Source organism: Seriola aureovittata, chromosome 3 (genome assembly GCF_021018895.1).
Source record: "Seriola aureovittata isolate HTS-2021-v1 ecotype China chromosome 3, ASM2101889v1, whole genome shotgun sequence".
In the NCBI taxonomy this organism is placed as follows: Eukaryota; Metazoa; Chordata; class Actinopteri; order Carangiformes; family Carangidae; genus Seriola; species Seriola aureovittata.
This window is the reverse complement of record NC_079366.1, coordinates 6,169,926-6,242,014: the sequence shown is the minus strand read 5'-3', so window position 1 is coordinate 6,242,014 and position 72,089 is coordinate 6,169,926. Positions and strand designations below refer to the sequence as shown.

The 72,089-nt window shown below is 40.4% G+C and overlaps 2 protein-coding genes and 1 long non-coding RNA gene across 5 annotated transcripts; 1 reads left to right on the top strand and 2 right to left on the bottom strand.

The window, feature by feature from the left end:
- Nucleotides 1–748: 748 nt before the first annotated feature.
- Nucleotides 749–1,244, bottom strand: LOC130165966 (uncharacterized). The gene is made up of 2 exons (XR_008827080.1): nucleotides 1,135–1,244; nucleotides 749–1,002 (listed from the first exon to the last, which is right to left on the bottom strand). It is a non-coding gene; the product is annotated as an uncharacterized LOC130165966 (long non-coding RNA).
- A 31,521-nt stretch (nucleotides 1,245–32,765) lies between these two features.
- Nucleotides 32,766–43,043, top strand: lrpap1 (low density lipoprotein receptor-related protein associated protein 1). The gene is made up of 8 exons (XM_056371968.1): nucleotides 32,766–33,054; nucleotides 34,890–35,034; nucleotides 37,079–37,209; nucleotides 37,688–37,808; nucleotides 39,869–40,024; nucleotides 40,919–41,001; nucleotides 42,039–42,215; nucleotides 42,670–43,043. Exons 1-8 carry the CDS (start codon nucleotides 32,893–32,895, stop codon nucleotides 42,736–42,738), a joined length of 1,044 nt encoding a protein of 347 aa, XP_056227943.1. The 5' UTR covers nucleotides 32,766–32,892; the 3' UTR covers nucleotides 42,739–43,043.
- Nucleotides 43,044–43,493: 450 nt separating this feature from the next.
- Nucleotides 43,494–68,729, bottom strand: LOC130166392 (protein Dok-7-like). Of its 3 annotated transcripts, none has more exons than XM_056371964.1 (13): nucleotides 68,594–68,729; nucleotides 68,431–68,476; nucleotides 67,505–67,593; nucleotides 66,710–66,860; nucleotides 63,559–63,759; nucleotides 55,797–55,916; nucleotides 53,155–53,265; nucleotides 51,647–52,530; nucleotides 47,352–47,423; nucleotides 47,030–47,078; nucleotides 46,266–46,418; nucleotides 45,870–46,094; nucleotides 43,494–44,878 (listed from the first exon to the last, which is right to left on the bottom strand). In XM_056371964.1, the coding sequence occupies exons 1-13, from the start codon at nucleotides 68,645–68,647 to the stop codon at nucleotides 44,742–44,744; spliced, it is 2,292 nt and encodes a 763-aa protein (XP_056227939.1). In that variant the 5' UTR covers nucleotides 68,648–68,729; the 3' UTR covers nucleotides 43,494–44,741. The 3 variants fall into 3 exon arrangements, with proteins under 3 accessions (XP_056227939.1, XP_056227942.1, XP_056227940.1); XM_056371967.1 differs by having other exon boundaries at nucleotides 45,897–46,094; XM_056371965.1 differs by having other exon boundaries at nucleotides 53,155–53,262.
- Nucleotides 68,730–72,089: the final 3,360 nt, after the last annotated feature.

Below are 72,089 nucleotides of genomic sequence, written 5' to 3'. Positions count from 1 at the left end.
GGATTCCTGAAGATAGAGAGCGACGCCCCTGCTCTGATAACATTCGGTAGCTTGTTCCACCGTCAGGGAACCACGAACCAGAACAGTCTGGACCGAGATGGCCTTGTGTGCAGGGATGGCAAAGCCAGACGACATTCCTTAGAGGAACGCAGTGGTAAAGAAGGAGCATAAGGCTGTATGATCGAGTTCAAGTAAATGAGTGCAGATCCAGAAGTCACTCTGAAGGCATCATTAGTGACTTGAATTAGATTCAGGCGGCTGTGAGTAGCCAGTGTAGGTCGATGAGTAGCAGAATGACATGTGCCCCCTTCTGGGATGGTGGAAGACCAGATGGGCTGCCGCATTCTGGACCATCTGCAAGGATTTCACTATACATGAAGTGAGGCCCGCCAGAGGGGCATCGCAGTTGTCGAGGCGAGAGAAAAACTACCTCACCTGCTGCGGAGGTCATGTTCGAGATAACAGATCAACGCGTACAAAAGCACCACTTACTGAATTCACTTCTCTTGGAAAATGGCATCACCATTTGTAGAAGACCCCGTGGAGCTCGGTGCACACGTCATTAGAGGGTCTCTTAGGAGGGCAAGAATGTTCAGAGACCTGGAAACCCCCTTTGGCTTTGTCTGATGATTTTTTTATAGGAGACATAGATGCTCAGCGGAGGAAATGATTTATCTGTGTCAGCTTCTTGAGCCGAACGTTGCCAATGCGACACAGCAGAGAAAATAATTACATGTTCCCACAGTAATTAATATATTACATAATTGTGTTTTATTAGCAACGCAGTAGTTTGTCATTGACTCACTGACACATACCCTGTACTAATGTGGCCCGCTGGGAGCTGCCACTTCCATCAGGGTCGGATGAGACACCCCCTTCCACCCGTTCCATTAAGGGGCGACCCTCATTACTGCAGCGGGCCAGCTCCTCAGCAGGAGTTCACTCCTGTGTAGTTCGGCCCCCTCTCGTCTTCTTCACTTCATTTTTTTTTTTTCCTGTTGGCTGCAAGCGATGTTAAAGTCATTTCACTGTGATACATTTGCATACCAATAACCATCCTACAACAGAGACTTGAAGACTTATTGAAGCACAACTGCCTTATGCCTGCTGTACTACAAATTAAAGTAAACATACTTAGCGCTTTGAAATTCGCTCCCAAGTCCATTTGACACCACCAGGGTTGCAGGTGAAAGAATAGGATTAAAATTGTCATGCACGCCACAAGAAGACATCTAAGCTGTTGCTTTTAGTCTATTTGTCGAATATCATAGTTTGCTCTTTGTTTGTAAAATCTGCCGCTCCACTGCAGTAGACTTGTCCATGTTTGCAACTGGTCATATGCTACAAACACCACCCCTTTTCATGTGATCGCACTCATGGCTAGATTGGGGAGATCTGGGTTGATTTAACAAGTTGATAGCCATCGTCATGTGACCACTTAGCGTAATTGCGGTTGTTCGGGTTAGCAAGGGATATTCTGGTTGTGTTGAAATTGCTTCGTAGTACAGACCCCTCCTCACTCAGTATTGCAATTGTACTCTTCAAGCTTGAGTAAAATTCCTTCCATTACCGATTAGAGATATTGGATTTAACCATTACAAAGTTATGAGTTACAACAACCACAAAAAAAACAAAAAAATTCATAATTTTATATCCAAACAAAAAAAAGTCAAAGTTTAGCAGTTTATTCATATTCTCATTAAACAGCTTTATCTTGAAAAACCTTGAAATCATCTAATGCAGTGCAAAGCAACAGAGAATCAAAATGAGTACCTGGATGGTGCTCTCAAAACGGTTAAAAAGTTGCTGACTTAGTTACGTACTGGAGGGGGAGGAATGTATTTTCAAACTTGTGAAAACAGCGACTGAGGAGGGAGGACAATAACTTCCATGTCACATGACACAAAGGGCACGCACAGGACAGTAAAACATTCGTTCTCGAGTCCAGTGAGCAAAGCAGCCGGCAGGCGGGCGATAATCCTGGTCACATGTTGCGATCGTCGTGTGAGTGCACAACATCATTTTTTGATTTGGGACACCACCACCCTGGTGAAATTGCGCACACAGTGTACTACATGTATGTCAAGGAGCACAATGAGTTAGTGAATGAGCTAGTCTTAGCTGAGCTTAGCAAACACTGTAAATGGACTGCACTGATGGAGCATTTTCTAGGCTTATCGACCACTCAAAGCGCTTATAATGGAAGCCACATTCACCCATTCACTCATGCAGCGCTTTCATTCCACACATAGACACACACTCATACACTGATGGAACCGCTTCAGAGGCAATTTGAGGTTCAGTATTTTGCCTAAGGAGGAGCCGGGGATCGAACCTGTGAGCATCTCATTCACGCAAGTGAGCGCTGACTAATCTAAATCAAACAGTTGGAAACATCTTTTGGAACCACACAGCATTATTTTCAATGAACATTTTTATTATCTAAATCGACGTCTCCTGTCACTGATTAACATACTGTATAAATACCACAGATTAATCACTGTACATCTGTCTACAGGTTGTGCAGCAATATGCTGACTGAGTCTGCCTGATGTACTGTACTGATGTCATATTTTCACATCCCCCCCCCACGCACACACACACACGTTCGGAGTGACAAAACAAATCTGCTAAGGCCGCAAAGCAGAGGAGAGCTGTGATACTGAAGGACACTCGCCCTCCTCACATGTACATGCATCTTATGTTGACTCACTGAGAACAGTAGTACAGACGAGACGTGCTACTAAAAGAATCCACTGCTTTTACTCTAAAATGTATCGTACTGACTCACTAACTACACTTTTCAACGGGCCGTTCTCGGAGAAGACATTTGGAGTTGTCACAGCAGGAAAAGCACAGGTGCTATGAATAACATCAATGATGGCTCCGTTCCATTTAAGTGTCCGAGTCCATTTCAGTGAGCCAATAGCAAGGAGCTGGAGCAAGCGTTGTCATCAAAATGAATTGCAGCCCTGCAGCCATCATTAACATTTTTAATTACACCTGCGCTTCTCTTGCTGTGACACATCAGGATGGGAAAAGGGTCTTGCCAGATTGCAGAGGCTCTTCTGTTTAAGCTGCAGCAATCTGCCAAAAAAAAAAAACTTACACCTGAATGTTTTTCTTTACCTACGAGTCATTTGCACAACAGCATTTTTTTAAATTGTTTTTTCTGCTCATTTGTTTTTCATGTGGATGCAACCAGTGGATGCAAAATGTTTTCAGTTAAATTATAATGAAATGCAACATCTCATAAAATAAACAATCATTTTAATGGTTTCTTAAAACAGATTCCACTCAGTTCCATGTTTATCGCTACTTCAGGTTCCTTTTTTCCAATTCTGTACTGAAACTTCTCAATGTTAAAAAGTAATAAGACACTATCGGAGTGGACAGTGACATATAACATGTCAGTGTAGGGGCTGTATATATTCACTTGAAAACACAAAGCAGTGCTCCTGTCTAGCACAGCTGCTTCAGTGCTCTCTGCTACCCTTTAACATTTATTAATAAAGTATTACGGTTTAATTCCTCGGGGGAACTGAACCGATGGCCTTTTCAGTCACAACCGATGTGCTCCGCTCCAACCTGCAGTACACTGACTCAAATCTCCAGGGACAAATGGTGAAGTGCAGCTCAAGGGCAGGGACCTCCAGCTCGGTCTCATGAAACTGTCATGACTTATCTCTTTGTCCACTCTTTTTCATTTAATCTCCTCCGCCGCTGTTCGGCCTCCGTCGCGTCTTCACTGTCTCTGTGTCTTTTTCCTGTCGCACACCTAAAAGCCTCCTCTCATCACATGGCTGCTCCCACTGCAAAAACAACCACGTCAAATGAGCTCAGCAGACCTCACCCCCTGAGTAATTCATTAAGGGAATTTACAGTGCCACCATTTGATTAAACTGTTTAATGGTCACAGGAGGAAAATAATTGGAAATAATCAATCATTATGATAATGAAGAGAGGAACACATGGTGCAGGTTTATCTGCAAAATGAACCTATTATTTTTTTTTCATTGGAAAAAATACATGTAAGTTTTAGATTAATTCGATCAATTAGCTACTTAATGGCATTTGCTTTCCAGGCACTGATATGTTTGGACAGCTCATATGCTCCTATTTGTCTCTTGGATTTTTTGAAATCCACAGCTTTCACTGACTTTGTGTTATCACACACACACACACACACACACACACACACTCAAAACATGATGAAGATGTCAGCTGTTGACACTTGTTTGAGTGTTAATTGGATGTGTGTTGGAGGAGCTGCGCTGTAAAACGATAATCCAACCAAGACAAGCATCTCCCTGTCGAACCTCTGTCAGATTATTTAAAGCTTAAACGCTGCACTGTGCTGCATGTCCTCAGGGTTTAGACAGGAATAATGCATCACTGAGGCAAACACCACACACACACGCCTTAACACATGAGTGCACACACACACTCACTCTCACACACACACACACACACACACACACACACACACACACACACACACACACACACACACATACACATGGGCTTTCTAGGATGTCCATGCACAGAAACACACAAGGTTGCTCTATTCATGATTATACTTGTAGGTGTGCTGAACAAGACAAATGGTGTGTCCTGAGGATGAAGCAAAAAATTTATATTGTGTGTGTGTGTGTGTGTGTGTGTGTGTGTGTGTGTGTGTGCTCATGTTAATGTGAGCTGTGTGAATGTGTGTGTAAGTCAGACAGTGATATATGTGTGCAGTTTTCATGTGAGCAAGATGTTTTGTGAAGATAAAAGAATTCACAACAATGACACTGCCTCGCCCTCAGATGTTATTACTATGAATTATGGCACAACATCATGAAAGATCAAACGTTTAATCTCTCTCCTAATAGTTGGCAGAATGAGAGAGCAGATGTAAAGCAGATGTTGTGCTTCTCCTCACCCTTGTTTAAAATTGACAGCGCCAGGGAAGTATATTACATTACATTACATGTGTTGTATTCTATTTCATTTATATTTTTATATGTTGCAATGTATTAGTATTCTAAAACATTTAATCTGAAGTTTCTGATGAAATGATTCAAATCCCTGCCAGCGTGTTAAAAAGCTCACCAGCTGATCTCCACCAGGCTCCTCTGAATAATCCTTTCCTGCATTTACATGTCATGCATTTGAGAGGTGTTTAACCGGGGCAACCAAAGACTTAATCTAGGAACAAATTAATCTTCTCAAGAAATTACAAACCTTACATTTCTGTTTGAGGAAGTTCACTCTGGTTCTGCTTCCATGGCAACAAGACCTACTCCAAAGATGTTGAGACAAAAAACTGTCACAGTAGCCTGTTTGTTGTTTGTTTGAACACTTACAACAACCTACAGTGCATTCAGCAAAAATAAAATCATTTTCCCTCATTAGTCTACACTCAATACTTCATAATGACAAAGTGAAAACAGAATTGTAGAGATTTTCTTTGGAGCTTAACGACTGTGGGGTTCTTGGTTCTAACCAAGCCCCCTCTCCTCTGATTGCTGGCCAGGCGGCCAGCTCTAAGAAGAGTCCTGGTTGTTCCACACTTCTTCCATTTGTTTATTTAAATCGTGGAAGCCAGGCCACTGTGCTCTTGGGAACCTTCATCACCCATCCACTAGCTATACCGCTTATCCTCAAGCATAGAGACAAACAAGATTCACTCTCACATTCACACCTACTGGCAGTCGTCAGTTATCCTAACCTGCATGTGTTCGGACTATGGGAGGAAGTTGGAGTACCTGCAGGAAACCCACACAGGAACTAGGAGGACATGCAAACTCCACAGAGATAAGAACCAGCTGAATTGGGGTTCAAACTCAGAACCTTCTTGCTGTGAGGCAACAGTGCTAAGCACTGCGCCACTATGCTTTCAATACAGCAAATTATTTTTATTTATTTATTTATGTATTTTTGTAGCCTCTGCACAATCCTGTCTCTGGGCTTTGCAGGCGGTTCCTTCACTTAATGATTTGGTCTTTGCTCTGATCTGCATTGTCAGCTGTGAAACCTCATGTGGACAGGTGCGTGCTTTTGCGAATCATGTCCAATCAGTTGAATTTACCACAGGTGGACTCCAATCAAGGGGTAGAAACATCTAAAAGATGATCAAGAGAAATGGGAGGCATCTGAGCTAAATTTCAAGTGTCATAGGAAGGCTCTGAATACTTATTAGCTATCAAGGATGCAAGCTTGCATGGCCATATCTGACTTTAAAGGTGCCATGCATTCATCTTGCCACACACTCATGAGATTAGAGTTTTATCATTGCCCTGAAGTCTCATATCGCATCTTATTTGGGCAAGTAAAGTTGTTGGAACACATCAGCTACCACAGCTGTTTTGGTGTTAAGTTTCAGACCATTATTTTCTCATCTCCTACTTTGATGTTTAATTTTGGAAACTAACCTCCTGGATGCTCTTTTTCTCAGCTGAAACCCTGTGGACAGATGATGCAATCGCTTGCAAATTTTGCTTTTATGATAGAGTTTAATCTCACCTATGAGACTGCCAAATAAAATTCTGCCCTGCAGCAGAAAACATTATTTACTGCTTTGGTAAATTTCTGGGCCTCAGAGCTCATGTATTCTTTAGCTTGCATGTGGACTCTGCGAAATCTACTTTCTCAAACCTTTGAACACGTTCAAAACACTTTAAAATGCATTTCTGATTATTCCTAAGTAGTTTAAGATAATTTCCCTCATCGGTTCTGCAATATACAAGGGCCAGTGGCTTTTGTAGAAATCACACAGTGATCCTGCAGCCTCAGTCGTTTTGATCTCGTTTCTCTCCCTAAATTTATCTTGAATGATCACGTTGTGGTTTTATGGAGGGTTATGACAGTAACTTCCTAAATTCTCCAGTTGCAGGAAGTTACTGTGTCTTCCTGGCCTCTGGCTGCAGCATCATATTTATCATACAGACATGAAAGTCTTCTCACATAACTCGCAGCAAGAGAGCATTCAGAGTCAATCAGAGTATTTCCGAAAATGTTTAGCTATTTCTTTAACCACAGAAAAAGGCACTCTTCTCTCCCTCATTTGCTTCTGTGCTGTTAATAGGGCTGTTAATACTAAGCATTTTGAATGCAACACCACAAACTGAAAACTTATAAAGTTAATAAGGCTGTTTTCTGCCTGACCGTAACATGCGCAGGCGCCGTGAATGAACAAAACTATGTTAATTCTATAGGAGAGGCTATGTGGGTTGTGTTTGAATTACAGTAATATAGACACATTACGTGTTACCTGTGATCTTTTGGGAAAGTGACAGCCAGCAGTTACTGTAGCTCATCGTCCTCAGGCTGTAATGCACATTTCAATCACAGTGTGAGATGGGCCTGAACTGAAAACAGTAGTCAGGTTTGCTGGTCTTAATTTACCATTTTATTTTACTTTTATTCCTTTCAATGGTTTTATATGTCTTATTTTTATCAGACTATTTCTTATTTTTTATTACTTACATTTTATTCATACTTTTTAATAGTTCTGTTTTACACACTTTTTTACTGATCAGTTGTTGGTCTCACTTGTTTTGTTTTCTTAATTGTTTTTAATTCATACGTATCATTTATGTGTTTTTAATTTGTGTTAAATGTTTTATTTTACCACTATCCACATAGTTTTTGTGGTTGCAACTTCCTTGATAGTTAGTGCTTTGTGCAGCACACTGTGCTTCCAACTGGAATGAAATGTGCTATATGAATAAAGCTTTGCTTGCTTGCTTGCTTGCCTGGCCGCACGTGCAGCTCTGCCCAAAACCTCAACCTCCAGCCAACATTAATGGGCTGCTCCACACAACACAGGAAAAACACATTTAGTAAACTACAGTATTTTAATCAGAGGCGGGAGAGAGATGAATCTGCTGTAATCTACTGTAATGGCCACAAATCCTTTTTTACAGTATGTGCATCAGCATTTTCAGTTTTCGGCATCTGTGTATGGCACAACCACAGTCACCCATCAGTGACTCTCTATTTCTGTGCTCAGGCACATGTATTGACCTCTTCACTCAATCAAAACTCTCCTTCCTCCATTTCCCTCCCAGCTTCCTCCTCCTCCTCCTCAGCTTTTTTTTTTTTTTTTGCAGGCACATTCAAAGCAGGAGTGCTACTGTGTTTAAGGATGAATATTTTACAGCATGGAGCTTTTGAGAAGAACAGCCTGCAAACCAGTTCTCTCTGTTCACAGCTGCGGATAAAAGTAGATCATGGGGGGAAAGAAGTAAATAAAGATATAGGCGTTTGCAACGAGGAACCCACAGAGGGACTACGCTTCTGCAGTTCTCTTATCTGACCAAGTGTTTCCTCTGATGGAAAATGATATTATGTTAAAATAGAAAAAGAAAAGTTTCTGGTGCTATTTGACTGTTTAACCGTTGAAAAAAAAAAAAAAGCAAGCAGCAAGGTCTGAAATCAAGGTTCATGGATTACTTTTTCCAGTAACGTCTTTAGTTGAAGTCCCATATTCAGCCTTGTGATTTCACTCTGTTAAGATGCTTTCATTGCAAGTCTATGATGCATATGATTACATCATTTGGTCAGGGAGTAGTGAGGGTGGGAACATGTCATGTAGAGTACACAGAGAAACTGTTTGATATGCTGCACTTGCAAATTTACTTCCAGATTCACACAGGCGGATACCCACAAAGGACATTGCGGGCATTACACAAAATAACAAAAGCACAAAAGACAGTAAAAGGAATGTGACTTGAATGCAAGGTGTCTCATGGGGAAAATACACACAGACACACAAATGTGCACACATAATGAATTACTGTTGAATTCAGCAGAGAGTTGACAAAACAAGGCAGGGTTGATTGCTGTACATGAGCTGAGAATGAAAAGCGTTAAATTAATTTTGCATCTTCAGCCGAGGGAATTGAATGAGAAAGTCTGTAATGGCAGAGAAATATGGTTAGAAGAGGAGAGCTGCAGCGAACATACGTCTCCTGCTGCCACTCCTGCTCCTTTGTTTCTCTCGCTTCTCTTTCTCCTCTTTCATTCTGAATCCATTCCTCCGTCGCTCCATCCAGCTCAAAAATTCATCCAATTTTGCTGTTATTTCTGTTTTCACGCTCCTTGATCTCAGTGTCAGAGATCCATTCATCCAGCTCTTACACAAGCACACACAGAAACTGTAGTGGATCAGCATATACTTTCTGTGTATTCAGCACAAGTTAAGCACAGTAGAGACCAGGGAGGGTGGAAGAAGAAAACTCAGATCTGAGAAATGAAAGATAGGCACACTGAGAAACACTTTGATTAATATTAAAATGCACAGACTCATTCGTGTCATGTCTAAAATATATCGTAGAGCTATCATTTTCAATAATAACGTGGTTGTTATATTTATCAGTCCAGTTTTACAGCTCACAAAACATCCGCTAACTCAAGTTTCATAGTAAACACGCATTGAAAATTGATTGTCACGCTCCACAGTGTCTGTGTTGTTATAAATATTAGTAACTCATTAATAAACAGTCATGTGTTTTTCATTAAATAAGGCATCAGGTCTGTGGAATATAAACTAGTAAGTTAGTAATATAGTATTATGGGTTCTCAGTTCTCTCAGTTTCTGATAAGCCATGAGCAGCAGTTGGTCAGCTACCTGCAATTACAGTCCTCTATAACTGCAGACTGAATCAAGTCTGTGGCACAAACAAGCTGTGATACATCCCTGTATAACTGTCACCTTTTTAATGCAGATGAGCTTCCAGATCCAGCCGACAGAGCAAAATTAGCCATTATATTTGACATCATGCTTCTGGCCACCTGACATATTCAATCTCCTTTTAGCTCTGTTTTTGGTTCCACCAACTCCTGAGGGAACTCTCTGGCTCATAAACAGCAAAATGCTCCGCTATGTTCCCCAGCTAGTCACTAACTGTGTGTGTCTGCCGGGCAAGCAGCGTAACCTTGGGTCGTCCGGGTTTTCCACTTGAACCAATAACGCCAGGAGAGGGACGAGGGTGAGATGGGGACCTGAAAACCAAAACAATGAATTTAAATACACAACTGCTTTGTAAAAATGTAGCTAGTTTGGGGAGGACTATTGTAAGTGGCATGTAAGTGATTTATAAAGAGTTGGTAAATGAGCACTGTACAGTGTTCTGGTTAGCTGGAGGAGCACATTCAGCCGGAGCCTGGGAATAACTAAGTGCCCCACTGAACACCACAGGAGGTCCTTTGTTCCTGTGTCCAAGTAATTTCACACCGGTCAGACTGTTCAGCTTTCCAACATGTGCTTTCTTAAGTTTGAAGGTACTGTGTTATTCTGATTCTGTCATGTCTTGATTCAGACTGCGCACAGAGAGGAGGGGGTTGTTCGCAGTCAGTTGTCAATGTATTTGTGTATGAGAGAGAGAGAGAGAGAGGGCGAGACAAGTGATGGGCCAAGTGTTTCAACTGCACCATTTTCAAAACAACAGTCGGGGGTGGGGTATCAGATGACCAGTTGAAGTGAGTTTTCAACACGTATTTCTATATTGTTCTTCACATATTGTCACACTTGATCCATAGACCTTTGCATGGGTTTTGCATGGCCCCCCCCCCCGGGCCTTGGGTCGGGGTCATCTGCACCCACTGACCCCTCCTGATGTCGAGCCTCTCAGAACGTGGTTCTAACATATCATGTATTGCAGGTTTAAACAAGCATACACACAAAACGGCAATTGATTGTGCAACTGCATAACCTGTGCTTTGTTGTTTTCATTGGATAAAAATGCACAGTTCCTAATTCACCACCATGTTTAAAAATCTGACAGGCAAGTGAGTGGTGCATTTGTCTCGTCAGGTGGAGGACACATCCATCATGACGTCTCAGAGAAGGAGAGCAGCTGCCATCCACTTTTTTTAACCTACCTGCCATGACACCTGCCTCAAGCAAATGACAACTGAGCCGTAGTAGACCACAGCCAGCAAAGTGAAAACTGTGAGGACACTAAAGCGTAGTCAGGGTCATTAAGGTTCATACAGAAAACAGCAGTTGTTGTTGATGAAGACTAAAAACTTAAATGCATGTGTGTTTCTGTGCACAACTCAAGCCTTGTTTTAGTTGGCAAGTGTAGATTTGGTTGCCATGTTCTACCTGTATGTACCAGAGAACGTGAACAGCAGGTACAGATGGCCAGTGGGAGTACATGGCACCAAACTGCAGATACACACACAAATGCAAGCATGCACACGTAAGGGCAGATTCAGACGTTAAGCCATTTTTTTCCCTAATTAATCCTCATATCACAGGGATATATGGAGCAAGAGGTAATAAATATCCACCTTTTAATATAAAGCACAGAATGTGACTGAAGTTTCTTTACAAGCCCTGAATCCTACGACATGCAGAGCACTCTATTTCCCGGTTCAAAACCAAAACGAGTCACAAAAATTATAACATAACAACTGTATCTTTAACATTGCATGAATGTTTAAAGAGGACCATAATGGTCTCCTAAACCTTGAGCTTTCACACGCAGGCTATCTCAACATATCCACAGTCATCTTCTCCATATCACTCAACTCTAGTGAATTTTTAAGGTATCATCAAAGAGGCTTGCACTATCAAACCACACACTGTGCCAGGGAATCATGTAAATGGGGAGGGCTACAATGCATCTAACTTTCTTGTGGGGATGGGTGTGAAAATTAATGAAGGGAAGAGAAAAGAAGAGAAGACTTACAAAACACTTTGACTTTGTTAAGACCAAGTGGGGATGTCATCATCTTAACAGCTTTCCAGACATGAATGCCATTAACTGATGAGAAAACAAGTGTTATTAATAGGAAATTCCACCAAGTGGCAACCTCTGGAGATGAAAAATTAAGCCAACACAGGAGTGCCAAGTTCCTCAAATGACCACTTGAGACTGCTCCAAAAGTCAATCCCCATAGACTCCCGTGTTAAAATGCCCAACAGAAATAATATAATATAATATAATAATAATAAATGCTTAAAGCCTGGTACAAAAAACGGTTTTGATCTCTACAGCTAATCTATCCCTTCTGACTACAGTATGGGGGGTGGATTTTTATATAAGTCACCCAAGGCTTAAAGTTCTGCATAACTGAGGGTGTGGCTTTGAGCGACAGGTGGGTGCCGTCACAGTTGGCTAGCCGCTAGCTGTCTGCTAGGCATCACCACAGCTAATGGTGTACAAAACGAAGTACAAATAATATGCATTACTGTGTGGTTAACAGAACATGAGGAAGTCTGTGCTCCTGTATTTTGAGGTGAGTGAAATTCTAGTGTTACCTTATTTGTATGTTAGCCTTAATTATCTGGTATCGGTGTTTATGCTCACCATGCGTAGCTTGTTAGCTTAGCTCGTTCACCAGCTAATTAGCCAGCAAATGAATTAACCCTAAGATAGCCATCAAGAAAGATGCAGAGCTGTGCTAGCAATGGTAACAGGAGGATAGCTTGTCACACTTATTAGACACATGCAGTGAAGTCTCAGCTCCACACACACCCCACCCCTTTGCCCATTTTTGGATTAGCCAGGAGTTCGGCTGAGTCAGGTACTGCCAAGATGGCAACAGTGGAGCAGCACAGTCTGACCTTCAAAACTGCTTTTCAGAAACCTATGGGTGACATCAGGGAGGCTACAGTCATCTTTGTAGTCAATGAATTCCCCATATTTTCCACATTGAAGTCTGTTTACAGCTGTTACATATGCGGAAAATATAAAGTATAGTAACATAATGTATAAAGTCTTTTGTGGCTCCAGAGAGAGCTGTGGGAAGTCTAATAAACTGTCTCAGGTAATGCGCTGGAGTCAGGATCAGTCTGAATACTACACGTTTGCAAAAGAAAACAATCTGAGGATGTGGAGTTAGAAAAAAATGTGTTTACTAGATATCTGTAGCCCACTTCTCATCTCTGCTCAAGCCGAGCTGCTCAAGGCTACATTAGTCGCTGCTAACATAACCAATCTGAGTCTCGGTTGGTCGTCAAGTCACATTGTCGGAATGTAGGCATTGGATTTTGACAAATAAGAAGAATGTATGGAAAAAGGTTCTGCTGCAAGGATTTTGTCTTGAAATGCCCATCAAGTATGCTATGCTAAATCAGGTATGCTAAACTAGTGGAGACCTCTTGAAGAAACTCATTTTTGCACTGTCAGTTACTTCCAATGGTGTCATTTAACAAGGAAATGACCCCCACCCACCCCATTAAAGTATTTCAATACAGTGGCCCCTGTGCAATCATAGCAATAAACTTTGTGAATCGCAGCAAGTGCTTTTGTGAGATTTTTTGCCTCTGAGGATAAATACAAGATATTCTGACTCTGTTTGGTTGAGTTTGTTGCAACCATATGCAGACTGACTGAACTACGCAGAGAGGTCTGTGGATAGTAGTAAGGTAACTGTAGGTTATGGGTGACTGTAGTTGTGACTCCATGTTGTGTGGAGCTGCACACCGAGCAAGCTGATTGGTTGACTCAAGCCCTGTCATCACATGGTTTCAAACAGAGATGAAAGTAAACGTACTATGTACAAGTACGAAAGGAACATACATCCTGTACACATTGCAGCCTGGAGAAGTACAATTCTGATGAACCATAAATTATCAGGTCGTGTTATAAGATAATAAGATGTGTATAAATTCAGGAAACTGTATTCACATTGTTTATTTATTGATCTACTTTTGGTCAAAAACACCTAATCCACTCATCCAGTTGACCCATCTTCAAGAGGTTAAAACTCTGAACAGTCTCATTCAGTTCATGTAGTAGACAAAGCTGAACCATGGATTGTGAAGAATCCCTAATTTAATTACCATAATTATTAATTATTTCCAATTATTTCCCCATGTGACCATTAAACTGTTTAATCAAAGCGTGGCCCAGCACTGAATGAATCTCTCATGGGTGTCATTGTGTGTGTGTGTGTGTGTGTGTACTAATTTGACATGGTTGTTTTGCAACTGCGAGCTGCCATTTGATTCTGTTGTATTATTTAGCCCCGATAAGATGTTAATGAGGTCTCTGTTTGTCTGATCTAAAGATCAGGCAGAATTAATCTGCTTTGGTTTGATCACTGAGAGAGAATCTGAATCACTCTAGGCACCAGGTACAGTCATTATGAGGGGCAGTCGTTATATAGGAATCTGTGTCCTGGACATTTATTTACAATAAACACCAGGTCAACAGCAGGAAGATGTTAGAATGAACCAATGCATAATATACTGCAGATACCATATTATTTATATCAGTCTATGTTTATTCAAAAGTCTTGAAAGAGAAAAGGATGAAAGGAAGAGAAAGTAAAGATCTAGACATGTGAGTATTCAGTCATTTAAATGTTCCCTTGTTTACTTTCTCAATCTGTTATCCAGACAGTTTTCTTCTCTGACCTTTGACAGAGTATTAATTCTTTTTTACAAAGTAGCAGACTGTCTCATATTTATGAGCACAACACCAAATGGTAGATTTAAAGGTGCCCTAGCCCCAGTGAAAAATTAAATTAATCTAAATATGAAACAACTTCATACCTCACACACTGTCTCACATCAGTGCAGGCAAGTGCATATGCCCTATCTGTTTTATTCTGTCCTTCGCTTTTCTTTCTCCCTCCTTCTCTCTTGTTTATTAGGCTGTCACACAATGACACATATACAACACATTACACTGTATGGATGCCTTCACAAAAAGCACACATGCAAAAATACACACCTGTAAACACTACCAATAATATTGTGAGAGAGGATTCAGATGTTTCAAATGTCATAGTGTGAGAATCGGTATCTTCGCACTATAGACAGGACAAGTAACTTCTCGTTAAAAACAATATAAAGAAAATGCTTGATAGGTATATAATTTCTCTTTCTCTTGTGAATACAGCTGGAATTTATCATGACGGACATGTACACTGTCTAATACAGTCTGAATGAACTGCATTTCACTGTATTAATAAAAGTTAAAGTTATCTTCATGCAAAATTATTGTTAACTATCTTACAATAGCAATAACCTGGTGACTCTTCAGTGACCTCCACATATAGCACCACATGGCCTGTTCTACTGTATGTTCAAATTGTTGGGGAGGAGGGAAACATTAAGTTGATTTAATGATCTGAATGTCTAGTACCAAGCATTTTAATGTTTGACTAACATGTGCTGGGTGTATTCTATACCCAGTAGTAGAGAAATATAGAAACAGTATAGCACCAGTTGATGTAGCACTTTACGTTTATGAGAAAATCTACATCTCACTTTGGCTCTTTGCATTAACAGATTTGCAATTTGGTAACAAAACTCAAGAAGCAGACCCTTCCTAATAGCATATCACACAGTACGTCTATGATCTGTATGTGTAAATGCACATATGGATCATATACATACACAGTCACAGATGCAGGGGAACTCGGGACTGATGGCAGATGTACTGTACTCTCTCTCCCCAAAGCCCAACTGTTAGCCTTCTGTTGTTGGCTGCACTGCACACACACGCTCTCTCACACACACACACACACACACACACACACACACACACACACACACACACACACACACACACACAGTTGAATCACCTTCCTACACTCTCACTCTACAGTCAGGTCGTATTATCATCTTATTGCTTATCAGTCATCTGTATGAAAAGTGCTGTAAAAATAAAGTTTGATTGATTGATTGTGGGTCTGTGTGAAAGTTTTGCTATTGCTACATAGCCAGCATTAGCATAAACAGCTGTTTACTTACCAGTCTAGAGGGAACATTGCGAGTTCGACATCAAACTCCATTCCTTCATCACCAAGAGCTGTTTGCAACTTCTACTGAAGTTAGCATGCTTACCAGCTGACCCCAACCCATCACTTTCTAATAGCGACTCACTGCAGTCTCCAATGTGTCCTGAAGATGTAGCACTGCTCAGACATAGAATCTTGTGTCTTGTAAATGCAATGTTGGCTGAAGCTCTTGTCAAGCAACAATCACCACCACCTGCTCGCTGCACATTCGGCCACAGAGAAAACTTACAAGTTTAAAAGAAGTGCAACTGTTTACCTGAAGTAACCATTTAGCCATAACAACAATAAAAACAATGCAGTTTCTTCACTATCTGTCACGACTGAGCAAGGATGTGAACCCAAATGCACGACTCAAGACCCACAATGCACAAAATAAACAATCTTTTATTGATAAAGTAACAACACAAAATTACTTGTTCAGAGGAATCCAAAAAAGGTAACAAAAGTAACAACTCAAAATCACTCTCAAAGGAGGCAAAAACTACTAAGCAAAGTACAAACAAAAATCACTCTTGATAGAGGAAAACAATTGCGTGACAGAAATAACAAGGCCAAAACAAGAACTCAGAAGAACCTGATGTGACTTGGACTCAAGGCGAGGAATGGCTTGGCTCTCTGTATCAAACAAGACGAACTAGCACAGGACAAAGGGAGACACAGACTCTAAATACACACAAGGTAAGGGGACACAGGTGGAGACAATGAGGGAGGGGCAGGCAATCAGACTGGCAGGAAACACACAGGAGCAAGTTATCTGAAATGAGAGGGAAGTAAGATTTCAAAATAAAACAGGAAGTCACGAGAAGGCATAAAGACAGGACAACACAAAAGTGACTTTACATAATTTCTTGGACATGACACTATCACTGGAAAGTTTTGCTTTATATGTGATGTTCATTTTTGCTTGATATTTTAGCATTTTATTTCAATTGAGGAAGCACAAAAGTAATTTCAGTGATGCATCTTGTGTTTTTTTTTCACTCAAATCTTTATTGTCAAGAGTCCTTCTTCCAGTGACCCTCAGAGAAGCTGATGCTCACCCTCTGAACTCAAACCGTGTCACCCAGACCCAAACGAGGTGGAGAATTTCATTAACTTTGCTCAAACATCCACAAATACAACAGGAGATAGTCAATACCATATCTTTTGACTCAATTATTGTATGCATATATTACATTTTTTCCATGTTTGGCAGCAGGCTGCATGATTTTCTCCACTGTCCTTAAGTGACCAAATGTCTCTCTGACTGTTTCCACAGACACTTTAGACTTTGTGATGGTAAACTGCAACCATTTACAGTTTACAAAACTTACACCATCTAATCTGTGTCCATTGATATTAACATGATTTTTCAGTTTTTGTTTACCTAGAATGTAGTGTAGTTAGTCATCGCATTTTAATTTGACAATTATCAAAGACATAAGCCATTTATTTAAATTTCTATAGGACAAGGGAGCACCTTTAATTAATTGTTGCATGTTTGGATGTCCTGGTTGTACTGTACTTCATTATCTTTTGATTGCCAGACACCTATCCTCAGCTGATTTGATGGTGCCGTATAACTCATAAATACTGAGCAACATTAAAAGTTGAGTGTCTGCCAAATGTCGTAAATACCTATGTAAATATAAATATCGGATTGTGACTTGATGTCACACTAATGTGTTGCACTTCACAGTGGATGTTTGCAGAAGCAGTTGTTACATTAATCAAATAAACCAAGGACACAGAATGTCCACACTGATTTACTCATCCCTCAGGCATCATACAACATTGTGTGTAGTATGTAGTGCATACAGTACACAGGCTACTATCTACAGTGTGTTTAAGAGTTGAGGGAATAAACTGTGAATTCAGTCACCTCCCAAGTGAAAAGTTACAGCAAGAGAGCAATAATGGGTTATTATAGGCAGAAGTGAGAGAGAAAAAATAGGATGTCTTCACCTCAGGGATTTATTTGTCTGATTTTATTTTAGAACATATCGGTTTGCCTATATGGAATGAGGCAGAACCCAACTGTGTGTAATTTGCAGAAGGCTGTTCATAGCTTCAGGGCTAACACATGGCTACATTACAGAACATCGGTAACAGAGTCACAGTGCCATGTTAGTTATACTCAGCATGTACACTCAGAGATTTAACAGGGAAGAATGCAAATGACTACAGACACAGGCTGTGAGTGGAACATTGTTTTGTTGTCCCTTATCACACTACAGTAAATATAGATGGCAACAGAGACACACATTTCAGCCTGAACATTTGTTTGTACTTGGCATCCAGTCAAATCTAGTCTGTGATCAGTCAACACTACCAAGGCTTTTGGACAGGATAGTCAAGTTCTGTTTTATGCTCTTCAAAACAAAATTGTTTTTTCATGTATTCGTGTAAAATTTAAAGGGGCACTCCAGCAATTTAGTATCAACTCAATTAGATACATGAGTCTACAGCCATGTTAGTGGTTGTGTGAGGCTTAACCACAGCAGTGGATGAGCCTAATGCTAACATCAGCATGCTAATATGCTCATAATGGCAATGCTAACAGACCCAACAAACAGAGCCAAAGACACATCGGGCTAGCCTCATACAGACCAGCTTGTTTCACTAGCCTCACTGTAACTCAAGTACAGTAGCGTAATAGTTGTATAATTGTAGTAGCTTGGTCCATATCCATATTATTCAGTAACTCCTCTGAAGTCATCGTGCAGTCCTCTTTATCCTGTTGTTATGTTTATCTTGCAAATGTCTAGGGCTCAGGGGAAATGGTGCTCGATAAAGACAACTAAAAACATAAATATTGAAACACAAAGTACTGCTGAGGCTGATGGGATATTAGTTTTGCAGGTGTTTGGTCATAAGATGAAAAGCCAGAGGACAAACTGAAATTTTAATCCTATGGTGGCAAAAGATGAAAAGTCAGAGGACAACCAAAGCGATATGTAATTTATTTCATTATATGTATATATGTGTGTGTGTGTGTGTGTGTGTGTGTGTGTGTGTGTGTGTGTGTGTGTGTGTGTAAAATGCTCCTTTAAGCCATGAAGACAAATACTAACCCTAATCCTGAAGGTAAAAAAAGTAGGAATATTGCACAGATATGACTGCACCCTGGAGGAAAGCACTTACCCACCACATGACAGGTCTACCAGTCCTCTCTTTGAGCAAGGTCACCCACTACTGAGCTGTTTTCATTTTCTCCCGTCCTTTATTTCCCTTTGCTCTTGTTGTTTGTCTCTTTCAGTCTCTGTCTCTTTGAAACATTATGTTCAGTGATGGCCCCGCTCCTTATGAATTAAAGATAACAGTTTCTCCTCACTCCAACTGTAGTCCGCTCGCTCTTTGACATCTCTTACAAACTTTTAGAAGAACTCTCTCTCTCACATGTTCTCACATATTCAGTAAAAATGTAATTCTCTCTATGCTTTTGCATCTAAATGATCATTTCCCTCACCACTGTCAGTAGATGGGTAACTGAAAATGCTTCTGATGTTCATTGAATGACATCTACAAGTAATAAACTGGGAAATTGGCTCGTGCAAGCTTTTGAAAAAGCTGTTTTCTCAAATGACAGCATGCATACCAGCACGGCTGAGCAGATGAATCAGGTAGCTGAATACTCTGAGCTCAAGTTCAAAATTGGATGGTGTGATAAGTTTTTCAATGAGATCTGTGCTCCATTAAAATGGCTTGGACTCCTTCCAGAAAGACAACATCTCTATCTCGGTCTCGCTCTGTCTTTCTCTTTCAACTTTGCCTTTGTTCTCTCCATCCATGCCTTATCCAGGGACATTTATCTTATTCCCGTTGAGATTACAACTCACCACCAATTTATAATTAATGTAGAGAAGGAAGAAAGTCATCTGCCCTTCGTCATCTATCCAGATATTGACTTCAAATGAAATACTAGTCCCATATTAATACCTGCAATACCGTTGCTGGATGGAATAGGCAATACATTTTAAATCGTAAAACTTGTTCTTTTCATTTTTTCCCAATCCTAACCCTAACCCTAACCCACCATGGATCCCACTACCTTTGGTTCCCCGTGACGGATTCCCCAGAGAAACACTTCACAGTATCAGTCCTTTGTTTACCTGGCACCAGGACCCAGGGGCTTTCACTCTATCTTCTCCCTCTTTTAAATTCCAAGGGCAGGTGTATGATAGGGCTGCATTTATTCACATGCATTACTTGGGTAAATAGAGTCTAATGCCTCCATACATGAGATTCATGGTTTATCATGATACCTGAGGCTTTTACTGTCAGAAAAATGTAAAAGGTACCGTGCAGGTACGAGCATCATGCTGGGATCAGATCACAGCAGTGATTCTAATAGGGCTGCTACATGTATTTGTTCCATAAGCCTGGTCATTTATCTGACAAAGCACCGATTCAAATTCAAAAGAGAACTCTGAATTTATATCACTTGGACGTAGGCTTAAGAAGAGCTTGTTCCATTATTCATTTCTTTATTATCATTACACACTTGCCTTGGCCTTTTTGGCTAATGTATTTCCGATGGCACTCCTTTTTAGTTTATAAAAGTAAACATTTAGCCAAGTACAGTTCTGAAGGAAAAGATATTGCAGGGCAATTGTGCAAATTGTTGCCTCCAGGCTACAAGTAATTATTGAATTATTCAAATATGCAAAAGAAGTTTCAGGTAAATCTCAGAAGGCCAATTTTTAATTGAAAATCATGTTGCAAGTATCAGCCTTTTTATAACCTTGTGCTGGAATACCTACCCTCAAGAGTTCACTTTGGCAAAATTAACAAGTGAATATTTACAATAGTTATATCCTTGATCAAAGGAACTTGATGCCTGCAGCAGTGTGTGCACAGAAATCTTAACAAAACTCCATGATGAAACACCCAAATTGAAGGTACAGAGGGAGGATGAAATTCAATAACTCCTGTCTAATTCAATGCAATCCGTTACACTGTGAGGCATTTTGATATTTTGTCAAGGTGTTGGATGGAGTGCAGGGGAGGGTGTGGGACTGACTGAGGCTGGAGCAGATCCTGGCTGTACAGGAGGCCGTCTGAGCCTCTGACCTGGCGAGGAGTCTTTAGCCCGCTGGCGACAGGTGGTGCTGAGGGGATGGTGGGTGCCAACAAGATGAGCAGGAGAGAGACTGAGGAAAAGGGTTGGGTTATGAATTAAAGTTCAAATACATGCAGCTAGGCCAGAGGGAAAGGTAGGAATGAACCTGGCTCAGCCAGTTGACCTACAGTGACCTTCTAAAACAACATTACAGTACAGCAATACCACAAAATACAGCTTCAAAAATCCTCTTAGGTTTTGTTAAACACACGTCTTATACTCTCTTAAAAGACTCTCTATGAGCAGATGAATTGTATTAGAAGTGTTCAGTTTTTGTCTTCACAATTTAAAGTTATGGTAAAAGTTAATATTTTTCATGAAATCAATTCCAAAGTATAGTATTTTTTTATAGTATTTTTTTACCAGTAGTCATGCAATGTATGTACATCTTGAAATGGCCGCTGTGTGAGCTGGTCTTCAGGAGATTCAGAGTGCCTTCACGTGTTCAAGGGATTCAGGGGAAACAATACCTAATGTAATCCAATAGTTCTGTTAGTAATATTATCTCATTGATAACAGCAGCACTCTTAGTTACTGCATATCAACCATTGATTTCCTATTACTGCTGCTTCACATTAAAAGTATTCGACAGCAGTGACAGGATATACAGTATATTTGGCCAAAGATTACAAACACTGTATGCAGTGTTTGAAACAGTGTCATCAGTCTTTGCTTTGCTGCTTTGCTGCAAATTTGGGACCTGTAGTATTAAACCGCACTTGCTGTTACTGTGGTAACCACTGGTGTCGCCAAATCAACCAGGACTTGAAATCTTAAGCATTACCACTTAAAAGGTTTTACAGCTTTACAGCTATTGTACTGAATTTCACTAGATTATGTCAGTGTTCACAATAGCAAACAAAGTAAACTATAAAAACTAAATACTTCATGGTGCGACCGTGATTCCACACAGCAGTGCAACAGAAACACACTGATCAGCGGAAGAAAATCCTGGCTGTCTATGTGTATACATGCTGCTTTCAGTTCAACACAAGCAGCAGGGTCTGCGAGGTAACAAGAGAAACCAGATTTTCACTGTTGGGTCCGTGGAGCCAGCCCCAGGCCTCGGCTGGCCTTTGAGAAATAGATTTCTGTGGATGAAGATGCTCTTTTGGAGGAACGGTCACGCTGTGTTTGTCTGTTCCTGCTTCCTTTGTTGTGTCAGCTCTGAATACAGCCCTTTACCCACAGCAGTCAAGACATTTGGCTCCGGTCAGTGCGTATCTCGGCCTTTTGTTATGAGCAAAGTACACACACACACACACACACACACACACACACACACATACAATCCGAAGGCTCATTTTCTTCCTCTGACTTTAAAACTTGTCTTCACATCTGCTAAATGCTTTTAAAATGGTCTTTGTCAGTTAATTTCGTCCATAAAGGTCTCAGAGACAATAACATTTTAAATTCCTCTGTCAAATTACAGCCTTACAACTTTCATTTGGAGGCATTTCATGACAAATTGATGGATGCAAAAGTGAACTGAAGTCTCATATGAACACATGGACGAGCAATGGAAACATCTACTTTGATATTAACCTGTCAACACAGAACACAAATCATTGTTGGCAGTAAACTCCAGTCTGACAGCTGTTGTTACTGGTTTATTTGACTGTTCATTAAAGTTCTCATATTTTACTCTTCTCCTGCGTTTTGTATGAAACTTCCATAAGAAGATATATCTGTGGTTTTAAGTACCAAACCATCTCAGTGTAGTTTTACATCTCCTCTCTCAGCGTTCTCTCTGGAGCTCCAGCAACAAAAGGTTGGTGAGCCAATCAGAATAGAGGAGGCTCTGAGGCTCTCTTCTGATTAGCTGACTGTTTTCTGTGTGATCCAATAAAAATATAGCAGATTTCAGATAAACACACAGAGAGACCAAATCCTGTGTTAGACCGGATGGTTGGTCCGGATGGGCTAGACTTGAGGCATGGCTGAGACTGATGACAAACTGCTGATGTCTGCTTTGTTGTGACATCACAAAGTTACAGAAGTCCTGACAGTTGGTTTTTTTCAGGCTCAGTTTCTGAATACAGGCTGTGTGAATTTCTCTGTGGACTGAGCGCTTTGATACTTTACATACTACAGTATTAATATAGAACCTTATCATCAAAAAGACATCTACTTTTATACAATATGGGGCCTTTAAATTTCTATTGTCTCAGTCAAACAACTATAACCGTCCTCCATATTCTAGCTATTTGATGACCTTCTCTACACCTATGCCCCTTTTCTTTCCAGCTCTACTACAAATATCTGCTTCACTGGAGTTGAAAAAATAAATCAGTCAAGAATCATACAGTCAAAAATCAAGTCAGAGTGCAAAATATTGGTATTTTTCCTTCACCCACTCTTGAAATTACAGGCTTAAGAGTCTTACTTCAAGGAACGTTTATTTAGCCACCCCTTTTGTCTTTTCTCCCCATTCCAACGTCATCTGTCTCCTCCCAGCTGATCTATATCATCCTTCTTTTCTCTCCTCTCTGTACACAAAGCAATACCTCCAGGGAATAAATCTGTAAGTGAAGGTTTGCTTTGAAAATTAAAGTCTCTTATTGAATCAAATGAAGCATGGACTCAGGGTGGGAGGAAGGAAAAGGTCAGCAGACTGAGAACATTTAATGAATATTGAATTCCTCACCACCAACCTTTCTTTCACACCCATTCACACATGCACACACACACCTGCAAGAAAGCAGATATATCAATCAGAAGAATTTCTTGAAGTATTCCTGTGAAAATATATACATAAAAGCAATAATAATGAAAGTTATGTACTTTCAGGACTGCAAAAGTGAAAAGTGAAATATTTACAGCTTTTACTATGAGGAAGAACAGAAAGTGCAATTTAATCATTTAATTTCTTTGACACCATAAAGAGAGTAGTTGCTGTTTTTATTGTTCATACAGGACTATGATCTCTTGCAGCTGAATGCAAACCTGCAAATGATTTTGATTATGTTCATCCCAAGAAGTTATTAGTGTCTCAGGCTGTGACCATAGACTGTGCAGCTGTGACAGAACAGGAGAAAGAAGGTTATGAACCTGCTTTGATACTAGGTGTCTTTTATACCTCATTTCATCTTGGTGCATTAATTATAGCATTTAAATCTTACATCTTAATATTGATTAAGCAATATTTTTATATTAGTAATGCATCACATGACTGCTTGTATGTGAGGTCTCATAGTGACAAACCCATAAATAATTATTACCCAGGACTATTGTCTCTCACCTCTCACCTGCTGAGTTTTGGATTACCTGGGTTTGGATTTTCTGAGTTTTGCGTTTCCTGTCTGAACTCCAGTTCAACTGCCTGTTTTCGGACTTGTGTTTATTAAAGCTCCATCTTTCCAGCAGCCCCTTTGTGTTTTCTGTGTCCAGTTACCTCTTGAACCTTGACAATTGTTTTGGTTTTCAGGCCTATACCTGTATTTGACGTCTCCAAAAGAATAATGCTCCAAACTCAATGTCTGCTGGATGTGTAAATACCCAATTGTTTGCTAACTTGTTCACCTTATCGGCTTAAAAGGTGAAAATTAACTTCAGTGTTTACCTCCTCTGCGTTGTGTCCACTGATTGATTTTTAGAATATTAGTTCATATTAGCAAAACTGATGGAAAGGTGTAGCTCAAATGACAGAGGTCTGCAAGTACATGGGTACTTTGGTAATTTCAGATCCCAGTACTATCAGTGTTTCTATCCTCTTGTTTCTTTTTATGTGACTGAGATATTCCTAATTGTTCCTAATTGTCCCTTGATGACAGACACATAGTATCTCTGAGGGGTCAATGCTTCCATTTCACTCCATAGTCTGGCCATTCACATTCATTCTGGGATACAATAAAGAGGGTAATCTGATGTAACGTGTTCACATAAAATGTAATAAAATTATAATAGTATCTGTAAATGTCAATGAGTCATCTACTCAGTAAGTACAGTCAGGGAACTAAATACATTTTCCCACCACATGAGCATTAAGAGGAGGAGACAGGGCCAGAAGCAGGCCATACTCTGACATTTAAATAGCCCAATGAAACATAAGGCCAGGTTGGCCTTGTAGATGTTAGCCATCCATATCCATTTCATTTCAAATGTTTTACCTATTTACCTTGATGAAAACTCTACCTTGACCTTTATTAAATGATTTTTATCCACTGTTAAAGTTTCTCTTGCTCTACTAAAACCTCTGACTGTTTTAACTTAACCACCAACAAAAGTTTTCACAAACAACTGATGTGTTACACTCACAAAATCCATTTCCGAGAAAATAACTGTCACATTATCTGTGTCCACTGGATTTCATTGTAATGACCTTATTCCATTAAATCTTAATCTGTGATACTGAGCACATTCCTTCCATGTCTTTACTGTTCTCATTTTATGATTAGTTTCACTTTTTATTTGAATTCATCCATAATTGTGTTGCATAGGTGTGCAGCGCTCCTGTATTTCCTGTGAGTCTGAATAAGTGTCAACACCTTGTTGTTTCCATGCCAAAGAGAGCAACATTTAAATTCACATACATAAACAATCTTAATATGTAAAATATGTAGAAATGAAGTAGAGGAAGCAACATTTGGTATTATAGACAATGAATATTAAAGAATAAAAAGATACTGTATATGCAGTAAATAAGCACACAGCCTATTTATCCCCAGCCTGCATGTACGTGCTGCACCCATAGATTTAGAATATGGTTTGCAAACAGTGGCTGTATTTACCAGCTTAAGCACAGTTTAGGGAGTTGGAGGGACAGCTGTCTCCTATCAATTAATTAGAATTAATTAGAGGCAAGATATCCCTTATGCAAAGGATAATGGACTTTTGGATTACAAAGGACCACACCAGTGATACTTTTAAGCTACATAACAACCACTCTCTCACACCTTCTGTGAGTGCCGGTCATTTCTTAGAACATGCAGCCATATTTAAGCTTTTGTAATATTTTGAAGAACTCTCTAAACTTTGAATTTATATTTCCATTTTGCATTACAAAACATCTGTCCTCATCTGTAACTCATGGTAAGTAATACAATCCTTCAGCACAGGTCCATTTAACAGGACAAATCTCTCATCACAGTGTCTGGGTGTTGATTTTGATTAGTGCACTAAAATAAACTGGAACTAATGAGCCCCTGGAAGGTAGGAAAAACTTTTTTAAAAATTACAACACCCAGTAATTTAACTTGTAAGCACCCAGGATTTACTGGACTGGAATGGTCCTGTAAGATTGAGTAATGTAAAACAGCTAAAAGACAGGAAGGTGCAGCCAAACTATTTCAGAGAGTGTTTTAAAGTATAGCTACAGTCAATGTGACCTGAGTGATTCCCTTCAACTTCAGTGAAGCTGATGATAAGGCAGAAGGAAGCATTGCTGGCACCGTACATGATATTACACATGCTATTAGGTGCACATCAACCATATCCATTTCCTATTAGAAATGCATTGCCTTTTCATGCCAGTAACCTTTGAAATAGGAATCTTATAGCTGAAGGGGAGTTAGGGTCACCAACTTTAAAGTACAGACTTACTTCCTTTGGTTGTTTAAAAACTCCAATCCAATATAATAGAAATAACATCCCATAATTTACTTGTTATTCACAATTAATTGATATAATCAGTCAATCCTATTATAATAGCACAACACAGTAATCTTATATTAAATAGGTATTGTATAATTTGCTGAACTTTGTCAGATGTGCACAGTCTGTAATCACTTGTATCATCCAAAGCTTCTACATCTTATGTGTGTTAATTATACTTTTTTTTTATTATTATTTGTCATGTTGGTTTTATATAATGTACCTTCTTGACAGATTCAATTTTAGCTCTTCAAATGATTTTGCTTGTCTTTTGGAAAATAAATAATAGGAAAAAAAAAAACTCAATTTCACATTGACATTTCAGGCTGGGAAGTGCATCAAAGCTGTCAGGTGTTGAAGTCCCCACTGCTGAAAGACTGAAAAAAGATTTGTAATGCTCAGAATGAGGACAGGTGAACCTGCACACTGTGGGTATCAAGAAAAACTCCAGGCTGCAGGTAACTGAAAATAGATGCTCTTTTATTTTTCATCCACACTCTAAAATTAGCACACACGCTTTAATCACTGGATGTTCCCTTATGCATCTCTTGCGTACATTTTATTTTGCCTACAAGAATCAGCACAAGCACATAGTACTGTTAGGAAGTTATATACTGGAAGCTATAGCTATACTGGAAAAGAGCATCTGGACAGCAGATTCACAGATAACAGAGAAGGTGATGGATGAAACAGTGACAAATATGTGGTAAACAAAAGTGAAAGATGAACAAATAATCATGAAACAAAATATTAAGTGTTATCACATAGGTATCTATCTCGCTACTGGCACTCCATCAAATCAGTAGCAGCTGGCTCCCAGGAGGACTCTGGCTCGTGCTGAGCCGTACTGAAGAGGCAAGGACAGCCAGTCCAACACCATGTCGGACACAAGTCCATCTCAGAGCATGAGCCCAGAGTAGTACCTGGATATCTGGCACATTTGTCCAGGATGTAGCATTTCTGAGACTAGCTGCAGCAAATTTCATCCAAGACGTTTTTGTTTCTCGCTCTACCTCTCTGGAGGTTTCTGGAACATCTTCCTCATCTTTTTCAAAGGCCCAGGTTGGGCTAGTACAGAGAGAATCAGTTGAAAGAGACAGGGCAGAGACTTTGCAAATTATACAAGAAAATCTGCATCTACAGTGTTTCTTATGATTGTAACCAACATGAGGTTCATAGAATACTCACTGAACTCTGCCACCCTTTTGAAACAAACAAATTCAGTCATATGCAGTTGGTTTGTTATTTGCATCTCTTACTATTGAGTTGTTTTTTTGTTTAATACCCATCCCTCCTTTTCAGTATACAGTCTGGTCCCATATCAAACTGAACTATGCAGTTTATTTATTTTTAACAAAACGGAGGAGAAAATAATGCTTTTTTTTTAACTCAGGGGGCTCATCTGGTTAATGCAGGGTGACAATTAAAAGGCAAAATATAATAATAAAAAAAATAAACAGCACGTGAAACTAAATTCTCTTCTTTTCCTTCATCAGCTGACATGACTCTACTGCCAAGCTGCTACAAAATGTAGGCAATCTGCTATTTTTTATAACCAGCTGAGACTATTCCCGGCTCTGCCCAAAGTGCCATGAACTGGCTGTTAGAGGATTTTGAAATACTAAAAGTTCTATTAGTGAAGAGCTAATTCAGTGCGAGACAGACTTCAAGTTAATGTGATGTCTGCTCCTTTCGCTCCCTGCAGTTAAATTAGCACAAGTAACAAGATGATAGAAACCTGTTTATTGCAATCACTTGGTCATAATGACTCTGTCTGTTAATGGTCAGCGATGCTTTACTTCATCATGACCCTCCCTGTAACACAACCTGCTGAGAAAGCACCTGCCATCTCAATCTCTTTGTTTCTTTCTTTCTGTCTTTTTCACTTCCTCACTTTCTCGCTGCAGCCAGTTTCTCTCTTTCCACCTAATGGGAGTCAAAGGGAGACAAAAATAATGCTGTCATCAAACATGGTTTATATAACAGTCGTGGTGCTGTGGGCTGTTTGCAGTGCCGTAGCCTCCCTCCGGCCTAATATCCTCCTCTCTCTGTCTTCACTTCCCACTCCAGAGACTCGCTGGCAGAGACATATTTGTGCAGACTCGCACGCCCCGTCTCAACCAAACCAACAGCCAGCACTCGCTCACTGTTCGATCCCTCTGTGATCTATGAGGTTACAATATAATCCCACTTATTTTTTATCTACAAACACGTCAAGTAATCCAGCGCAGTGCAAGGGTATCTTTAGTAAGACTCCAGAGAAAGCACAGCTCTGTCCAGGACAGCAGAAACAAATCACCTAGCTCTGTTGACAGATGCTGTTTCTCACAACTCAATAGCTATAAAATAAAGTGTTACATGTGTTTTGCTCTTATACAGGGAAATTATAACATTTATTATTGCTTTTCGTCAGATTACATGGACCAATGATGAATATTTAAATGACATCTGCATTATGAGAGAGTCTTTTATTTGTGGGAATATTAATTGTACACAATGATATTTCACAGTTTAAAAAGCACCAGTTTTTAATCATTGTATCAAGTAATAATTAATATATTTTATTTATTTACCCATCAGTTAACTCACTCAGACATTTCAACATTGCCCTTCATTACACAAGTGCGCATGCATGTACACGGATCCTGCAGGTGTGCCAGAAACAGACGTAGATGTGATGAGACACCGAGAACACCTCAGAGCTTTTGCCAAAGTGGTGCTGACCTTTCATTAAGTGCAGCTCCATCAGCAGCTGATCTCTGGTGGACATTTTTTTCTCGTCAAAGCCAAAACCTGATGTTTGCAGGCGCGGTAATTAAAGAAGTAACAAAAAGACAGGAGGGAGTGAAGAGGGGAGTTACAGGAGCTGGAAAAGATGAGAAGTTTCTTACTGTGATTGCTGAAGACAGTTTACAGGACTCTAAAACAGTCGGCAGAACATGTCTTCAAAATGCTCAAACTTAGATGCTAACAAGGTCATAAGATTATTAGATATAATTTTGCTATTCAACAGTGGTTGAAGAAGTCCTCAGGTCGTTTACTTAAGCAGTGTAGAAGTATTCTGTTACAGTTGAAGCTTTGGTATCAAAATATATTTAAAGTACTGAAAGTAAAAGTACTCATTACACAGAATGTATAATTTTAGAATAGGGTATTGGATTATAATTACTGACACATTAATGTGTAAATTGCCTGTTGCAGCTGGTAAAGATGGGGTTACACTTTGAATGTTGCATGTTTTGCATGTGAATTTACTCCTGGAGATCAATTAAGTTTTATACCATCTTAATCTATAATGATACGTCATATATTTATTTGTTGAGATTTGCTTGTTGTATTGTTATATTTTGTATTGTTAATCTGAATCCGCAAAGTAACTAGTAACTAAGTTATGAAATAAAAAGTGCTATTATTACCTCTGAATTGTTGCAGAGTAGAAATTTAACGTAGCAGAAAGTGGAAACACTAAAGTAACTTGAAAGTGCCTCAAATTGTACTTACCTGTCTGTCTGCTGTTTTCAAGCTGATAGTAAATATTTGCACTAAGATTTAGGATTCCAAGTATTCACAAACTTTTTTTCTGCAATGCATTTTCTATGCACTATTTTTACATCACCACTCACCATTCAAGACATTTGAAGTAGCTTCCTGAACGAATGCTGACCACCCAGAGATAAACTCCTGTATATTTGTTAAAGTCTCAAATGTCTGAGCACAGTGACCCCTGCGGAAGCATCAGTGAGGCAAACAGCCAGACATCTACATCTCTTCTCAGCCCTTTGAACAATGTGTCCCCCTTTCCTCCAAGGACGTCCTGTGGCGAGTTGATAAGCAGTGAATCTCCACAAGCCCGTAATCTGGATGACTGAACAAATTCATCTTTGTCAGGAAACAGTCTACAAGGCGGTACTCTCTCAGTCTCTGAGCGAAGACACATAATACAAAGGAAAATGTCCCCTAAAATGTGACTGCAGGCCCTATAATATCTGTTTATCTGTCAATATTGGAGCTGCAGTGTGTAAGACAGGTGACAGAGATTGTCACAGCTAACTCATCTTGTTAAGTCTCCTATTTCTGTGAGTAATAGCTGCAACAGGTGAAACAAATATAAATAGAACTGCTTGATAAAATAACACAATGCTGCGTTTACTGAATATAAAAGCACCCGGCTTATTTGTAGTTGAGTCCACTGTGTCTCCAAATGTCAGACAAATAAAATTTATTCTCCAAATGATTGAACTGACTTCTGCCTTGGAGAGACTGCTTTTTTCAAAGAATGCGTTTTGAAATCAAATCCTTTTTCAATAATAGCTGTAATTAGATTTCTATTGTCAGGTAAGTAATGAAGGATTTTTATGACAAATGAAGATTTAAAACTCCTATGAAAAATTATGTGATTTGTTTGTCTTTTGTTGAGCGGTTGTGAATTGCTGCCTGGCTGCCACCCACAAGCCCATCATTCATTCACTCTCTCTTTCTCTCTCTCACTTCAATTCAATGCAATTCACCCTCAGTTGAATGAGATTTATTGACTTATTAAACTTCTAAAACAATATTATGAAAGTGAGGGAGTAAAATACAATGTCTTTCTGTCTGACTGTCCGTCTCTCCTCCCTTCCCCCTGTCTTTCTCCCAGTTTAATATAGTTTAACTGAATTTAGTCCAGTTATTGTGGTGTATTGGCATGAATGCTGTATAAAAAATTTTTTTCGAGGCGACCACTTCAGCAGATCAATAATAAAAAGCTCGCTCTCATTCTGTCTCCTACTAAATCCAATTAGCTTGGCTGCCATGAATATGTAATGAACAATATCAATCGTTAACGGTGTGTGTGTGTGTGTGTGTGTGTGTGTGTGTGTGTGTGTTTGTTTGTTTGTTTGTTTGTATATGTGTGTATGTGTGTGTGTGTGTGTGTGTGTGTGTGTGTGTGTGTGTGTGTGTGTGTGTGTGTGCACTTCCATGGATTACATAAGTACATTATCTACATAGTCCTGGTATATCTGCCATATACAGTAGAGTTGTGATGTAAGTGTCTTCACTGCATCTCCTCTACTTTTTAACTCTTTGGTCAAGTGCTGGAGTTACACATTACAGACAGGTTAATGGTGCAACCTATAAATAATATATAACCTATAAATATCCAGTAACATGAAAACCTTAGATATTAAATGAATACATAGTCTATAAGGTTGGAAGGAGAAATTTGTATAACACTGCTCTATGATTGATTATCTTTGTTTTCAATGCCATGTATTTAAAATGTAATAAAAAAATACTAAAATAAAAAATATATAAATAAACAAGGACTTGTCCAGTGGTTTCACTAGTAAGCCAATCTCAAATGAGCACAAATTACACAATAGAAAAAACAAAAACAACACTGACAATCGAAGTACAAATACACTATTACCTCAAAGGTCCACTTCTATAAAAAGAAAAAGAAAAATGTATATATACAGTATATATAGGCTATAATATGGCACAATATATGTAAAAAAAAAATATGGTAAAAGAATAATAAAAGCACAACAAAAATTATTTTCAGGATTTAAATTCATAAATAATCTTTAAATCATTAAAGTTGTTATTGTTATGTTATATATATTTTTGTTTTTCATTAGATAGTTGAGGTTTATTAATCAAGCTTCAGATTTTGCTTTTAAATTAAGCATTTTTACAAGTAATATGAAAAATTGACTAATAATTCAATTTATAGTCAGCATTTTAACATATTATATTACACATTGAAAAAAAAGCTACTATCAGTTATATCAAAATAAGATGGCTTAAACTTTCCAAAAAACATTACATTCTTTGAAATAAATGAATGACCGTTTCTCTTTCTTTTAAACAAAATACTTACAAGAATATAGGCTATACCACACAAATTTGACACTGAACTATAAATTTGTAGGGGAATAACCAAGATATCTTCTGATCCACGGTAAAAACAACTCCATAGGATTTTTACTGAAGGCCTGAGTTGTGTTTTGAAGGTGCATTGCCTCTTTCCTTGTTGTTATAAAACTGAATAAACAGTCTCCCAGGAACTCCCTTTAAACCTCTCCTGCAGACAGACAGCTCATCATCATACTGTACGTGCGGATGTGAGCAGCATCCAGTCACATAAACGCGTGGAGCGTTTCTATTTGCTCAGAGTTTTTGCAGCCTTCGTTGCCAGGTAACGACGCAGAACTGCATTTCAAAAATTGTAGTTCAATTAAGATCGTTTCAGCTTTACTGGTGTCAAAAAGGATGTGACAGAAAACGACATATCCCATAATGCAAGTGTTAAGGAAGTGCCCTCCCCTTTTGAGCACATGACTTGTGGTATTCCAGTGAGCCACAATAACAGACAAAGTTCGTTGTGTTGTCCAGCTAATTTTGTTGTCTAGCTAGTGATTTTCGGCCTCTTTTTGTCGTTGGTTGTGTAGAGTTATCTCAAAATGAAGCTGCAGTGTGTAGTCATTGCTCTGTGTCTCGGCGTGGGTGTAATGGCTGGGAAATACTCCCGGGAAGTGAACGAGGCGAAGCCGAGCGGCAGTGATGGACAGACGGTGGATTTCAGGATAGCCAAGCTGAACCAGGTGTGGGAGAAGGCTAAAAGGGTACGTATAGAAATCAGTCTGTAATGTTAGCAGCTGTAGCTACTGTACATAGTAACTCAACTACACTAATACAAGTAACGGCTGTTGGTGATCAATGGAGCTAACCACATTCAATGAAATGTACATAAATGGCGCCTAATGTACAGCACCTTGAAAAAACAGCATTAGCCTTGATTAAGACATAGCGTCAGCGTTCATATGCAGGGACTGAGCCGATAAGCAAGAGTCGCCATGACATATCCATAAACTGTGGTGTTCAAGGGGGGAACGTATAGTCAGCTATAAACATAGTATTCATTGCTCAATAGGCTCAGGTAGAGATGTGTACAGCCAAGATCGTGGATAATCAAGTTTAGTACTAAATGGTTGTTGGAAATACACATCGACATGACGGGAAAGCATGAGTTTGATTCTTCTATTTTAAAATAACCACTGCCAAGGGCCTTTGAGGAGGACACCAAGTTGCCCCAAGTAGACCTCAATGATCCCTGTGGTGGAAATGTGTCCACTATTAGGCAGAAGAACACTAATGTTCGAGTACTTTAAAGGTAATCTCCAACTGTAAAAATAAATAAATAAATAAAAAAGGTACTTGAGTAAAAGGTCACATAACTCCTGTCCAGTATGCCATTCTTTATTCACCAAACGTTTTCAGCTATTTTTACTTCACCAGAGTTCCTGAAGTTGTTGATTGCTCAGTCAGAGTTGACTGTCCGTAGTGACCTGGGGCTGTATTGCAGAAACTTCCTAACATGCAGATTCTGTCGTAACTGTTTGGTAACTATGGCAATTAGCAAAACTTTACAGATGAATAGTTCTTAAGTCAATGTTCCTATCCTAAAAGTGTATCACACAAGCTTCCTAACCTCCCCAAATCTTAAATAAACTCTCCTATATTTGCATAACCTTTAAGCTTTCCTGACTTTCACTTTTCCACCACTTACCTAACTTGTTTCATCCATATCGCTGCTATTTTATTGCTTTCACACAACCAACAAAATGTCAACAGGCTGAGCTTATTCATTGAGAAGCTTATGGCAGACCCTAACGTTGTGTTTGATGACAAAAAGCTTGTTAGCAGATACAGGCTTTCTAAGCCCTCTCTTATCTCCATATCCAGAGTTAGCATTGTTGTAAAAGATCATCTTTGGATTTTTCTACAGATGTTACAGATGTATGTAACACTTCTAACTCATCTGTCCTGAAGTAAAGTGCTCGTCATTGTTTTTTATTCCATTTTTTGTGGGGTTCAATGAAAAATCTAAGGGGTTACCAAAAGACCTCAGTGAGGTGGGATGAGAGAAGTAACATCAGTTGCTAGGTAACAGACATACAAGTTGATAAGCATTGTTGGACTAAGGATTCAGGATCTCCTAACCTGAGATTAGATAGGATGAAGTAAGATAAGATAGGATTCCTAAAGTTAGTTAGGATTTGCTCCTTTAATACCAAATTAGGATAATTCTTATCTGATACTCTTCCTATCTTTACTTAAGACTTAAAATAGGAGGTTTCTGTGATACGACCTCAGGCCTGTTTTCTGAACAGTGCAGACTGTGATCTTGGAGTCTGTCATCAAGGTCACAAAGGGATAAGTACTGAGCTTTAAACTGGGTAGTTTGTTTCCAGCTCTGCCTGAATAAAAGTTTCTTTAGGAGCTGACATTGATCAAACAACTTATAGTATAAATAACTTAGCTCACTTACCTATCATTGATTTGCAACTGTCACAGTGTTTTTGCTTTGTCACTGTTTCAGCTTCCCTTTTTTTTTCCTCTGTCCTCTAACTTTCTCCCTCCGTCTGTCTTATGGTATTTCTTGTTCTGGTATTGACAGATGCAGTTGTCCCCGGTGCGGCAGGCTGAGCTTCACAGTGACCTCAAGATCCAGGAAAAAGATGAGATGCAGTGGAAAAAGATGAAGGTGGAGGGGCTGGATGAAAATGGAGAGAAAGAGGCCCAGCTCCGACGTAACTTCAATGGTGAGGCAGTCTTGGCTCGCTGGTGCAGTCAGGAATAGGTTGTGTCCTCACTTTGATCTAGATTCACTATAGATTCACCCATGAATATTCAATCACCAATCTTGGCAATGCCACTAAAAGGATTTTGACATATAATCTGACAAGTAATTAACATCATTAACACCAAGGAATACATTATTCTGGACATGATAGCTTACATAATAAACTGCCATTTGGCTGGTAGAATAACAAATGTTCTACCAGCCATTTAAGTCCCAGAAGAAATTTCTCATCCCTGTTAAGGTTGGACTGTTGCTAAAGAGTCTTTTCAGGATCTCCATTTGAGATTAAGACTGCAGCTGCATCCATATGCATGCAGATTTTCATTATGTGTAGTGTGTGCAGAATTATTTTCCTGATTTTTAAAGAGAGTCACCTACACACAGACGTGTAGAGCATGCTATGAGTATTGCATTTTCAGATACTAAATTGCGTACACTAAACAGAGGTATACACCTGATCTGTGAAGAATGTATTACCAAATCAGACACAGCTTCTGTCCCTGCAGTTTCCTCAGATGGTAAAAGGTCAGGACAGGCATACTGAGACAATCAAATCCTTAATCAAATCATGATTACACCCTGGAGCTGGAGGTGTACGAGTGTGTGGAGGGATCTTCACCTCAGCAACTGCAGGCAAACACCCAACCACATACACCAGTTCTTTTTAGCATTCTGTCAGCAACAGCCAGTGGACTTCCCTCCCTGTGGCTGCTCGGGCCGCAGAGTAGTAGAGTCACTCCCTGCTCCTTTATAGGCTAAATATAAATCGAGTCACCTTCTCCCCTCTGCATCACACAGTTCTCCTTGACTCATTCTAATTGGGCTGAAAAATCATCTGTCTGTCTCCCCGTTTTTTTCTTTTCATAGCACATCTCCCTGACGCACTCAGTTTGAGATGAGACAAATCCCGACACCTTGCTTGTTGTAAATGGGTTGTTCTGAGAACGTAAGCTTATTTTACTGTTTGCACCCATTGTAGATCAAAGTGTCAAGAGCCTCAGCTGAAACTATAAAGTGTGACCTATACAAGCCAGCTAGTACCTCAGTGATTGTCATCAACTTCTTGCAGCCTGTTTATGAGGATGTTAAACTAGACCCGAGCATTTGGAAACGCTCCTAAGGAAGCATCAGCAGTTAATAAGTGACACTGATGGGTTACTACAATGTTGGGATGATGCTGAATCAGCTGCTGCAATAACAGTTAACTGGGGCAGAATAATGAGGACAGAGCCTCTTCAAAGCAAAGTCCAAAATGTTGGGACAGACAGCACTTGACTGATTATATATTGTGCTGCTCAATATTTTTTATACATAACTGACAAATATTTTACAAATTAGTTCACGAAATACAAAATACATGGCAAGCTCATCAGTTATCTGTTGTGGAAAATTTGTGTCCTGACAGTTTTTGGATGCATTTAGATTCTTTTTTTTAATTCTTTTGTTTCCTTGTATGTGCATGCAAGCTGCCAAGTTTTGGGTTGTGCAAGGTGTTCTGTTGAGTTACTGAGTGGGAGCGAAATGAGCATTTTCTTCCCTTCTCACTCTAACCTTTAAATATCGAGCTTTTTCACGATAGAAGCAGCATGACAAAGAGCACATCTGTATCACCTACTGTGTGCTACTTATGTCAAGAAAAAAGGGAAGCAAGTTTGTTCTGTGCAGCTCTCGTCACCCTCCCCAAATCTATCCTTGTTTGTTGGCCTGCCCAGTTTATTTTCAGCAGCTGATTGATTAGGGATACTTCTCCATTTTCGGTTCTCTTTTAAAAGATGTGGTGACTTTGGAATTAATGAGTTGCTGTCAAGGGTTGTGAGCCTCTGGGTAATTTCTGATGTGAAATGTTTAAATCTTGTTTAAATGATGAATATGTGTGTGTCACTTTAGATTCTCTTGGGTATCAAACAGCATCTCTGATGACAGCCTCAGTTGTTATTCCTTACAGGCTCGTGTCAGCATCATTTACAGCAGTGCAAGTAAAACTCCTCTGTTCTGTTACGCAGTGATTCTGGCCAAGTATGGGATGGACGGGAAAAGGGACACGCGAACGCTGGAGAGCAACTCCCTGAAGGACCACGACACCAAAGAGGGAGACATATTTGATGATCCCAGGCTGGACAAACTCTGGAACAAGGTGTGTGTTTGAATTTGTGTGCAAAGGAGGGAGGAAGAAAGATAATGGAATATATTTTGGGAATGATGTGACTTGATTTCATGCCCTCTTTTTCACACATTATGAGATTTTTATGCCTACCCTGTTGCTGCTGTTGGATGAAAATCTACCACAATAATTGTATGCACAAAGACATGAACCTTAAATCAGCTTAAAAAAATCTAATAAAAAGTATAACATGATTTAAATGGTTAAAAGCTTTTGAGGTCCTCACTCGGCTGCACCAGTCGTCTGCAGAGTTTAAATGCAGCTCTACTATGGTACAAATTATCTTTTGTTTTTCATAGCTGCCCATTATTTTCAAAAGCTTGTGCTTTGGCAACTATGAAATGGTTAATTTTTCTCTAAGGGACCAGAGCAGAAAAGTTCTTTAGTGATAACTTGCTCTGCTACTTTTGAGACTAACTCTTTCTGTCTTCGGTGACTCTACCTCCATCAGGCTAAGAGCTCGGGGAAGTTCTCCAACGAGGAGTTGCTGAGCCTTAAGAGGGAGTTCCAGCACCACAAAGACAAGATCCACGAGTACAACATCCTCATGGACACTGTCAGCAGGATGGAGGGTGAGCTGTGTGAATCACTCCCTTGTTCTCACGCCAAGCAGAGGTGTCACACCACCTCTGCTTAGTTTTAGTGGTATTTTGTATATATTATCTCCACTCTGCTGCTGTGTTTGAAATCTATTATGGCAATTTGAAATACAGAGGAAACCACCTCCATTTCATCCAGGTCAAATAGATCACTAAAAGCATATGATTATTGTAACCATTTTTTTCTTCCTTTATTTTCATTTCTAATGCAGATTACCATCTAATTGATATTTGTATATTTATTACATGAATATAAAGTAATGAAATGGACAGCCTTGCTCTTTATTGATTTAAAGGTAAAATCACAAACTGAGCTGTGACCCTCTCCTGCTCCAAGCCCAGTCTGAACAGTCAGGGTGAAAGCATTACAGTCCACTCACGTAACACACCTGCTGCTGTGAGAGAGCGGGAACAATAATTACACACTGTAAAAGTCCCACAACGTCAGGAGAGCGAAATAATTCACTGAGCCACGGTGCCGAAGATCACATGGCGCACAGCACATGCACATACACACGCACGCACACACATACACACACACACATACACAGTAATCTAATGTTGGGAAAACAGGCAGGAAAATCAGTCCAAAAATCACATACAGGTAAATTAGAAAGGAACCTCAGCCTTTAAAAAAAGAATTGTATGTTGTCATGTATGAAAAGAACCAAAATGAACACTGTAAGTGGACTTGGTACTTCATGACTTTAAATCAGTGGTTCTCAAACATTTTTACATGAAGGAGCTCTAAACTGACACAAATTAAACGATGGACCGATGGAGATGTTTTGTTTGTAGATGTTTTATTACAGAAAGTGTTTGAAACACATAATAGTCATACATCCTGCCATTGTGTTACACATATATGGTATAAAGAGAATAAATGATTTTCCTTTTTCCTGGGGACCCCCCCGGAACTCCCTCAAGGACCCTTGGTGTTCCCCGGACCCCCCAAATTATTTAAACAGCATTTGTAGAGGAATAATTCTCTCCCAGGTTTTTTGATCACTATCAGCGGTTTCCACTGAGCACACTTTCTGTCTTCCCAGCTCTCACTAGCTCTTTGTGCGATTCACCACTGTATGTTTTTGTATACAAGCATAATTAAAGTTCTTATACCAGAGTAACTTTAACATTTACATAAAATTTGGAGAATTTTGCAGAAAAATAAGGCCAGATTTATATTTTCTAGCTATCAGGGCAGTTTCCAAAGCAAATGTATGCAAAAAATACATAGGATGGTTATCCAGAACTCAGTACCAGGTCTGAAAGGCTCTCTGCCTGCTTCAGTGTAATGGTTATGTACATAGGTTGCAGGTATCAGACTGCACATGTTGCCACCCACTGATCAGTGCTTGTCACATCACATCAGAGCTGTGAGTTTTAAGGCGAGCTGACTGCCACGTGTCTTTCAGACTTGACTGACACTTTGCAGCTGTTTCGTGCCAGAACTTTTCCGTTAGCGCTGCACAGTGCTGTGTTATTGCCGAACAAGCCCGGGGTATTCTTCTGCCTGTCTGATGCATTTAAATATTGAGCCAATCACATGTTGCCTGGAGGGGAGTCTCAATGCATCTCCGCAGCACCACCACCTCCACCTCCATCCTCTGCCTCTCGAGGTTCCTCATTCTTCATTTCAACTCAGTTTTCCTATTCTTTTTTTTTTCTTTGGATCCAAATGTCAGCCGTTATCATTGAATTAGCGTGCCGCTGACCAGTTGGCCTTTGTTCACTGTTTACCCCCTCACCTTTTTCAAGGGTGAGACAGGCAGAAATCTCATAAAAATAAGGAGGATGCTTAAAGTTCTTATGGAAGAAAAAGTCAGCCCTGTGAAATGTAAAATGTACAGATTATTTTATAGTTACCACTGAACTCTCCTCATAAAATGCTGCTTTTCTTTCTCTCTTTTGTTGCTTGAATTTCTTCCATTCTTCTCTCTCTTCTTCATCCACCCACCCAACCCTGTCGGCTCTTGACTCCGAACCTGACTTGACACCTTGTCTCCTCTCCTTTTTTCCCTCCGTCTCAACAGAAATCCACAAGAACGTGATCTCTCCCCTGGAGGGCGACGCCAAAGAGCACGTGCTGCACCAGAGGCACACGGACCTGAAGCACAAAATGAGAGACCTCAATCAGGGCTTCGAGCGCCTCCGTAAGCTCAGCCACGAAGGCTTCACTGAAGACAGTGGTGAGGGAGACCACACACACACACACACACACACACACAACTTGTTTGTCTCTTTCTGCATCTCAGTCTCACTCTGCATTTATCTCATCATCTTAATCACTGCGATTTGTAATCATAATAACACACTGCTGCATCACAGTTGCCGAGTGTTGATACACTAATGGCTTAACACAAGTGTTTTGTGCTTTTAGTTTCAAATTGAACGTCTAAAATGAGAGAAAAATGAGAAAAAGACCATTTGAAAGAGGGTTATTTAAAACTCTCCATAGTGCTGCACCCCCTCCACTGATTTAAACCAGTTTGTCCTTGTGCTGTTAAACTCAGAGAAAACATTCATTACTCTGTCATGATTGAATTTTCCTGTAGTTTATCACCTTTTTATCTCCGTTATTCTGCCGCTTTTGGTCAAGTGGGCTGCAGGTTTGAGAGGTATGTGAGGTCTCAGTCATGTAGGTTTCACAGGGACTCTGGAGTTTAGATGAAGGCGATGCTCTTTCTGCTGATTCATACTGACTCTTTTACTTCTTTTCTACTCACTCCCCTCCAGGTTGTTGCTCACTCAACCACCTCTTGCACAAAGCAGTCTTAATCTCCTTCTGTTTTCTTCGTCTGGTTTTGTTAGTCATGCAGTTTTGCAGTACTTAAGCAGTGGCAGCAACTCAAGATGAGATCTGAATGCAAGCAGTTTTCTTCTCTTTGATATTGTGTGTATATACTAAATGACTGCGCAACCGGGGTGGCTCGTTGTTGTGAATGTATCTTATAAAATCTACTGTGACTGCTCCTCTTCAAAGCTCCCTCCCTCCGGAGTGTGCGACTATTGGTGAGGCTCCAAACTGTCTCCTCGGACTGTTTATCTCTTCATCTTTCTCTCTGTCTGTTCTTCCTCTGTAGAGTTTCGGGAACCTCGTGTGATTGAACTGTGGGAGGCTGCCAAGAGAGCCAACCTCAGTGAAGACGAGCTGGACTCTCTCAAGGTAGCTCTTAAATCTCTTATGACAGCTTTCTGGACACCTCTGCTCTCAGTCGATGGTAGATACTGCTTTTTGTTTTATCACACTGCTGCAACTTTCCTGAAACTTTTTAACCACGTGCTCTTTTGGTAACACAATTAACTTCTGTAGTGTACTTGATGGATAAGTACTACTTGTGTACGGTGAATCACGAAGCAGAGAGTGCATCTTATTATGGCCTATCTTATGCATTACACGTTTGAAATGCACAGGTATTCTACTCTCCTATCTGTGCTCCTTTCACCCTTTGTCCCATGAGCAGATGAACGCAGTGAGCAACTCAATTTAAATTTCAATTTTTTTTTTCAAAGGCATCTGGCTCCAAGATCAGATGTATCACAGGGAAATGTTCAGCTCGTATTTTCTGTGTGACATTTCCTCTCTAGTCATTTGAGATTTATATCAGCTCCTCTGTGCAGCTGTGCATGCAGTGTAGGTGAACTGAACTTGCACCCCCTGCGTGTTTGCTGCGCTCCTTTCCTATATCATTTAGGCTCTACCTCCCTCATTGTCTTGGAGAGTGGGGGAGTAGGGGGGGGGGTAGAGCACAGCCTAATCCGGCGTCAAAAAGGCATCTCTCCCTGACTCTACCTCCCTCATTCAAAATGGCCGCCACTTTCTCCAACTGTTTAGGGGAGTTTGTTTGCTGAATCTGCTAGTGTGTTTTGTCAGAGTTGATGATGGTGTTGTCTGTGGTAGCATAGGCAAGATAAAGGAGAAAATAGTTGTGGTGTGAGGAGCAGTGATGGCTGGCATTAGGGGAGTGACTCTAGGACGCCAGTGATCACTGTCTAGCCTCCTGGAGGTGTCGTGGGACCAACTAGACGAAACACTGGTGAAAGGAGGTTCCCACCTGATGACCCCAAAGACATGTTAGTTATCACTGCTCTTTAGTCTGTATAGCTAAATTAATAGTTATCATAGGACATGTTAGGGAGCTATTCAGTGAGTCTGGTCCATTTTCTGTAGCACAAGTTTCTTGTGTTTACCTTAAAAAATAGGAGGAGCTGCGTCACTTCGAGACCAAGGTGGAGAAGCACAGCCATTACCAGGAGCAGCTGGAGCTGTCCCACCAGAAGCTGCAACACGTAGAGGCTTTAGGAGACAAAGAACACATCAAGAGGAACCAGGAAAAGTACAACACACTCGCTGAGAAGACCAGAGAGATGAGCTACAAGGTAAGGAGGGACAACAAAACTGTCTATTAGCTTTTAATTCCACACACTGCCAGTGAACGCTATTGACCAATGACTGACTGCTCACCAGCTGTCCAAACTAATATGGTCGCAAAATGGGAACGGAATAAAAACTGTTATGGTGTTGAAAAATGTAGTTACAAAGAAATGAGGGACAAAGGTTAACAACACATCATATTGTTCCTGTCAAAGAAGACTCTTATTCTGGAGTTACAACACAACAGTCGTAAAGAAAAGACTGTTGGGTAATGTTGGAGAGCTCCGAAAGGAAAAGCTTTGATCAAACCTCATACAAAGAAAACCTATTTGTACCTTGTTATAAATACTGTATATTAATGTTGACGAGTATGGTCAGAAAAAAAAACATGCTGGTAATCAAAGGTATTAAAAAGCATAAATAAAAGGCATTGACATTTATTCTTTGTCTTGATTTCAGATGAAGAAACACATGCAGGATTTGTCCAACAAGATCTCTCGTCAAGGACTCGAGCACAATGAGCTCTGAGAGGCTCGACTCAAGGTCATTACGTCAGTGAAGGTTGAATGAACTGAAATAATTCCCTCCATCACCACACAGCATACACCACATTCCCCTCTATTCCCTTTCATCTACTGTAAAAAGAAGCTGTTTTTTTCATTGAAGGTTTTCTACTTTTCTAGTTATTGATTTTACAAATTGCTGAATGAATGAATTGTAGGTTGTTTGTACAGAGATTTTTTTCTTGTAAATCAGATTGATTTTATTGTGAAATTGACCTGCTCAGATTATCAAGGTACAGATTAAACAAAGATTAAATAGTTTACATACTAGTCTGGTACTCTGTAGCGACATTTATCTGTACAACTAATGACAGGCAGGTGTGGGAGAAATGTCACATTGTGGCGCAAAAACTGGAACCATGGCTTGACTCTAAGTAAGCCAAATTTTGTGGAGGTGGTTGTTGAAGAATGGACAGCAGCAGCTGAGTCAGCCTTAACCAGATGATGTAGCTCAGCTGCTGAGCGATGATGGTGGAGGTCCTGGAGAGCAGCCAACCAGCTGCACACGTACTTCATCTTGTCAGAGTATTGGCACATCGGTGGCCAGACAATTCCCTCTGTCGTTAGCTGTGCAAACAATAAATGCTACGTCACATAGGCTGTTACTACTGTAGAGACTCAAACCTTGATCTGCTGAAGTGTTGTAATCTTACCGCTTTCGTTTGATCAATATAAAATAAAGAACACTACAGATTTAGGTAAGAAGCACTGAAACCTGAAAATGTTACGGCAATCTTTAATATTCAGTAATATACAAGTGCCAACAACATACAAACAGTAATATTTTAAAAATATAGTTCCATATAATTTATATTGTCTTGGCATAAATAAAAGCAGTGACTATTTACACATCTTGTAGACAAAAGCAGTTCCTGTGGCGACATCAACACGCTGTTCTTGGTAAAAATTTCTTATGTGTCATTCTCGCATTGTTTCTTAATCCTCATCTCCTCCTCAGACACCGTTGGGGAACCTCCACCATAAAAACAGATTACCGTCAAATAGTGGACGATTTGTCCTCATGATATCAAGAGGGAGGTGAGAAATTGGAACACACTGCGCTTTTCCATTCATCAATTCTTGCCCTCTCACAGACCAGAAGCAGAGACATTGATTGCTGTGATGAATAATGTTACCTGCTGTCTGATTACTCAGTCATGTCCTGCTCAGGCCACATGGGCCTGGATTAATGTAATTTTCACCCGAGATATATATCTCTAAGCTGCTTATTTCAGTCGAATGCTTTTAAGATCTTATGTGGAATGATTGCCAAGCAAGCTGGGACTCTTAGCAGTTGATTGTAAGGTGACAGTGCGATGAGAAGGGCTTTATCTCATTATGTGATCATACTATACACCAAACCTGTGATAAATAATATGAATTTAAGTTGGAAACTCTTAGAAAGAGAGGTAACAACAAATACAGCCACACCCAAACAGTCTGAAGAAGGTAAATCTAGAGCGACAACTGCTGTTTAACTGTCTCCCATCTGTAATATCAGTGGTAAACATTAGTTCTGGTGTCATTCCCTCATAATTAAGCCATTTTATACCAATGTTCAACAGTCATCCAGCCAGAATCTTAAAAGAGGCACATACAGAAAAGTTCCTCCGTCCCCAGTTGCCTCAGCGTACTTAAGTGCCATGCAGCTAACAAAAAGAAATATGTCTAGTGTAAAAGGCCAACACTAATTAAAATCTAACTATATGAGAAATTACAACATATAAACAAAACACATCCATGATGGCAGCTGCATAAGAGCCTTCCCAGACATTTCCTATTTTCTTCTTTTCAGTGGAATGGATTGTTTGCGGGAATTTCTGCACACTGGCACAACTATATGTGTTGTGTGTGTGTGTGTGTTTGTGTGTGTGTTTAAGTATGATGATCAACTGCATTTTAGCTTATTCAGAGAGATGGAGAGAATGAAAACTATTCTAAAGTGTTATCAAGTTGAGCGTTGCAGAGTCAGTGTGGTGGCCCTCGCCGCCTGTTCTCCAGCTGAGTCAGTCTGTCCTCCCTGCCCTGAACATGCTCCGCCCCCACTCTGTGAGCCGTTTCCATGGCAGTGATGTCGAGGTGGGCGTACCTGATGGAGCCCTCTTCTGGGTCGGCAAATCAGCGGTGAAGGGGGAGATGAGACAGAACATTAACATTTCTACAGTTTGACACAGGTTCTTTAACATTGTCACATACAGGAAAACCATGCTATGTAATGTAATGTTCAGTTTCTTTGACCCTTTAGTAACTCAACCTTACACCATTTTCTGAAGACAACATTTTCCTAACTGATGGTGCTGTTGATATATCTGTCAAGCATTTTCCAGTGATTTAAAAATCCATCAAATTACTTTTAAATTAGGATGATACCTTTTAATTTGCCAGTTCACACCTTAGAATTTGAATACATTTAAACCGTTTGTTAATTCTTTGTGTCACTGTATAATTCTTCATTTTTATAATGCTTCATTTTCACCATCCAATGTGTGATTATGCTCCATAAATTAGGCTCTTAAGCAGCAATAAAAATTAAATTAAGGTCTGTTTGTCATGAATAAATTGTCTGTCTGTACTTAGTGATAGTGGTACTTAGTTGCTGCAATAAAAACACATTTTCATTTCCTTATGCTTTTTTTTTTTTTTTTTTAAAGCTGATAGAGAGACAGATGCAAGCGGGAAAATAAGCAGCAGTTGCATGATACCCTCAACCAAAACACATGTAAATTTACATATGTTTTAGTAAGAATCAGTTCACAGACTGCTTGAATAGTTAAAAAATTTACCACCCTGCCAGTGACCAGCAACTGCATGAGACAGACATTGTTGGCAAAGCATCAGAAAACTTTTTTTTCTATATTTCAGTAATATTTTCCTCAGCCATCGCTGTGGTTTATACCCCTCCATAAATGTGCACAGTGTGTCACATACATACACATAATGCTGTACATGCTAATAATGCATTAAGCCTACGGGTGGCAGAAACGTTGGATGCAAAAGCTGACATAAAGGCAATATCACAGAGGACATAGAGAAGGAAGAAGCACCAGGAAAAGACAAACAGATCCAAAATGGCCGTTTAAGGCTCGGTGTTCTTACTGGGTCTGCAGAGTTGCAAAGTGTTACCTCTGACAGCACTATGCAGACTGGAGACTGGGGCTGAGCCGGCCTCATGCAGGTCCAGCTCTGTGTACAGGAGCTCTCTGTTAGTTTTAGCCGGCAGGGGGCTAATTGGGATGTTGACATAATTAATAGTGCTGTCACTGTGGAGCCCAGCGTCCAGGAACACAGAGGCAGGAGCTTCATGGGGAGACTGGAACAAACCTGAAGGAAAAATCCAAAAGAGGAGCTGTTAAAGTGGCTGCACAGATGACCCAGGGCCAGAACGATGAAGTGTCGATTTGTCATCAGAAAGCTAACCTTGATTAAGAAGAAACTACCTGAAAAACATTAGTCATTACAATGGATTAATCAGAAATGAAGTAATTCTCTCACCACTGGCTGATGTTGGCCTATACATGCTCAGTGTGGTAGGCAGAGGTGGAGGGGCAGAGGGAGGCCGAGAGGGCAACGACTTCCTCAGACCTGCCAACTTATTACCAACATCCACGCTGTCGTCGTGTTCCTCTCGGACACAGAGAGGAGGATCTGAGGAGCACAGGAGGTTTTGACACTGATTCACTTTAATTCACAGTCACACAGTAAAGGCCGCTGATGGAATCACTTTAGTGATACAACAATGCCTAAATACTGCATTATAAGAAAGTTCTTCATTAAAAATCTTGCTTAAGTTATATAAATCAGCAAATAAGAGTAAGGTTATTCCAAAAAATGACAAAGGCTTTCTTCCAGTCTCAAGCTTTCCACTTTACTTAAAACACATCATCAGGAAACCACAGCTACAGTTACAGTGTATTATATCAATTGGGCTGATGCTTCCATGTCCAAACCTTAACAGACTGTAAGTCACTACACAACCTGACTTGACATTTCGTAAATGTTAAATCTTCAAAACAAAGTGGTCATCATGCAGCAGAATGGTGCCTGTCAGTGTCCGTTATTTGATTATCACTCACACATAAACATGTTAACGGCACAGGTCATTTTAACCGTCTGTAGTGTAATTAAGTGTTGAAATAACTACAGCTGTCAAATCAATGCAGTGGAGTAGAAGTATAAAGTGAAATAAAAATGGAAATATGCATGTACCTCAGAATTTTATTAAAGACACATGCACAACGTTGCATTCACAAACACACCTCGTGTATCTGCAGAAGGTGAGAGGCCCGATGCCGGTGAGTTGGGAACCTACAAAATAAATCACAACATCATTTCAAAGATTTTATCTTGAAGCACTCTGATTCAAGTTTCTACAATTTATTCCTTTCTTCTATATCACTTTGAAATAAATAAGCTTGTTTATTAACTGATCTATTTCTTATGAATTCAGCGTTTCATGTGTATGAGGAAGAGTGTGATATTTCTTTCTTCAAGTGTCACCCTGTCTTGCTTTAGACATACAACAGCTCTCTTCTATGGCTCCTGAGTGACACGAGCTAAAACAGGCAGATAAAATCTCACCTGAGTCAAGCATCTGTTCCTCGCTGACCGCCACTGCTCCGGTGTAATGTAGTTGTCCAAACCATCATTGCACTAGGCGGGGAGACAAGAGAGGTTATCATCGAGGCAGGGTTAATTGTTTCTCACTGCAGCATTCAATATTGTTACCGGCTAAAAAGGAAAACAGCAACTTTTCAGACCCATGAAGAAGAAATTTTTGAGCAGGTGTGCGCAGAGAGGCGGCTTAGAGAGGGGCTGATAAGAAGAAAGAAGGAAAGGGTGGTGGGCGAGGGTAGAGAAAAGAGGGTGGTATAGAGCCGAGAGGACAAGCTGACATCTCTAGAGGTGGCAGACAGGAGACAAAGGGATAGCTGGCTCAGACATGAGAAATCTCTGACAGCGTGTCCCAATTTAACATTTTCTCCTGCCCACAGCAGCTATTAACACAGCAGGCTGGAGCTTCAGGAATATTATCTGTCACACGGTTTGTTTCAACGGACATAATACAACTTGTGGAATCAGGCATCGTCTCATTACCCGACATGAAAGGTATGTCGCTTTTGCCACATTGAACTGCTGACACTTCAGAGCTGAGGAATGATGAATAAAGAAATCTCATTTGTGTTTCATAGCACAAGATTCTCCTCTCTGAGGGTTTCTGTTGGTTTCATCACTACTCGTTAACTTTCTCTGTCCCCTTTTGCTCTCCCTCTTGCCAGCACACAAACATGCAGTATAATGAACACGCACGTGCACACACACACACACACACACACACACACACACACACACACTCCTACTCAAGCTGTCAGAAATCACAAGACATGCTGCTCCCTCTCCTGATCGGATGATACTCTCCTCGCTACAACGGGGAAGCACTTTTCACAACCCATCAGAAAATTAATTAGACACAATGTGGAGAAGTCTCCTCTGAGAGCTTTTGAGGTTGCAGACTAAAGTATCAAAGGGAAAACAACAGCGGCTCTAGACAGGTTTTTGATGGAAACCCACACCTGCTTTTTTACAATTGTTGTTTTCCTATATTTGTGGTTCTGGGGCTCAGCGGGTGGCTCTGTCGCCTCGCAGTGAGGAGGCCCTGGCTTTGATTCGCCGTCACTTCTGCCTGGTGTTTGAATCTTATCTCACCACATCTCCACGCCCCGTGGGTTTCAAACCAAAGACGTCCAAAGTCACTTGGACCGGGGACTAAACTGGCCATATGGCAGAGACTGAGGAGGCATGCTGTGACTGCAGGAGGACAGTCATACCGCACATGCTCAGTTAATTTCATAACCTGTATTTTTTTGTCATACTGTCCTGACATTTTGTATGAATTCATCAAAAGCACAGGATGTTCTGTCATGGCTGATAGGGTGGGGACGGTTGCAACAAGTTGTTGTAACTGTCCCCAAGCTAAGCAGCCATGACCACACAGCCATATGTTTCAACATTTGTGATTCAGAATAGTTAAAATATGCAGCTAATATTGTCCCGCAGCACAACAGATGCAGCAATTATTGCTCATTTCAATGCATAAGAGAATAGAAACAAGTTATTTTGGGAATTATTTTGTAGCCTCAAGGTTGACCTATGTTCTATACAAAAACACTAAACTCAATAACTGTTCTTTGATAAATATTGCTAAATAAATAACAATATTATGATAGTATAAATAAATAATACCATAATATTATTGCAACACAATGGAGATTTTCAGAATATTATGTTGCAACCATCCCTGATTTGTGTTGCAACCGTCCGGGGGGGCTGGAGCCTATCCCAGCATCTTCTCGGGCGAGAGGCGGGGTACACCCTGGACAGGTCGCCAGTCCATCGCAGGGCAACCAGGGGCAACCATTCACACTCACAGCCACACCTATGGTCAATTTAGATTATCCAATTAGCCTAGTCCCCATTTTGCATGTCTTTGGACTGTGGGAGGAAGCCGGAGTACCCGGAGAGAACCCACACTGGCACGGGGAGAACATGCAAACTCCACACAGAAAGATCCCGCGTCCGAGCCGGGACTCGAACCCGGCACCTTCTTGCTGTGAGGCGACAGCGCTAACCACTGCACCACCATGCAGCCACATCAGAATTTTTCCGTTCAAATAAACTTTGTGAATGATATGTCACATGTAATCATCTTTACATGGTATGGGCAATTAGCAGACAGATGCCAGTTTAATATATAAAGGTTTGGCTGCTCTAGTCCAAATACTGTAGTCTCTCCCTAACCATGGTACAGTGTAATGATTTATGATGCTGGTGATCCTCCGGTTGAATCACAGTATGTTTTATAGATAAATTATTATATTGCTGTTTTTCTGCTCCTGTGCTGAGGTCTGCTCAGCATTTTGCAGTGTTATCAACCGCTACATGAGCCTTTAAGGCATTGACTAGTGTAAATCACAATTACAAAGCCAGCCACCCAAGTGACTCATTAGGCTGAATAGCAAGTAGCAGTGTGTAAGTGAATAGGGCAGATAATTGCTGCTTGAACTGCTGGTGCATCAGTAGCAAACACTGCAGAATTATACGACGAGGGCAAAAGTTAAAATGACTGCAAAGGCCAAACAGAAAAAAACTGCATTAGAGAAGTAAAGCCTCACCGAGACTGCCTTAAAGACATTTACTGTGCAAATGCTGTACAATCTACAGTCCAACCTACGGCCTGAGAAATTACCACAGAGATAAATCCACATCTCTGACATCATCAACAAAAACCAAACATTACTAGCTTCAACTGCTTTTGTTATAGATTTCTTTTACACATTCTTTCTGTGGAGTTTCTTTTATATGTGGACTTTGTGACCACTGTGAAGTGCATTTCCCACGTGTTGCATGAGAGAGTGCTCTATTTGATGTAATTATAAACTTTCCCTGATGAAGGTCAAGTGGTGAGAGTGAGAGCTTCAGATAGTACTTCAGGGAAGAATATGTAGTACATTTATCTTTCAGCCACAGCTACTAGTTACTTTGGTCGATCAAGATTTTACATAAAAACATCTGATAATCTTATAATGCACTTTAATTGATAATGATCAAACCAGTGGATTCTAACCTTTTTTTGGTTTGTGACACAGCAGTGTGTAGTTGAGGCCTGTTGTCATCATGAGATGTCTCTGAGCAGTTCCACCTGAGAGTGACTTCAGATGGTTTAATTCGAATAACTGACACCCAAAGAGGTCAAATTGCTTCATATTTCACAAGAAAGCGAAGATAAGAGAAAAGTTTGAAAAAAAAAAAAAAGATTTTTTCCTTCCTCTCTTTCACACATCACCAGATTTATTTATAATATCAGTCACAGGGACTGTTTTTCTGCTGATTGACTACTTCTACTTTTGATACTTTGAGTACATTTAGCTGTAAACAATTCTCTATGCAACTAGGATTTTAAATGCAGGACTTGTACATGTATTGAAGTTTATTATTACTGCATGTCCACCGGAATAACTCCCAAATCCATTACTGCAAAAACATATGAGCTACCTCTTCATTTTCGTTGCTGAGTGACAGCAAAGATGGAAACAGAGGTCTTGCTCCAGGATCATCTACAGCAGTGTCTCACTGAGGCTGCTCCACTCTAATACAGCAAAATGTCTGTGACAGCAGGAGCCAACTCAGTAACTTCAGCAATATCACTCGTACCCGCCCCGGCTCTTTTCTCTTCCCTCAAGATCCGAATCACAATTCTACCAAGGAGCTCACCCTCGCTTATCAGCACAAGATATAGATACATAAAATCCCCTTTTTATTAGAACAAGAATGAAAAAATATCACTGTGGGCTCAATAAATGCGAGCAGGCACATTAAAGAGAGATTTGCATCTGTGGGAGCAAACCCAAGAACTGGAGTAAGTGATTAGCATAATGATTTGCAAACATTTTGTTTCATTTCATTACTTAATGCAAACGTTAGCATGGAAACAAAAGTCCTAAAGAGAACTTGAAGGATTTCTCTATGATGCTGCCATTCAATGACAGAATCTTATTTATTAATCATTGTTTACATTTTCTTGGATTATACTGTATTATAATATATATATAATTATATTGATGTAATGAAACAAATCGCCTCAGGGTGATTAGACTCTAGAATTATAATTAAGAGAAGCTTAGTTTCTCTGCTCCTTTTGATAGAGGCTGAGTGAAATGTCTGTGACTGATGTGATCCAATTTCTGAACCGGGGTTTTGGGTTCAAAGAGGACTCAAGACATGATGCTCCCTCTGATGTGCTGCATCCTGCCATTCTGTTGGTTGACTGGTTGATTGATTTATTGATGTAACCTATATGGTGTGAGACTGCCAAGTACCTGCGTTTCTTCACAAACCAGGCCTCCGGGTACCATCGGGGGTCTGGCTGTGGACCTCCCCTCGCTGTCCACAGAGGGCGCTCTCTCACTGCCCCAGCAATGCGCAAGCTGCATCATGTCCTGACGCTGAGCCCTCGGTCCTGTGGGGCTGCTGCACAACCCCTGACTACCCTCTCCATCCCCACTGTTCCTGCTGACTCTGCCCAGCTCAGGTAGTGCTCCCTGGGCTGAGGTTTCCCTCAGGGACAGGGTCTGGAGGAGACTCCTGGGGGTATCATAGCGTAGTCTGAGCAGGCTGGGGATCTGGTACTCCTCACTGTGCCGACCAGATGCACATGAGCTGGATTTGGAGGCAGCAGAACTGTGCTCTGGGGTGAGTGTGGACTGAGAAGGAGAAGGAGGAGGAGGAGGAGGAGAAGAGGGGGGAAGAATAGAGAGAGGTGAAGAAGGAGGAGGAGGAACAGGTAGGCTAGCCACAGAGCCAAACTCCTCCCCTCCTCCCTGGCTGGCCGTGTCCAGACTTCCTGTACACGAGGAGCAGCTCCCTGAGTAAGACGACTGGCTGCCTGTCGCTATCCCAATCCCACTGTCTAAGGAGCTCTGCCGTCCGCTGTCATGGAGACCACGAGGATGGGATTGGGCAGAGGATGGGCGAATCCCAGCACCTCCCATCACAGCAGCGTAAAGCCGATCATCTGAACTGGCCAAGGCCTTCACCGTGGAGGAACTTGAAGCTGTCTCGTTGGAGAGGTGTGGTCTAGCTAACGGCTCCACCCTAAACGGAAGTCTGCTTCCATAGCTCGTGTCTGATTGGCTGGAGGATGAGCTGGAGATGCTGCTGCGGTCGTCCCCGGCAACAGATGTGCTGCAGCTGTAAGTGGAGGCTGAGGAGGCAAGAATTTATATTATATTATGTTATTTCTTTATGAGACGCAAATGCAAACAATTAAATGCATCTTTATACACCAACCAGAAAGTTAAACCGCTGTTTACAGAACATTTAACTCGTTATATATAAATCATGTTTTTAATTTGGCTCTAGGTGCAAAATTTTAGGAACCTGCAGAATCAGTTTTCAGTCAACTGTCCTCATTTGAGGTCGTCTACAGGTGTTTCTATGCAGCGAGGACAGAAATGATTAAGTTTTATTTTCCCTCAAACTCTCTCAGAGCTTTAGAGTTAATCAGCAAAAATTAATCATGGGACCTCTGACAACACTGAGCCTCACACCTCTGAATAATATACCCATATTATTGAAAATAAATGACAAAAACTTGCCCAGAATGTCTTCATAAATACAGACCAGTGATTAAGCCTTTGTGTGGACACAATGCCAGCAAGGCCGAGCATACAGATGAGCGCAATGATGAGTCAGAAATTCATGATTTAAAGTTCTGAGGGCCTTGAGATAAGGCATACTGTCACTCGGATGCATTACAGAGTGCTCATGTGTAGACGCTCATACATACTCATGTATACCCTGAGGTGAAGTTTAGAGAATAACGTACCTGTGCTGCTCGCGAGGCTGCAGTGAGACAACATGCTGAGTCTCTTCTCCAGCTCTGACGCCTCCTGGCTGATTCGCTCCTCTGCTGAAGCTGGGTCAGCATTGGGATCTGCTATATACACATATGACGCACAGCACATAAGAGACATACACGAACACACAAAGAGCATAAACTATCACGCAACATAACAACACGATCTACCTTTGTTACATTTTAGATAAAGTTTAATACTGAAGCTCTCCACCTTAACATGCTGTGACAGTTTCATATCACCATTTCACACCATAATTTCCCCCAGACATGGGTTTAATACATGTTTATTTTATATCTATGCTGAACATGAACACAGTGGCTGGTGTTTTCCTATTGAACACAATACAATAACTTTTACCATTACAGTAGCAAATACTGAAATCCCTATTAGAGATTATACACTGTTTATCCTAGAGGCTGTGTCATGAAGCTGTTGAACCGTGTGGAAGTTGTTTATGAAAAATTTAAATCTGTAAAATGGGGGAAAATAATCAAATGAATTCCCTTAACCAAACATATACACTAGCATACAAACTAAACTATTAACTAAATATCCATGATAAAACATGTAGCATAATATCATATAGCACATATAGATCCTGACTGTAGCTGAAATGGTCTTTGAAACATGAATTAATCCCCTGCAGTTATAGTGACTTCTTTTTTAATAAAGGCACAATGAGGAAAACATATTTCAGTGTACTACAATGTCACTTAGAAATATGCATCTAATATACCTATATATATATCATAAATATATATGTATAAGTCTTGTATGTGTTGCTGTCACCATTAGTATAGCAAAGCCCTATAGGGGCAGCATACAGGTTAAAAAGAATTTAAACTGCAGCTTCCCTCACACATTCCCTCACATACTGTGAGCCAACCTGTGTCAGTCTGCCCGGGGGGCCCACTGTAACCCCGCGACATTCAGTGCTGTGAAGCAGCTATAATTAGTGCAGACTAGCAACGTTAGCAAATGTTACCTGACACCGCACATAGTGTAGTGAAGAAACTTGGCATCTGCACGTTAGCATTAGCTGCTGCAATCCAGGGGCAGCGATCCAAGGGTTAGGTTGTTGACACCTATACACACAAACACCCTGACCCACTGCAATGCGTGCACACTGGCAAATGCAAACCTTCAAAGCCATGTCTCCCCCCTTTACACTCACCCGCCTCTAAAGCATGTATATATAGCAGGCATTAAGTGTGTAATTGGCAGGATTTTACAGTAAATTGATGTTCCAACAGATAGTCGAGGCGCCTATAACCTCCTTTGGGAGATGTTGCATTTACAAGCTGGTGGAACAGTTGGAAACACACTCACACACACGACAGACATCAGAGGCTGATGCATATAGTAGCACTCCTATAAGTTCTGCTTTGTGAAATATGTTTTTATCATTTTGCCTTTATTAAAAAAGAAGTCACTATAACTGCAGGGGATTCATTCATGTTTAAAAAAGACAGTCAGGATCTATATGTGCTACATGATATTATGCTACGTGTGTGTGTGTGTGTGTGTGTGTGTGTGTGTGTGTGTATACAGTGTGAAATTTTGTTGAATGTGAGTTCAGAAAAGGAAAAGGAAACTTTTTTTTTACTAGAAAACTCCACATGTCGCCTTTAAGTTCAGGACTTGAGTAAATATAGTTACTGTTCCAAAACTGCACACTAAGTGTTTAGAGATACAGAGCAAGCCATCAGTGTGTTGAATAAAACAAGCGCTTGAGATGATTTTCTGGAGTCCTTCTGCAGTTGAGAACTCGCTGACAAGCAATAAATAAATAATGCTACATAGACTTGACTTGACAGGAACGTCAAAATATAATGGATGGGAAAACTAGATACAGGTCAAAAATAATGAGATACTATTATATCTTTAAAAAATAACTGACTGTTAAAAGCGTGTGTGATTCAACAGTGGCAGTAGCTGAAGGCTGAAATGTCTCTTCTTCTCATAGTCTGCTGTTATAGTATTAAAAATTTAAAAGCTGGAGGAAGTTGTAGATTTTTCTCCATGTTGGCATCCATCTTTATCTTTTGCAATTCCATTTAAGTGCATATGTCAAAAAACAGACCCTGAGGCATACTGTATGCATGTGAGTGGATACAGTATGAAAACATTCCCACAGTGGAGTGTGCTTATCTCCACTTCTCCTCAAAGGTCTCATAGAGTTGTCAGATCCTCGGTATGTGTCCTGTACAACTTTTCTCTTTCTGACTGTCACTAAACCATCTGTCTCCATATCTGTAGTCTCAGAAATGCCTGTGAAATTAGCAGTGCGTTAGAATAGCACACAGGTCACACACAAAGGCATGACCCTTTAAACCACACACTGACCCCTGGGGCTTTAAGCATGTGCTGTTTCCGTTAGCATGACGCCAGGCACAAATGCTAAACATGCACACTAAACAGGCAGTAAACCTTTCTAATGGAAGTCACAGAGTCACATACCAACACGATTGATCATTTTGGTTCAGTTGGATGTCTTTTGCAAATATGGTAGTTGCACATTCATTCTTGAATCTGCAATTATTTTGCAATTTTAACCAATTCTGTTTGCAATTTGTGTGTGTGTTTATGCAAGTATGTGTGTGTTCACCTGGCAGGGAAGGTCGCAGGCCATGCGGGGCCCTGCTGGGGGTGATGCCCCTGACCATGCAGTCAAACAGGAAACTGATCTGCTCTCCTTCTGAACAGGACAAGAAGAAAACACCAGCCCCTGGAAGAAAGATGGGAAAGAAACAAAGAAAGCAGCATAGATCAGATATAATTAGCAGTAAAATTAAGTAAACAGTATGTCAGATGGCAGAGGTAAAAGCTGTAGTAAATGCATAATATAATGTAAAAGCACATTTTTGAGTAAGGCCAAACAATATTCCGAGAGGTTCAGAAAGCTGCTGCAAAGGCAAGGCTGTTCTTTGAGCCAGCAGCAACCTTTATTCTAAAGGTTACATAAAACGTCTATCAATTCATCCCCCTCTCGCCTATCAAGCCCACACAGAGGTAGGAGTCTGTGAAAACATGAGACAAGCAAAAAAAAAAAAAAAAAAGAAATCATGAAATATCAAAAGCTCACATAGTGCATAATGGAGATATTGAAACGACAACCCTTACTCAGGAGTTCAGACCAAAAAAAAAATCTTTGTTCTCATGGAACTGAGTTTGCTGCTAATAAAAGAGAAAAAACAGCTGAGGAGGGAGAAGATTGTTGAAATATTTCTTTGGAAAAATAACATCTGAGTCAGTTTTTTTGTTTGTTTAAATGGAACATTTAAGCAACATTTTACTATTAAACTTTACTTACTCTACTTTCTTTGATTAAGTGTGTCATCCAGTGCTTTTAGAATAGAGGATTATTTAGCCCTTCAAGATGAATAATTGTACTGTTTCTGGCCTGAATCATCAGTTAGCAATAAATCTAATGAAAGCCTATCAGCTTCATTAGCCCCTATGTATTTAATAGTATTTTCTTCAGTCAGTGGAAAAGCTTGAACTGCTTATTGACTCATCGACCGAGTCCCGGTTTCACAATGAACGGAGATGAAGTATGAAAATAACAGATAATATTGGTGCAAAGCCATTAGCTGGAATGATACTTGTACAAAATCTAGCATTTTAAACAGTGAACATTTTTGACAGTAACTGTATAAAACTTTTTTTTTTTTTTTAAGTAAAGATGTTCTGCTTCTTAATCCAGACAACTGATCTGAACTGATCGAGGGACTTTTGAGAAGTTGAATGAACAGAATCTAATTGGGTCCATTCTCCAAGCTCAGGCATGATTTTGTGCAGTGACAGCTTCGGAGACTGGCCAAAATAATAGAGACCCTTTACAATCTAGTGGTATCTTTGACAGTTGTACTTTTATGTAGCCACATTCTGTAGACAGAGGTGCTTACCCAACTGTGGCCTGATTAAGGTCCTTATTTCCCACTTTCTTCCATGCTTAGTGCATTTTTATGGATTTCACACCATTGTGAGATAGTTTAGCAGGGTGAGAGGTGTTTTGTAATATTTGTCCACACCATTTACATCGAGGGTTAGCTGAATATCAGGAGGACTTCAATCGACACCTCTACCTCTCTCAGTTTCAACAAAAACTGGACATTATAACCTTCATGAAGGGATGATTTGTTGCATGACTGCTGTATTAGACAGCATTAGTTTTAGGTGTACCTTAAAAGGCAACTAAATATATATGGGCTATGTGGGCTATGCCTGTATTGATATCCCTTTTCTTTTGTTGTATGCTTAAGTCAATTACATCACGCCTTCACACCTGCAAATTTTGGCTATACCTGGGGGAAGCACAAACAAGCTGTGAACACAACATATTATCACCTTTTAAGTTGATATGGCGAAGTTCTTAGTGTATAGTAGCCTCTTTACAATTCCATCGCCGACATGGAGCAACGTTGGCAGACATTTGGAGTTGTTATTGTCTCCACCTGATAATTGTAAGTCCGATATTTCCCTTTCTTTTAGCTCTATTTTTGGTCTTCACCAACTTCTGAGGGAAATATCTGCTTCAGTAGCGGAAAAGACGTGATAGAGACAAGAGTTAACATTGGTGTTGCTCTTGGCACGTGAAGGAATGAAGTTTGATGCTGAACTTGCAACGTTTCTTCTAGACTGGTAACTAAACAGCTGTTAATGCTAACACTGGCTATGTTGCAAAAGCAAAACTTACAAATAGCTCCTTTAAGGTCTACAGGACAAGTTTAAGTATCACTTTGTGCTTGATTGGTCAAAAGTTGTTACATGCATTGTATAACTCCTTAATAAATCCTACATTTTGCTCAGAGATTTTCAATTTGCCAATATTTCTATTTGTACATAGTGGAGTGAAATCAGGACTGCAGCTCTTTCTGCCCTTTCCTTTTTATCTGGTGTGGACAGACATTATCAGAGGCCTTGAGAAGCTTTTTCCCTTCAATTTTGGAACATTTTTTAGCCTTTATGGGGCAATGTCATCATTCTAGCATCATAACAAATAAGGATGTGTTGGGATGAAATAAGCTGCATTTCTCCATTTACTGTCATTTTCTCAGAAGGCAATTTTTTGGCAGTCGTACCTGCATTTTTTCATTTGTTAGGAACACCAAAGGGCCTTGTTGGACCAGGACCTCATTTATTTCTCATGAATATGTTGGGTTCAGCCGCATGAGAGAAAGATCTTATTTTCTTATCTATCTGTGTATTTATATTTGTGATCTGTATTGAATATAGAAGCAGCTTTTCTGTCAGATTACATCATGCAAACCAACTATCTGACCGCTGGGGACTGCTGTTCATCTTATTTGTTCACACAGGCAGCTTGCAATGAATCAAAGGCAGGTGGATATGGTCTTAAAGATGTTTCACCCCTTATTCAAAGGAATTCAACACTTCAAACAACAGGTGGAGAGTCAGAGACATTTTAACCTCTGTGTGTTATTCACACCTTAATGTCAGATGAAGAAAGTTGCTGAGTTTGCCTTTTACTTTGTACTTGTAGAGGCCTTCTGATCTGGATGACTGAGAATCTGGATGAATAAATGGCTGCACAACATACCATGTAGTAGCGTAATACAAAGCACACTAGAACAACAGCCCCACACGTGCATCGGCATATTATTACACTGCGATATGAGACGTGTGATTGTGTGTGTCTTTATGTCCACTGTGGGATGTGGAAAGATTGCTGACGTAGCATGTCAGCTTAAAATTGTTTTATCTAGATCACAAGCCTTGACAGCCATCCAAACTCCGCAGAGGATCATCTATTACCGTGTCTGCATGTGCGCTCTGAAGCCCACTGTGTGTGTGTGTGTGTGTGTGTGTGTGTGTTTCTGTGTATAACAGGGTCAACAGGAACACGTGTGGACCTCATAAGGAAGAAAATATCCATCCAGCTAAGACACAGGCTCTTCTCCAAACATCAACCATTACAGAACACAGTGGCGTCATTATCACATCGCATGGAAGCTGGAGCACTGATATCACTTTACATTGATGCACACTGCTGTACAGTGTGTGACGCTGCAACCAAAGGCTCCCAGTGCAGCACACATCCATGGAGGCTCCAGCTCAACTGATTACTGCCTGGTAAAAGGCTTTGCACAGCAGGGCGGCCCACTGGCCCACAGGAGCAGTTGGTTGTCTGTCAGGGAGTGTCTGTGTCTGTGTGTGTGTGTGTGTGTGTGTGTGTGTGTGTGTGTGTGTGTGTGTGTGGTGTGTGTGTGTGTGTGTGTGTGTGTGTGTGTGTGTGCGTGCGTGCATGCTTGGCAGTAAAAAGGCTTGCCGTGTCACTGTGGTGTACATCTTCAACTCTGCAGCCAGAAACTGTATCGTCTGAGGCGCAGCTGACTTTCAAAGTGCAGCTGCAGCAGAGAGCACTGCGGCAGTCAAGGGTAAAATATTTTTATACAGCAGCATTAGATGACCAAGAGGTCCACTTACTGATCTGCTTGAGCAAAAAGGCCTCGAGGGAAATTAGGGAGCTGAGAGGGTAAAGAGTTATTTTATAAGACATTGGTTCAAAGTACTACTACTGTAATTATTCTGCACCATGTATTTGCACATCTCAGCTTTAGCAGTGATCATCGCTGTTGTACACAGGCTCGACCACTTTGTTCTTTTCAAGCGTGTTTACACATGAGTGTAATTAAAGAACTCCTTTAATTACTGTCAGACCAACAGACTTTCTTTGCAAGGGTTTGTCATGTATAAGCACATCAGTATGTGGGTTTCTATGTATTCTAATCTTTTGGCATTAATTATCTGACCCTTTTCAGTTTCAAGACACCAACAGCAGCTTCATCAAGACACATATTGTTCATACATGTACATGTTCATATGAAATATAAAAAGAAAAAAAGAAATATATTTGAGCTCAACCAACTTGCGCATTTATCCATAAATCAATACAGAGAAAATTAATCAGTGCTTAATTTTTATAATTGATTAATAATTCACGTTATTTTTCAAACAAAAATGCCAAAGTGTGCTGTTTGACAGTAAACTAAATATCTCTGGGTTTTGGATGTCTGTTTTGTGACATTTTACATTAGCATTTTTTTATCAACTGATAATGAAAATCACTGGTTGCAGGATTTAAAGTATATTATGGCAGAATTAGCATCCAGTTGTGTACTGTTTTGCTGAGCCAAATAAATGTGGTCAATGATCAAATTGTATTGCATTACAAACACAGTGAGGCAGCGAGGCAGTGAGGCCTTTAATCAGCAGCATCTCTTGCCAAAACAGTCCTGTATTCACAATAGTCATGTTGACTGGTCCTATCAGAAAAAATACTGGTGGAAATAATAACATTAAAGGTCCCATATTGTATCGAGTGATATTTCAATGTCTTTTGATTATAAAGCAGGTCTATGTTCTATATTAATACTGTGAAAGTATCAAAGCCTCAGTCCACAGAGAGAAATGCACACAGCCTGTGTTCAGAAACTGAGCCTTAAAACGAGCTGTCAGGACTTCTGTAACTTTGTGATGTCACAACAAAGCAGTCACTGCTCTCAGCCATGTCCCAAGCCCTGCCCTCCTCTGCTAAATTTTAATTTGATCACCCAGAAAACAGTCAGCCAATCAACAAGGGGAGGCTTAGAGCCTCCTCTCTTCTGATTGGCTCAAGCTCCAGAGAGAGGCCTTGGAGAGGAGATGTAAAACTACACTAAGATGGTTATTGGTTCTTAAAACCCCATATCTTCTTATGGATAAACACTTCAAAGGTGTAGTAAGTAAGTAAGTGAGTCAATAAGTCAGTAAGAAAGGACAACAAGCCAGCATGTACAATACAGGAGCCTGGAGATAGCAGTCATTACTGAAATTAATATTGACACCAGTGCTTTTCTTGCTATAGGACGTATGAAAATGTTAGCTGAGAAAAAAGACCCATTATAGAAAGACTGACATGACTAGAAGCAAAAATACTGGAGGAAAAGTCAGCGCTTGAATGAATTTGTTTTTGTTTTTGGCTTCACAGCTCACTTCAAACAGCAGCACAGAGAGCTGGTGATTGAGAAAATAGGGTGCTGTGTCTATGATAAACAGAAAAAAAGAAAATCAGTTGCAAGAGGAAAGAGTCTGTGTGTGATTGGAAGTGTACTGATAAACAGTAGCGTGAAGTGTTTGTAGGGATATTTGGGTAATGACTGAAACAAGTTAGCAGACAGGTTGGTTTGTAAATCTGCGAGTGAAACCAGACAACACTGTCATGTGTCACATGTATTCACCAAATACAAATAAACAAGGAAAAGGTAAACTAACACTCTGCTTTACCTCGCACTCACGCGAGGAATGTCACTTGCCGACTGGATTCTCACATCTCTCTTTCAGTCACTCTCTGTTTCTGCAGCCATGCCAAGAGGGCCTCTCTCTACTGCCCCTGTGGCTGCTGGGTAATATGTAGATGAGGTCAGGGAGAAGTCTGTGATTGGCCATGCAGCCAACATGAATTTTATGATTGGTGTGTGAGCACTTCAGGAGAGACTGGTATTTATAGATATGGCTCATCAGAACACTGAAATCAGAGCCTCTGGACCTCATGGTTATTCCTGTAGGAGCCATGAGTCTGCTTGCACACACACACACACACACACACACACACACACACGCTCAGACAGATGTCCCATAAGTGCGAACAGCACAACACAACCATCTCCTAACACTGGTTCATCTATAAAACTAAATATCTGTGAGGATGCACGATAGTTCTCGCTAATTAGCAGAACTTTCCCATGTTCCATAAAATCATGAAAACAGCAGCTGTTTGCACGTTAGTCATTAAATCCCCCATAATGTACAACAATGTCCCATTAAACAATTCTCTTCTTCCCTGTGTCTGCCACACACACACACACACACACACACGCACACGCACACGCACACACACACACACACACACACACACACACACACACACACACACACACACACACCTCCCCACCCTAAAACATAAACTGCCTCTCATTCCTCACATACATGTCCACATCAGCTGGACATTCAGATGATATCTCAACCCTGGCACTCACAGACACACACACACACACACACACACACACACACACAGCATTATTTGGTGGGCAGGCATACAGAGTGGTGGGTTCATACATAGAAAGTCATTTCTTACAGGGATAGAGTTACTCTATAAACACCTACAATAAATCACAGATTTTCTTATTAATGTGTGAGTGTTAAGTGACAGATCGATTAACCTGTGAGCACTAAAGAGAAATTAAGAATATCTGAGGATGACACACTGAAAAGTGGAATTGAGTCGACTGAGCTGCAGTGATTGTATATGACACGGTCAAAGTTACTTGACCCACATATGCAAGTGACAGGAACTAAATTATTGTTTTTTTTTTTCTCTCCATGGTCAATCAATGTCCCGTCTTCAATGACTTACTGTATGAAAACAACTTCACAAATATACAGTATTTGTGTTTTCTGTGAGAAAAAGAACAAATACCATCAGAAGTTCAACTTGACCAGTAAATCCATTTAGTCGCTCTCTGGAGCTTTTCATCAGATCCCATCTTGAGCCGTGATTCTCGAAGATCATGTGATATGGTCTAAAGTAACAGAACAGCAACTAAACCTACACAGGAGCGAGAACTGCTCAACTGCTGCTTCTACATTGATTTTTAAACCTCGGCCTTGAATCCAACGATGGGGACAAGAGGTCCTTAAAGTAGATCTACAATTTCATGACAAATGGGCAAACGTCATCTACTGATGAACATCAAGTAACATGATCAAAAGTTCTGTACCAGTTACTAGATCAATCTGTTTTCCCATCTTACAGGGATTTTCTCGATACTTGACGGTACCTTTTAAGGTATAACCTTCAAGTTATACAGGAAAAAAGCAACAAAATCTAAACATCTGATTCATTGAGTAAGAAAATATTTTTCACAAACACTGAACCCAGCATGTTTGTATTCCTCTGTCAGGAATCAGTAATCTATGTTTGCAAGATGAGTACAAAAGCCTATGTCTACACATGGAACAACAGTGTTAGCTGAGGAAATCTGAGTAACACTGCGTATTCAAAATGCAACATGTCTTGGTGTCTGCAACGACAGACTTCTTTGATGAGAACATATAAAGAAGCTCTTTTATTCTGAAGGACTGACATCACTGAGGTTCTGGTAGAGGTTTCTCTGATCTTGCATCATGTAGGTTCAGCCAGTAGACCACAAAACAACAACAAGACAGAGTCAGAGTGCAAGCGCTGCACATCGCCCAAAGCCACTCTTCAGCTGGTAATGTTAAATCGTTGCCCTTTATGGCTGCAGGCTGTTTGTGTAACTTCACACAGCAAGAAAAAAAAAAATCCAAGTCCATCAGTTACTTACAGTATCCACAGCGAGTCCCCCCCTCGAACACGAACCCATTCGTCACAGCACCATATCGACGCAACGCCGACAACTTCCAGTGGCCAATGACCACAGGAGGGAGACCTCTGGTGAGGACCAACAGGTTGTTGCACAGGTGGAGGGAGGCGGGGCCGCTCTCCAGCTTGGTGCCCGGTTCGACATTGACACTGAACCTGTGGACTGAAGCAGAGAAAGAGAGAGAGAGAGATAGAGAGAGAGATGGGGGAATGAAAAGGTTGTAAAGAAAGACAATCGAAGTATCATTGATCATAAAGCACATCCATCACACAACAGATGAGGTGCAACATGAAAATAAACCATCTGTGCATCACACACACACACACACACACACACACACACACACACACACACACACACACACTCATACACACACACTCATACACACGTAGGTACACACACACAATCACAAACACGTACGTACACGTACACACACACACACACACACGACTATGCACAGTGTAAGTGATGGCTGTGATAGTGATGATTAAGCAGTTCTTTAAGCTCTGTTGGCTGCAATTTGTCATCGCTCAGTTTGTGCAGATGGCTATTACTCAGCGCCAGCGTCTGCCTCGCTCCCTCACAGTCATCAGTACAGTGTCATGTACAGTGTATGTCAATGTATACACAGTATGTACTCATACAACAAGATAAGTGGAGCCAGGTTAACAATAATCATCATCGTCCTTGTTATTTTTTAATGAGAAATGAGTGACATTATAGTCACAAGATAAACACGAATGAGTGATAAGGAACTTCAGAGAAAGAATATGAGAATTTATATCGTAAGTGGTTCAATTCAGTTCATAGCATAATGAAAAAGCAAAGCCTTGAAGGTAGGAAATCAGTGTGCTTTGAAAAATGTTTCCATCAATGTACAGTATATGCAATCTGCAACTGACTTGAAACAAAGAGGCCTGACAGAAGCACTGCAGACAAACTACAGGCATGAAACAGACTTGTTTGCTAAAGAGAGCGGCAGTGATCGACAAGAGGAAACAAATGCATGAATGACTTTTTTCTCAGTCAGCTAATGGTATTAGGGGAAACATTTAAGACTATTCTCAACCGCAGAAAACTTAACTACAAAACGTGTGGTTCAGTACCTCAAGTGGAAATTGGATCCTTAACAGTGGGTGGGTTTTTACATCTGATTATAAAATATCCAGTGAGCTGTGGCTTGGACCAAAAAGAACAATGAGTTATTTTTATTAAATGTTAATATCCAGCAAATTGCAGCTTGTTAGCTCTGGGTGGAGATAACATTGTGTGAGATTCACGTAGTGACAAAGGAAAAAGAATATTAGTGGATATCTGTGTGATTAAGGGATGGAGCTGTGAAAATATCCTGCAGGTGAAAACTTGGGAAGAATAGGAAGAATGACCTGTGTGGAAATATAAGTACCGAGAGTGCTGAAGCTGTCCACAGCAACTCACAGCCTGGCTGTGAAGTGCAGTTACAAATCAGACTGAAGTTATTATATATATTATATATATATGTTATTAAAATTCAAGACGGTTGGGAGATATTTCTCAATAAGACTAGTAAAAATGTTGGGGCAGGTTAAGGAGGGCTTCAAGTCTGAACTTTGAAGTCAACCACTGAAAACTTATAATTAAAAGTCCGAGTTTTTAACAATGGATAAAATGCTTGTGTTTAATATGTAAGAGAGTATGGAGGAAATGGAGAAATAGTAATAAATAACTAATTGCACAATGAAAATATGTATTAATAAAATTGTTTACAAATTGATAAATTAGGCTACAAGTAAAAAGGCTAAATTACAATTATAATATAAGGAGGATTTTTAAAAAAATGTACTAATGAAATATTAACCTCAATAAATAGTTCAAATAAAAAAGGGGTTTAAAAAGCAACATAAAACAATAAGTATATCATTTAAAGATACATTAATACATTCATAAATAAATATTAATATATAACCTATTTGAAAATGCTGTTTAAAAAGAGAAATAAATAACTGGATTCACAAATTGAGAATACAGATTTCAGTCGGGATATTTAAAAGGACAATTTCATTTCACATATGCATTTACTTTTCCTATTAGCTATTCAATTAGTTTAGTCATTTAGCTTCTCTATGAAACTGGGATCTTGTGCTGGTAAAACAAGGTAAACAATGTAAACTCAGCACGGGATGTAAGTGAACCTCATAACTCCATCCAGCACAGTTCAACCGTATAAAATGTGATTCACTTTCTGTTGGCTCATGTGGGCCTTATTATTCCCGTCTCCTTTTTCCATCAGCGAACCACTTTCCACTGAAAAGAAGTCTGTGAAGTCGAGACAGCAGATTTTGCAGATAGAGACGGAACGGACAGATGAAAGACAGATTGAATCTGTGTGTGTAATTCCACCTGTCATTTCTTTGATCCCCGCTGGTGAGTGACCTGCACTGACTTCTCCTCAGCCTTTACAAGTCATAGTGGCCTGAGCAGCTTCACATTCTCACCTAACATGAGCCAGTCAAATGACACTGTATTTCAAATATTTTACATATGATCATCTTTCAGACTTTTGAGCAATATCAAGTTGTAAATGCAATTCGTACCAGGTCAAAAAATCATATTTTTACTGCGCTGTAGCAAAAACAATACTGATCACGGGCGAAGTGGCAATTCACTGATTGATAACACAAAGTCAAATACGTCTGCAGCAGGTACTGAGATTTCTGTCACTTCAGACTCATCCTCTGCTTTCACTTTGTTGTTGTTTTAGAACCAATGAAATGTCTTATACTAAAAGTCCAATCCCAATCTATATCCTATTCATATTTGCAACTGCTCAGTGTTGTAAACAAACTTGATCAGGCCTGTGTGGAAATCAAAAGCTCTAATTACAGGCCTCTAATGAAAGACCACACCGGCTCCCTCTGAGCACTGCTGATCCCCAAAACACACTCCTGCCGACACTGCAAAGACACAGACTAACCTGATTGAATGAAATGAGATTAAAATTTTAATTAAAAAAAAAATCATTTTTCACGAGTGATATCCAACTGCGACTTTAGTGAACCAGCTCTCCCCTTGAGCACATTGCTCCTTTTACAGCTCAACCTCTGCAACATCCACATGAGATCAAACCACTGACCTTCTCCCAGGCTGTAGCGGATGCGGGCATCCCAGGCCAGCAGGGTGTCTCGGCTGTTGAAGCCCAGGACCAGCATGTGCGCGAGGCAGAGGATGGAGAGAGTGTAGGATACGCCGTCATACCCGGGCCCTGGCTCTACACCGCAGATCCCCTGAAGCCGCAGAGAACATTTGATTTTGAGACATCCACCTTATCGGCCTGACTGAAAGGAGTTCCCATCTCTCCTGATTGAGGTCAGGTGGGTTTGACCAAATTAAATTCTGAAGTCAGGTGTGGATACTTTTCCAGACACTGGAAGTGACAAACTGAAACTGAAAGACAATAGCACAATAGTATCTCACATTTCACAGAGAGAGCTCTCTGTCAAATGAAAGTTGAACTCAGTAATGTTTCAGCAGATCCTGTGACTCTTCGCTTCCTTTGGTGTCTTTGATCTGATGCAGTTTATGGAGATTAGATCAGATGATACTTTTTTATCGCTACTGGTTAATTTCAATTAATGACCCCTTTTATTCTTTGTTAGTTTAGGATTCTTGCATTCAGACTGCTCTTAAAGACCTAATTTATACTGTTGCTGGCAAATTTGTTATTCATCCTAATATGACCCATCTTAACTGCGTATCCATATGGCTTTCACATTATCTGGTCTACCCCCCCTGTACACGCGGCAGCAGTCTCATGACACCAGCAGGACGCCTGAGGTGCAGTATGTGATGCAACACCACCACAGAGCTGTAAAAAAAAAAAACCTGCCACCAGTGCAGTTCACCTGCGCTCTGCTGCAGCTGCACGTACCTCCAGCGTAACATTGAGCCTCTCCTTGTGGCCGCTGCCCTTCTCCTTCCCCTTCTTCCTCTCCTTATACACCAGCAGAGACAGACAGTCTGAGACAGACACAGTGACAATGAGCTTTAAAAACTGACAGGCTTAAAAGTCAATATTGAGATTAATAGCAGAATGTAAAACAACAACAGTGTCGATTTTTTTTTTGTAATCCCACTGTGTGTTCATGGCACAGCTGTCATAACAAATCCTAAAACAATGAACTGATCCACTAGCACAGCTGATGATGAAAGTCAAGCCAGGAATACACATGCATATGGACACTCACACACACACACACACACAGAGTGGAGCAGCCTACATTATTCCCACCACTCTTGCCAGTTTCTACAAGGACACAGCAGCAGCTTGCAGTTTGACCCACATGTTTGTATGTGGAGTCTATCCTCAAAGCATCTCACGTGAGACTCTACTCAGATTTTAAGACACTCAGCTTTGTTATTCTGCCAAACTTGCAAACAAGAACCTGTCAGACTGTGGCAATGTCACAGTTTATGTTTTTGGCTGGAAGGCTTTCAAATAATTAACCTCAAATCCAAATGGCTCTAAAAACCCCTTTAAGATTTAATATCCAGGCTCCTAATTTGAAGGATACTGGCAAAACTGGCAAAAGGTGATTTTGGTCGTTTATATGAAATCAATCGATCAGTTCAGCTAATGGATTGCGTAACGTGTTGACGCGGATGCGTTGCGTTACGCGCTCCCGTGTCTCGCAGCCAAAAGTTCAATTGACAAGGTGTGATTAGTTAAACTGCAGAGAGTTAAATAAGGTAAGTGCCCAATGATATTCACATGACTGAAGTGATCTCTGTGAAGATGTGTAAAAACTGACAATAAAAATAAGAGCAGGATATAAAAATAGAAGCCACACAGCCTACCTGCGACCGGAGAGGGCTTCCGAAGCACGACCCACCGAGTCTTCCACTGTGGAGAAGTGAAGCAAAGAAGCAATAAATAAAAAAAGTACATCCCTCTGTTCGGCCTGGGAGTGTGGGCACATGTTTTAAGGCGTAATATAAGAGGGAAATTGATGGAACTGACCTTTTTTCCATCTCTAAACTTGACTTGTCCCTCCGCGACAACTGTATCCGTCATCTTCTGTCATGGTTCCGAGCAGCTGTGTGTGTGTGTGTGTGTGTGTGTGTGTGTGTGTGTGTGTGTGTGTGTGTGTGTGTGTGTGTGTGTGTTGCCGCCTCCCCCAGCCCGCGGCGAGGGATAGAGAGAGGGGTCACTTTTCAAAATAGCCTTTTACAGCGCAGGCCCCGCCGGCTGAGTGCACTCTCTCTCCCCGACAAGCAGACCACCAAGGCGGGTGAGAGATACCACCCCACCCCCCACCCCCTTGCGGGGCCCTGCGGAGTTAGTACAGTTGTCATCCCGCGTCAAGTGCTTATTGTTTACAATGGAGCTAATTCGATTAAAAGCGCATAACACGCGTACCTTTCACTTAACTCATAAAGCTGGCACTCCGCCGGGTGTTACACGGGGATTCATGTTGCCTTAATGCTAATCAGCGCAGCCTTGGTTCTCTCTGTGGAAATCCAGTTAATCTGTAAACGCTGGCTCATGAGTAATCCCGAGTTCAGATGCAAAATGAGCAAATTAACCTCAAATCCGCAACAATATATAAATGATTATATACGTGATTACTATTCAAGAAAATACTTTATTTTTTATGAACATGTTCATTCATTTTGTCCACTGACTTCAGATCCGGGGGCAAAGGAGGACTGCAGCTGTTTCTACTGGTGCTGGTACATTGTGGTCTCACAGCAACAAAGTCCAGTGAAATATAGAGTAAATCCTCCTGACGTTTCTGTTGACCAAGGCTTGACTCAGATTTAGATGCTTTGTGGCTGGTGTTACTTTCACAGCCTCTATAAATCCAGGGGCATTTACTTTCCTGGAAATGCAGGTGAATTTCATTAACTATCTGGAAGGATTTAGTGCCAGGGAAGAAAAAAAACAACAAAAACTTATTGATCTCAAGAAGAGTTTTTGTTTCACTGTTGTTCTAAAAAATGACAGCTGAGAATTTCCCAGGTTTCCCTTTTCAAACTTTTGACATTGAATTATAACTCAGGTGGTAGACATTTAATAGCTAATGAAAAAAACTATCTTTAATACTGCTACACTTTTCATTATTCATTTTTATTTTTAACCTTTTTAAAGGGGCACTGCACAGAGAGAAAATAACCCTGGTGATGTCATAGTGATGTCATCAGGGTTATCTGAGCTCAGACTTGGACACTTCATTTAAACAGAAAGTCTGCATTGCAAACTGGAAGTGTGGAGCTTAAACGATGCGGGTGTTATAGGCAGGAGCAGTCTAACGAAAGACGATATGAAATTGCATTATGGGAAATGTAGGCTCTAGAGTTTTTGAAGCTTGACCAACACTGAGGACTGAAAGTCAGAAAGTTTAGTCTCTACTACTTCGAGTTTGTCCGTTCAAAGTCACCCAACTTTATGGAAGTGAAGTACTAGATTGCTGGAGTGCCCCTTTAAATCACAGATTTGTGTCAAACTACAGAACCAAAGGTGCCACACATGTTGTCCTGCATGGGGACAACAGGTGGTGATGGAGGAGGCTGACAGCTACTGCCAGTGTGATGCTGTGTCCCAGTTCTGTGTATAGTATGTAGTATATACTTACTGATTTTACTTACTATTTTTGCAGTTGGCTAACAAGAAATCTTTATACTTTATGATGAAATACGTGAACTGGCGTGACTGACATACGTGAAGCTGCAACCACTGTCACTTAAACTGCATAAATAGACAGTTTAAGATGTTTCACCACCAACCACAATTTTCCTAGAGACTTTTGGAGTTTAGCAGCTTTTTCAAGTCTTTTGTGATCTCTTGAATTTTGTTCAACAATCAAAAATCTTTTTCTTTTTTTTGGATATTAAATATCCAATACAAACTCATTATGCATGGTAGAAGTGGTTTCAGGAGGAGCTATTCAGATCCTGTACCTAAGTAAAAGAAGAAAAACCACTATTTAAAAATGACTCACTTTTACAAGTGAAAGCATTAAAACCTTTACCCAAGTAAAATGTATTTTCAGCAAAATATACTCCAACTGTCAAAGTACTCATTATCCCTTTAGGAGGTCAATACTGCATTACTATTATATTGGATAATTGTTATTAATGGTGCATTAAAATGTGAGAGGTATTTTAATGTTGCACTTGGGCAAGCTAATTTTTATTTCTTTATATACTGTTGGCCATTTTCATCTAAAACAATGCATTATATTACATGTTTTACTTGAAAATGTATCATATGTAACCAGCAACCATAGCTGTCAGATATGTGTACTTATAGTACATGGAGTGAAAAGTATTTCCCTCTGAAATGTAATTGAGTAGAAGTGTTAACGTATTAAGAATGAACTTGTCGTATGAAACTGGGACACAGCATCTCATTCATCTCATCCTGCCATCTTCAAAGTTCAGCCCTCAGTGGGGAGTCAGGGAGCAGCTGCACAGTTGTTGACACTTTACCTCAACTTTAAACCTAGACAGTGTTTCAGCTGCTGCAGACACTCTCATCAGTCAGAGTCGCAGAGACCACATCAGTCAGAGTCGCAGAGACCACATCAGTCAGAGTCGCAGAGACCACATCAGTCAGAGTCGCAGAGACCACAGCAGTCAGAGTCGCAGAGACCACATCAGCAGGCCAGACACTTGTGAGTCAGCTAAAGATTCTGCTCCTCAAACAAAAGTTGCTTTCAATTTACTGCGGTCTATCTGCCCTTTGCTCTCACTCTGCTCCAACTGACTCTTGGATTTGACCATAGAGGGCAAGTCTGATGTCTGGTACACTGTCGACCTCATCCTGCCGCCACGGTAACGCAGTTCCAAGGCCACACCCTCCCACTTCCTGTCCAGCTCCGTGCCCTGGGTCCCCCGGAGGTCTCGGGAACCTCTGCGGGTTTGCCTGGTGTCTTCTGGGTCAGATTTGGCCCCAATTTTATCCAAATCCAAGGCTCGTTTTGAGGTTGTGTGGTTGGAGCGGGATGAAGGGGACTTGGATTTGCGACGTGAGCGAAGAGGAGGCCGTGGTGGTGGAGGAGGAGGAGGAGGAGGAGGAGGAGGAGAAAGAGAGGGAGTGATGGGGTTGGAAGATGTTGTTGCTCTGCTGGGTATTTTAAAACCTCCTCCTCCTCTTTCCCTCCCTCTCCATCTGTCTCTGTCTTTACCTGGGGAAGAAGAGGCTGCTTTAAAAAGAGACAACAAAAGAAGAGACAAACAGAGGAGACAAAAGAAAATGGAAGAACACTCACCGGCACCGCAAACTGTCCACATGCAAGGAGCACTCACAGAAAACACAACATACAGGCAAAACGTTCTGCATTTCTTTGTGGTGCAGTGGGAAACAGTAACTAGAACATATCTTCATCCCCTGTTATGCTTTTGTGTGTGTGAAGAAGAGAGTGAGAAATTAATCAGAAAATTCAGATTCTGTCAAATTCTGTAAAATATCACACTGTGACAGCCACGACCAGCATGTAGCCAACTGTTTCAAC

What these genes read in the sequence shown, in the direction of transcription:
- lrpap1 (XM_056371968.1), top strand. Translation starts at nt 32,893, where the DNA reads ATGAAGCTGCAGTGTGTAGTCATTGCTCTGTGTCTCGGCGTGGGTGTA. An exon ending in TGTGGGAGAAGGCTAAAAGG is followed by an intron (nt 33,055 to 34,889) that starts GTACGTATAGAA and finishes TGGTATTGACAG; the next exon opens with ATGCAGTTGTCCCCGGTGCG. An exon ending in TGGACAAACTCTGGAACAAG is followed by an intron (nt 37,210 to 37,687) that starts GTGTGTGTTTGA and finishes TACCTCCATCAG; the next exon opens with GCTAAGAGCTCGGGGAAGTT.
- LOC130166392 (XM_056371964.1), bottom strand. Translation starts at nt 68,647, where the DNA reads ATGACGGATACAGTTGTCGCGGAGGGACAAGTCAAGTTTAGAGATGGA. An exon ending in GGCTCAATGTTACGCTGGAG is followed by an intron (nt 66,861 to 67,504) that starts GTACGTGCAGCT and finishes CTGCGGCTTCAG; the next exon opens with GGGATCTGCGGTGTAGAGCC. An exon ending in GGGGACTCGCTGTGGATACT is followed by an intron (nt 55,917 to 63,558) that starts GTAAGTAACTGA and finishes TCTTTCTTCCAG; the next exon opens with GGGCTGGTGTTTTCTTCTTG.